The sequence below is a fragment of the Sorex fumeus genome, unplaced genomic scaffold, assembly GCF_029834395.1.
Source record: "Sorex fumeus unplaced genomic scaffold, SorFum_2.1 ptg000142l, whole genome shotgun sequence".
Classification (NCBI taxonomy): Eukaryota; Metazoa; Chordata; class Mammalia; order Eulipotyphla; family Soricidae; genus Sorex; species Sorex fumeus.
The window spans coordinates 1364902-1435091 of record NW_026606199.1 but is presented as its reverse complement, the minus strand read 5'-3'; the positions used below and the strand labels follow the sequence as shown (position 1 = coordinate 1435091).

General features: G+C 55.6%; 1 protein-coding gene across 1 annotated transcript; it reads left to right on the top strand.

Annotated features, from left to right (window-relative positions):
- The first annotated feature begins 18262 nt into the window (after window positions 1-18262).
- Window positions 18263-68341, top strand: CUNH10orf90 (chromosome unknown C10orf90 homolog). Its single transcript, XM_056106703.1, has 7 exons — window positions 18263-19139; window positions 56004-56297; window positions 58340-58503; window positions 59642-59810; window positions 65974-66037; window positions 68116-68215; window positions 68303-68341. Exons 1-7 carry the CDS (start codon window positions 18263-18265, stop codon window positions 68339-68341), a joined length of 1707 nt encoding a protein of 568 aa, XP_055962678.1.
- Window positions 68342-70190: the final 1849 nt, after the last annotated feature.

The window sequence follows — 70190 nt, the reverse complement described above, 5'->3', positions numbered from 1 at the left end:
CTTTAATGAATGATGATGTTGAACATCTTTCCATGTGCTTGTTGGCGATCTGAGAAGCTTCACTGGGGAAATATCTCTTCAAGGGTTCTGCCCATTTGAAAATATGGTTTACCAGCAGCTGGAAGAGGGAGGGAGGAGGGGCGAGGGAGGAATATTTTGTCTTTGTTTTTAGTGTGAGGTGCCAAGGATGGAGCCAGGCTTGAGGAACCCCTCAAGCATGCAGGGTATGAGGTCTGTCACCAGGCGAGTCCCTGGTCCTGTCAGCACATTTTCTTTCTTTTTTTTTTTACTTTTTTATTGAATCAGAGTGAGATAGACCCTTACAAAGCTTTCAGCACGTTTTTAAGTCAAGCTGCTCCTCTCTCTTGCCATGAAGTTGTAAAGGTTCTTTTCCTATTCTGAACTCAAGATCCTTATCTGGTGTATGAGTTAGCAATGCTTTTTCCCCGTTCTACAGGGTATATTTTCTCCTTCTTGATAATATCATTCGATTCACAAGCCATTGCTTCTATATTTTACTTAAACATTATTTTATTTTATATTTCCCCAACTGTCAGAAATCACCATATTATAATGTATATTGTATTTTCTATGAAGTTTCTATTTGGATCATTTGCTCACTTTTCTAAAGTGTTTTCTTTTTAGCATGATCATAGAAAATACTTTTATAGCCTCGGGATTAATCATTTCCATTTTTTTCCCTGTTCTGCTTCTTGTCTTTATTTATTTTTATTTTTGCTTGTGTTTGCATCAAATGTACAAGAACTTTTGTCATATAAAAATTACTCCAATATAGCTCACTTGCCAATATGTTGTGAACTCTGGACATTTTCTCGTCCTTAAGAATATTTCAACTATTATAAAGTACCTACATAATTTTAGTTTGCCTTATTATGACTTTAAGTTATCTTACATTTAATTGTCTGTGTAGCTTTAAAAATGGGTCATATTATTTTAGCTTCGGATGTCTTACTGAATTTATTACTACCCCATCCCTTTTCTTATTTTTTATTAAAGCACCATGATTTGCAAAATCATTCATGGTTGAGTTTTAGAGTCTCCTGCCCCCGCTCCTGGCTGTCCTCGCCGGGGCCCCTTGGAGGAGAGTGGGTTGAGTTTCCCTCCCCGCCCCGACCAGGGCTCCGGCAGTCGAAGACCTCCAGAACCAGCCACCACCATGCTGAGACCACTCTCCACACGCATGAAGGTACCGGCAGAGGAACAAAGGCATGTGGGTCCCGGGTCTGAGATTTCCAAGCCTGCTCAGATCGGGGCTGAGCATCCTCCACCCAAATCCTCCGAATTCCAGTAGGCGGGAGTCACACCCACCAACTGGCCCCCTGGCACCGTGTAATCCCATCAGTGGCCAAGACCCAGAGACTATAAAAACCAGCTCCCAGAAGTGCGCGGCCACATTTGCGGCTGCACGGCATCTTATTATCTCATTCATACTTTGGATAAACTGGCAGGCTACCAAACATAACCTGCCCACACGGCAGTCTGGCCAACTCCCCGTGGCGTACCCAATATGCCAAATACCAGTAACAATGACGGGTCTCATTCTCCTAACTCTGAAAGAGCCTTGAATATGGCACTTTCTAAAAAATCTCAGGGCTAGGGCGAAGGAGACGTTACTGGGGCCTGCTCAAGGCAATCGACAAATAACAGGATGGCCGTGATTGTGATCGTGAGTTTTAGACACGCAGTATTGCAACACGGAACCCACCACCAGTGTCAACTTCCCCCACCAACATTACCAGGGGCCCTCCCAGATCCCCCCCCCAGCTGCCCCCTCCAGCCTGCCCTCTCTCCAGGCCCCTTTCCAAGTTTGGTTGTTAAAATTTGGGTCTCTTGATTTCAGAGTCATTGACTCTGTCTTTAGGATATTTGGTGCCACCATTCCTTAACGCCACCTTAACGCTACCTGGATCCCCTGACCTGCCCCATTGCTTCTCCTCTGTCTCTTCTCCCTGTTTCCTCCACTCTTTCTTTCCTTCTCCTCTCTATATTCTGGGGCCAGAGTTGGTCTGGGCATCGCCCCTTTAAAACATTACATTCGCTCATCCATTTGTCTAAATACCACATATAAGGGGCATCATCCTGTGTTTATCCCCCTTTTTCTGGCCTACTTAACTTAATGCGATGCTTCCAGTTCCATCCATGTTGCCATGAATTGCATGATTTTATCATTCCTTACAGCTGCATAGTATTCAACTGTGTAGATATACTGCATCTTCAGGATTCGCTGATCTGTTGTTGGACATCTAGGTTGACTCTAAATCTGAGCTATCGTGCTAAGATTCACAGGATGCTACAGTGAATAATGGTGTGCATACGCTCTTTTGAATGCATGCTTTTGGACCCTTTGACAACTTTCTAGTAGATTTGATCAGAAGTAGGATAGTCTTCTAATCTTGTGTGTGTTACCACAATTGTCTTGGAAAACCCTGTGCGAACTACCTTCCACATGCGTTTCTGAAGGAGATCGTCAAGTAATAGTGGCCGCTTTTAATGGAATATGAACTGAGTGATATGGACAGAAGTGAATCCACTATTTGACTTTCACCCAGAAACCTGCTGTGCGGCCTCCAGGGCTTCTTCCTTTCGTTCCTTCTTTATAATATGACACTTTTTATTGATATAGGCTTAGCATGTTTCATGTTAGAGTGTACCTTGACAGACTGTAATTCTCCCGCCGTTGTCAGTTTGATCCTTCGAGGCTTTCTCACTGATTGTTACTGCTCTCCTTGACTTGGGCTCTTGACTGTTGAACTCAGCTGTTCCCAGATCTTTCCCCTTAAGCACCTGGCCCGCAGTTATCACTTGATCACTTGACATCCCGTTACTCATCGATTTGTTCGAGCGAGTGCCAGTAACATCTCCATCCGTCCCTGTCGCGTGCTAGTGTAGCCCAATGGTGTCTGCTCATTCTAGGAACATGAAAAGCCTCAAACCGATCATTCAGGGTCTTGACGAAGAAGTCGGACCATTCCGCAGTCATAGTATCAGAAGCAACGTGAGTTTTATTTCCCTTCCAACTTCGTGTCTCTTCGCCTTTGCCTTTGTAGCACCCACAACTCTGCATAAGCCTCTTTTGTTTGCAGCTTCTAAAGTTTCATTATTTGAGGATTTCATGTTTTGGTACACTCAGTTGTATTATTCATATGAGATCTCTAAAAATCCACAAGCCATATAACACGACGGACTGTTTTAATCGGCTTTCCCAAGTACATCGCTCTCAGAAATCTGCCCACTCTAAAATTCACAAAATGAGCATTGATTGTGTTTCTTTGGCTTGAAAGTTGTTGTTGTTTTTGTTTTAAAAAAAAATCAGGATTTCATCTCAGATCATTTCTTTTCTGCCATATGTAAGGAATGAATTCATTCCTACTGCAGCTTGGAGGAAAGTCTGTGGCTCAGAGGCTCACTGGACGCCTTTGCTGCTGTGGGTGCAAAAGGCACCCTTGGCGGAGGGGGGTCTCCTCAGACACACCAACACCAAAGCCCCTTCCACGGCTGCCGTCTCCGTTCCTAGGTTCAGTTGCCTTGTAGGTGGCATCGATTTCCCGCCTCACCTGTGACTTTCCCATCCTCATTCTGGTGGAGCAGAGATCCAGGGTGGGCACTTGCCTCCCTCCCCAAAGCTTCCCTTTCCTGCTTGAAGGCACCCCAGACTTGCAGTTGTGATAGACGTTTCCAAAGTGGGCCGCTCTGCTCTGGGTGCAAAGCCTCCACCCCGCCCGGCAGTGCCGTGCCGCCCTGGCTCAGGCGAGGGGAGCCCCCTCCACAATTTCTCTCCTCAAGGCCCTGGAGACTCGAAGCTTTAATAAGCCTCAAAGCAAATCTTGCTCCAGGCTCAGCTTCCTGCAGCAGAAATCTCCTGCCCGTCAGCCAAGGACCAGTTCTTGGCCTCAGCTTCGCTGGCATCGTGCCGCCCAGCACCGTGTTAAATGTTTTATGGCGCCTTCGCTACGCAGGGTTCCCTGGCCTGCTTAGCAGAGTGCTCGGCTGTTAATGGATTTTGGAGGATGCCCCTCACTAAGAGGACGGGAAAGCCACCACGAAGGTGTGACTGAGTGGTGGAAAGGCATTCTCCTCTCCAGAGATGGAGGGAGATGGTCTCCTGCCTCTCCCCCAGTTCCTGGAGGTTTCTGGCCATCTTTGGGGTCCTGGACTTGTTGTAGAAGCATCATCCAAAGAAAAGTGCCCAGGGAGCCAGTCCCCGGGGCCAAGTTCCTCTGTCTGTAAGGGGACCCCAGCCACTCCAGCTGAGGACCCACCCAAACAATGGCACCCATTAAACCCATCGTCTCCAGGACCCCATTTCCAAATGCCAGACACAGGAATTGGGGGAGAAACTGGTGGAATGCATGAAGGGGCCAGACATACAATGCTACCCCTTGGCAACACTCAACCCACATTGACACTCACTCAACCCAGGACACACTCAATACAGGCCAACACTCAACCCATGGGGACACAAAACCCATGGGGACACTCAGCCAGCACTGCCCGTTTCCAAATTCCGAACAATATATGGAGAATTGCTCCCAGATGGAGACACTGATTTCTCCGAGAGACGTCTTGGGTATTCCAAGAAGCCTTGAGCCAGAAAGCAGTTGTTACTAGTGAGCCCACTGCAGGCACAGAATCCCGGGCCTTAATCTCAGGGGTAGGAGCTCCGTGTTCCCCACTTACTGCTGGGGACCCCTGGGAGGCGGCTGGGGTGTCCCCCATCAAGGGTTTTCTTTGCCAAGTGCGGGTGCTGTCCAGTGAGTTCATGCAAGATGCTTCGTTTCACCAGGAGCAGGGAAGCACAGGAGTTTGAGGAGGCAGGGTTGCTAGGCAACAGCTCTGTCCTTTCCAGGAAGGCCCCAGCATCTTCTCATCCCCTGCTCTCCTGAGGGAAGGCTTGGCAGAGGGCGAATGACGAGTCGGAGTCAGAGGGGGTGGACGATGGGAGAAGCACAATGCGTGGACAGGGAGAAATATCTCAGCAGCAGGCCCGCCCGCTGGAAACGGTGTGGGTGAGGGGCCCTCCCTCCCGAAGCCCGTTTCCCCCGGCCCTGGGGAAGGGTCTGGGGCCAATTGTGGGTCGTCTGCAAGAAGCGAAGTCTCTCGTGGCTGCAAAGCCGGGACCTCAAGGCCAGCCTTGCTCCTTCCTTATTTCCAAATTTTGAGCGCTTGTGATAAAAAAGCAATTACCTGTTATCTTTGGTTGGGAAAGAAGATAAGCCCCAAACCCACTTCCTTTTCTCTTGGTCCCGTTTGTTGAGTCTCACGCTTGGTCTCTGTCCAGCGACTAAGGACACGGCAGACCACGCTGACCTAGCCAAGACCCCCGGGAAACTGTGTTTGGTCTGGAGAACGGGCAGTGGCTCACAGGGGTCCCCATGGCAGGCTTCTGGAGGGGGCACTGGGGGGCTTTCCTGGAACAGCGCCCCCTTTTGTCGGCCCCGAGCAGGGAAGAGAGCCAGGGCCGCTCTCCTCGAGCACAGAAAAGGGGCTGCGTGCTGGTTAGTGGGGGCGTCTGTTGGGGGGCGCACAGGAGGAAACTCCTGGGGAAGCAGCATCCTTGCTGTCCCCACCGAGGGCAAGAGTCCCCCTTTCCTGGACTCCTGACTGCCAAGGCCAGTGCTCAGCACCCAGGGAGACAGTGGAGGGAAGCACGTAGGTGATTTCAGGGGGTTCGAGCACCTAAGCCCATGCTGTGCCAGGAGCCTCGGAGGAGGAGGAAGAGGATAAGGAAGAGGAGGAAGGAATAAAGATGATGAGCAGAAGGAGGATGAAGAAGTGGAGGAGGAAGAGGGGGAGGAAAAGAAAGAGAAGAAGGAGGAGGAGAAGGAGGAGGAGGAAAAAAGGAAGAAGAGGAAGAAGAGGAGGAGAAGAAAAAGGAGGAGGAAGAAAGAAGGAGAAAGAAGAGGAGAAGGAGGAGGAAGAAAGGAGGAGGAGAAAGAGGAGGAGGAGAAGGAGGAAGGAAGAAAGGAGGATGGGAAGAAGAAAGGGAGTAAAAAAGGAGTAGGAGAAGGAAGGGGAGAAGAAAGAGGGAAATGAAGAGGAGAAAGAGGAGGAAGAAATAGGAAGTTAAGGAGGAGGAGAAGGAGAAGAAGAAGGAGGAAGAAGAGGAGGAGGAGGAAGAGGGGAAGAAGGAGGGAAAATGAAGAGGAGAAAGGAGGAAGAAATAGGAAGATGGGGAGGAGGAGAAGGAGAAGAAGGAGGAGGAAGAGGAGGAGGAGGAGGAGGAGGAGGAGAAGGAGGTGGAGGAGAAGGAGGAGGAAGAAGGAAGAAGGAGGAGGAGGAGAGGGAGGAGGAGGGGAGGAGAGGGAGGAGGAGGAGAGGAAGGGGGAGGAGGAAGAGGAGAGGGAAGAGGAGAGGGAAGGGGAGGAGGAAGAGGAGAGGGAGGAGGAGAAGGAGAAGGAGGAGGAGGAGAGGGAGGAGGAGAGGGAGGAGGAGGAGGAGGAGGTGCTGATGAGGGCGAGGGCGCTGCTAGGTTAGCTGGGCGCCCGTGTCCAGGGCTGTTCTCTCCGGCTCCCAGTTCCCTGCCCCGCCTGCCGCGCTCCCGGACAATGTGCTGGTGTGGCGGATTTGCCGAGCGCTTCCCCGCAGCCCGGGACCTGTGACCTCATTCGCTGGAGTGTTTGGCTCGTCCCAGCAGAGCCCAGCAGCCCCCGCTTCTCTGCACCGGGTGCCCCTGGCCAGCACCGGGCCACAGTCCTGTTCCCCAAGCAGCCAGACAAGCCCTTCTTTCCAGCACCTTCCCGGCAGCTGCTTTCTCCTGCTTTTGGTTTTCGGTCTGTGCGGTTCAGCCCCTGCTTTGCCTGGCCCCCAGGAAGTGGTCAGTATTGGGGTATGTCCCTCCCCTACGTTCCCGACTGCCAGAGGCTCCTCTCCTGAATCTGTGCTCAGCAGCTAGAAGGTGCCAGAATGAGCGCTTCACTTCTCTCTAAAGTTCAAGTTCATTAGGGAAACTTCTTTGACCTTGCCATTCCAGTTTCCGGTTTCTGATGAGCTGGTATTTATTTTGCAATCAGGAGAAAAAGGTTGAATTATAAGAATAGCATCGTGAACTTTTGTGAGAGTGGCGAGCTGCAGAGGAGTCCCACGCGGGCAAGAGCTTATGTGTCTGCCGTGCTTGTGCCCGTGACCTCGGGCTCTAGGCCCGCGTCTCACCCAGGGGTGGTGCTTAATAAATCTTTGGTGGATGAAGAGAGAGCTTGTCTTGGTGCTTCCGCTACTCAGCCTTAACCTGCGCGTGTCCTCTCGCTCCGTGTGGTCAAACAATCTGGTGGCATAGATCTCAGCATCGCTGTTCTGCATGGAAGAAAAAAGAGGCACAGAGGAGGAGGTCACATGGAAATGGTAAAGCTGGACTTGAACCCACGTCTCTGATTTGCCAAAGAGCGTCCTCTCCACCTCCAGGCAGGAAATGTCAGCCTTGCTAGAGGCTCCCGGACAGAAAGTGCCGTCTTATGGAGCCTGAGATCCCCTCTTTGCTCTTTCACTCTTGGGGAGAGGAGACGCCATGAATGTCTCTCTCCTCTAGTGGTTCTCAAGGAAATAGGCCAATAGCCAGGAAGCACATGAAAAGAGAAACACGTTTCAGGCACGAAAGAATGTTCATCGCAGGCACGGCGAGCTCCCACCCCACACCCCTGGAGTCAGAAAGACGGAAATCAGGGATGGCTGAGACACAGGTGCGGGGCCAGGCACGGTGCGAGCGTGAATAGCGACATTCCCTCTGAGGACAGGGGGAGTTCTCCTCAAACATCAATCCACACCCGGTGTACACCCAGGAAGTGGCAGCCCTAGAGCCCTAAAGCCCCCACCCCTCGCCCAGGAGGTGAACGGTAGCCTTGTTCATTGGGACCCAAGGCGGGAGCTGCCTAGAACCCCTGGGCTGATGGAGAGATCCCATCATCTGTGTGTGCAGTTCAACCACTGAATGGAGGAAAATTCCGTCCTGGGCTCCGCCATGAGAGACCTGGAAAAGTCGGTGCAGTTGGCATCCTCTGGTGTCATTTATGGGGCACCCCAAGAGCAGGCAGGTCAGAGAAAGTCCCCTCGTGGTTTCCAGGTCAAGGGGCATGGTGGGTTTGGGGCTTCTCTGGGGCTGTGAGGTGCAAGCTGGCGATTGCTTACAAACTACCAAGTCTAAGCACCTTGATAAAGCTGTTCTGGGAAGTCAGCTGCAGAGAGAGGCAGCTCAGCTCAGCTGGACAGGGGGTGGCCGAAAGGAACGTGGACAGAGCGTCAGAGATCTGGGTCCCTATTAGATCTGCCGAGCCAGCCAGGTCCTACCTGCTGAGCTGGGAGCAATCGGCCGGCCAGTTTCCCCTTCTGTACACGAGCACACCTTTCATTTCTCATGTCTGGGCATTTCTGGGATCCCAGACCTGGTTCTTGCCTAAGTTGAGGGTCATTTTTACCGGAAGGATGTCGAATACCACATTAAAAACAACAGCAGCACTGGAACCATAGCACAGTGGGCAGGGCACTTGCCTTGCCTGTGGTTGACCCAGGTTCAACCCACTGTATCCCATGTGGTTCCCTGAGCCCTGCCAGGAGTGATTCCTGAGCTCAGAGCCCGGTGTAAGTCCTGAGCACCACTGGGGTGTGGCCACAAAACTAAAACAGAAAACTCAGGAGGCCCTTGATCCTCAGCCCCTTCCCTGGGCGAGGCCCCAGATGGTTCTCAGGCTCCAGCGAAGCTCAGCTGTGGCTGGGGAGCGTGGCAGAGCCACGTGAGAGGAGCTGGGTCCTAGGCACATGGCCTGTCCTCCCCCAGGCCTGGTTTCGCCCAAGACACTGGTCTCTGGGATCGAGTGCCACCAACGGCTCTGGAAATGAGCACTTTCTCCCCCCCCCCCGCACCCATCTCCTTCCCTGGCCCCCGCTGAGGTCTGTGATCATCCCTTGGGCACCTGCTCCAGACTCGACTCCAGACAGGCTGGACCAGTTCATCCGAATGCAAGAAACAAGCAGTGACGTGGTACAGCAGATGCCCCAGCGCGGGAGGCTGGGAGGGAAGTGGGGGTTGCAGGCCGACGTCTTCGGGAAGTGCTTTCGTGGCTGGTTTACATAACGAGCCCAGAGCTGACCCGGTCTGGCCCTGCCGGAGTGCGGAGCTCGGCAAGGGTCCAGGTGCCTGGCTTCTCCTGCAGGGCACTCTGGACGTGCCCCATTTTTCTTCCTGGGTGTTGTGGTTCACCAGCCACGGACTAAAAGCAAACGGGGCGTCCCTGCTGAGTCTGCAGAAACGGCTGGGCAGCGAGTCCCGGTGGGGGCCTGCTCCAGCCTGCAGCTCAGTGGCCGGCCAACGGGGGGTTCTCTGGCCTGAGGGCGGTCACCTCCCAAGGCCCCTCCTCAGCTGCCCCTGTCCCTCTGGAGGAGGACACAGCAGTGCTGATGGGTTGTGCCACCGGCATGATGGGCAAGGACCTTCTCCTGCCAGATTCCCCAGCATCTTCCGCCTCAGCCGGGCGGGACAGGACCCCACGAACCCCCAGCCCTGCACCTCCCCGTACCTTGGGGGTGGAGGCTGAGCCCAGAGGGGCTGACAGTGCAGGGGGCAACAGTCCCACATCCTGGTCCCTGCTGACGTCTCCCACCTCTGGTCACAGTGTCCCTGCCAAGGCTCAGTGATAGCAGGGACGCCCCCCTCCCGTTGCTCACACTGACCCCAGGCACACACACACCCTCCGAAGCAGTGTGCTCCAGGGAGGGCCACGGTCCTTCCTGCCCACCCCCTCTGTCTCGCCCGCCACAAACTGCCTCTAAAGTTGTGATTTGTCTGTACACAGACCTTTAGCTCAGGCTTCTGGTTCCATGATTTATCCAGCTCGTTACTTCTGTAATCACACCACTCACAGACACAGACACAGACACAGACACACACACACACACACACAGTTAATTATAAGCTACCTTAACTTTTGATTGGTTATAAATTATAAGACATTATTTGTTATATTCAGATTATAAGAAAGTCTTCATTATAACTTCCTGTCAAGGCTGCTTTATTAAATTGTGTGAAAACTAATCATTTCTTTCTTTTTTTTTTTTTGGCTTTGGGTCACACTCAGCGGTGCTTAATCCTGGCTCTGCACTCAGAAGTTATTCCTGGGGATCTTAGGGGTCCCTCTGGGATGCAGGGAATTGAACTCGGGTTATCCACATGTGAGACAAACTACCTCCCGGCTGTGCTCTCACTCCGCCCTGACCATTCTTATAATAGCTTGTAAATGCTTGTGTGGCCCAATTTTCTTGTTTGCAAGAACTGGAAACACACAGATAAGTTATTATTTGGTGGGGAGGGGAGGGGTTACTCCTGGCTCTGCACTCAGGAATTACTACTGAGTTACTCGGAGGACCATGATAGGAGGCTGGGGATCAAACCCAGGCTGGCCGCATGCAAGGCAAATGCTCTACCCGCTGTGCTATTGCTCCAGCCCCACACAGCTAAGTTAAACAAATTAACGGTCCTCCCGTTGTTCATTGATTTGCTCGAGCGGGCCCAGTAACGTCTCCTTTGTGAGACTTGTTGTTACTGTGTTTGGCAGATTGAATCACTTAATCACTTAACTTCCCGTTAGTCGTCGATTTGCTCGAGCGGGCGCCAGTAACGTCTCCATTTGTCCCTGTCGCGTGCTAGTGTAGCCCAATGGCATCTGTTCGCTCCGGGAACATGAAGGGCCTCAAACCGATTGTTCATGATCTTGACGAAGAAGTCTGACCATCTGGTAGGTGGGCGGTCACGCGGTCTTTTGATATCCCATGGAATCCAGTTGGATTCCAATCTCAAGGCCAAACTAGGCTGCCACAACGAAGGAAGACAAAAATGATCGTCTGTACTTTCAATGCACGTACGCTAGCATCAGATGCATCCATCGAGGACCTGATGGTACAAGCACGAATGATCAAGCACGACATCATTGGTCTGACCGAGACAAGAAGGCATATCGAATACGTCACAGATAACTTGCCAGGCTCTGCCGTGCGGGCGAGATCCTCTCGGTAGCTTGCCGGGCTCTCCAAGAGGGGCGGAGGAATCGAACTCGGGTCAGCCTTGTTGGCTGCGTGCAAGGCAAACGCCCTACCCGCTGTGCTATGTGGGGGCATTATCCAACTGTATTTTAAAAGGAGGGAAAAGTAGCCGGGAACCTGGCTGGGTAAGCAGAGGCCATTTGTAGTGAAGGACAAAGGTGGACAGCAAGCAGATGACACTCTCCTTGGAGGGGAGTTCTCTGTTTCTGCTTTCTTATCGCCTGCTCATTGGGGCTGTGTCATGTACATCGGTGTGGGTGGTAGCCATCCCGGTCAGGAGGATGGGAGCCAGGTGGACGCCCCTCCTCCTCCGGCCCGTTGCCAGGTGGACACTCTGGTGACGTCACTGCAGGGAGAACCTCCTGAGGTTCTAGCCGGTTTGTTCTGACAGATGGAAACTGGCCACGCTCCTTTCGTTTCGATAATGGCAGCTTGTCATTAAAAGGCCCTTGAAACCGAGGAAAATGTCTTTGAAATGTCAGTGGAATCTGATCAGACTGGGAGAGGAAGGTAGGCCCTTCTGAATTGTTCCCCAGGCAGAAACTCCTTTGAAAACGGACGCCAGTGTGTGTGGTCACCTTGGGTGAGCTGGTGGGGGCTATGCTCTCCGAGGGAGCCCCGTCTGAAGACCCCTCTTGAGCTGGGGAGACCCTCGACCCCTGGAAGATGCTGACAAAGTCAAAGTGCTGTGGAGAGGAGGGCCATGGGAATGACGGCCTGGAGGGGTACCCTCTGGGTCGGGTTGTGCTCCCCAAGAGGTAGGTTCAGGGAGCCAGCCAGCACAGCAGGTGAAACATTTGCCTTGCATCTGGCCCACCTGGGTCGACTCCCAGCACCTTCTGCGGTCCCTGAGTCCTGCCTGAAGTCAACCCTGAGTAGGCCCCGGGCATAGCTGGGTATAGCTTTAAAACAGACAAAAACATGTTCAAGGGCACAGAGCCCGTCCTTGAGGGGGCCTTACTTGGGAACTGGCCGGCCGGTGAGGGTCCTGCTGGGTGGGGTGTCCTTCGAGAAGGAGACCCATGCAGGTTCAGAGCCCAGAAGGGAGACCCCGAGACAGAGGCTTTGACTTTGTCAGAACCAGGGAGTGTTGGCTGCCCTGGGCAGGAGGAGAGGGGCCCCTCCTTGGGGTCCCAGGATCCCTGGGGGCCCCCTCTCTGATTTTAGCTGCTGACCTGTAGGTCTAAGAAAGGCCTGTTCTCCCGGCCCGAGTTCTTGTGGGGGCATTTCTGGGCTATTCCCATAGGGCTCTGGAGGGAAGGCCAGGAAGGCCTCTGGAAGGAGGGACCTGGGGTGGGCACTGGGCACAGATCACTGGACATGTGTGATCCTTGGGCACAGGCCTTGGGGCATCTGAGTTCCAGGCACCACCAGTGCCTCCCTGAGGGCTTCCTGCCGGGTGCCCAGGGGCCGCTGACGGCTGACTGGGGCACGAAGGGAAGGTGCAGAGCTGACCTGCTTTCTGCTCACAGGAGGAGGCCGGGGCCCAGCACGCCACTGACCCTGAGATGGCAGAGGTGACCCGAATTCCCCAGCCCTGGGGCCCCTTTGAACCCAGAGTTGGCAGGAGGGCGGGGTTGGGGAGGGATTTCTCCTTGGGCCACACTTGGCCACTTACAGCTGACCTGGTGTCAGAGTGGGCTGGTCTAAGGCTGGTTCCTGGACCTGGGGGCTTGGAGTTGTGGTAGTTCGAGGCGGCAGACCACACCCGGAGTTCTGGTCCATGGCAAGACCTGAGAACGTGTGTGCTCACCCGATCCCAGGAGCTCAGGGCCCCGGGATGGCGCCCATCATCCACACAGAGCCCAAGGCAGACCAGGGGTGGCGGGCTGATGCGAGGTACTCCAGGAAAGAAGCAGGAGCGACGGGGATGCACAGTGCAGGGGGGTCAGGGGTCTCAGGGAGCCCCTACAGGCTTCAGGGAGAAGACTTGGACCCTTTCAGAGGAGAGACTGTTGAGCGCCAGCTGCCCGGCCGGGCCCTTCACTGTGGAGGAAGGCAGGATGTGGTGGGGGTGCCCGTGTCTAGCGGGTGCTGGGGGCCACCAGGCCCATCCATCTCCCTCCCAGGAAAGGCCCTGACTGGGGAGCAGTCGGGGACACTGGCAGACCCCCCAACATTGCCCCGGCCAGGCAGGAGGACTCCTGCTCCTGGTGGAGACCAGGACCAGTGCCGGGAAGGGGCCCTGACGTGTCCCCAGCCCAGGACTGGAGCAGCCGCACAAGATGTAGATTCTGACCACGGGCTGAGGGATACCCAGGCCAGCGTCTCGAGGCCACGATCCACACCAAGCGCGTGACTTCCCTCCCCATGCCCGGGCTAATGCGGCCGCTGTCCCCTTCCCTAGGGCCACAGGACACACGGCACCTTGGGAGCTGTCCTGGCGTCCTGCACCGTCTCCAGGCAGACACGGCGTGGAGCTCAGGCCTCAGCCAGGTAACGTGCTTCTCACTCCCGGCCCCCTGCAGTGTGTCAGCCTCTGATTGTTTCATCAAATTGTGTGACAGGAAGCCGAGCCGTTGGCACAGAGGCCGGGGTGGAGCCTCTCAACTCTCGATAGGGCTGCACGGATGCCCCATCTGCACCCGTTATGCTGCAGGAGACTTCGGGAGGGGCTCAACTATGAACCAGGGTCTGCGGCCAGGCAGCGGGCACGGGGGCAAGTGCCAGGGGCCACTCTGGAGAAGAGAGACTGTGAGCTGGGGCAAGCTGGCCGTGGTCTGAGCTCGCAAGAGTTAGAGGTCGGCTTGATTTGTGAAAAGAGGCATTTCAGGTGCTCCTGAACTAGCCACTTGGGCTGGTGTCGGGGGCGCCCTGCAGGGGTCCCCCGTGTTGGGGTCCGTACCACAGGCTCAGCCCTCCCCGCGCTCAGGTTGGGGGGTTCACCCCTATTGTGTGGGTGAGAAAATCAAAGTGTCGGTAGCAGATTGGCCCATCTCAGCGCGGCCTCTAGGTGCTGCTGAGAACTGGCTCTTCCTCCCTGGGTGGGGCTGGCAGGGGCGGGTGGGGGACGGTCCTACAGACCTCCTGGTACTCTCTGGGGTTTCCATGGCACCTGGTGACCCACTTCTGAGAGTGCGATGACAGGGTCTGTTCCAGTGGGGGTGGAGAGAGCGGTGAGGAGGGTGAGGAGGGTGAGGGTGATGAGGATAGTGACGACCATGCTGAGTGCCCCTGGCTCTTCACTCTTCCTCTGTGCTGGGAGTCTCTGCCGACTCCTGCCCAGCACCCATGCATGGGATGGAGAACATGACCAGGGCACCGGGAGGAACTACCCACTGCTTGACCAGCCCTTGCTCAGAAGCAGGCAACAGAAGTATCAGAGGGGGGTTCCGCAGTGAGGGGGGCTGTTGAGCCCCCCACCAGCTCACAGAGAAATGGGTTCCAGGGGAGCGAGCCCCCCGGAGACCCCCTAGGGCTCAGGGCCGCGTGTGCTGCAGAGGTCACTCACCACAGGGGCCTTGGCCGTTCGGATGAATGTCTCTGCCACACCCACACTCATGCACACAGGTGCGCATGTGTGCACACACACGCACACACAGGGACACACACACGGAGACAACGCACACTCACACACGGACACACATGCATAGTGACACACACTCCCACACTTACACACATGCACGCTCACACACTCACATGCATTCACACAGGCACACTCACACACATGTACACTCACGCACACACACACTCGCACACATTCACAAACATACACACATGCATACTGACACTCACACATTCACACACATACACATCCACACCCACACACGTATACACTCACGTGCACACATGCATAGTCACACTCACACGTGCACACACTCATGCACACACACTCACATCCGTTCACGCACATACACACGCACACTCATACCACACACATGTATACTCACACACACTCATGCACACAACACACATGCACACACACTCACTCAGATGCGCGTGCACGCGCACACACACACACACACACACACACACACACACACACACGGGACAGGCTTAAACGCTCCCTGAATCCCAAGTGCTAACTTTCTGCTCGGGGCTGATTTAGCACCAGTGATACGATCTTGTCTGTGATGCAGCCTGCTGGGCCCCTCCAGCAGTGGTCAGGGGGTGCTCCTGGCTCTGTGCTCAGGGGTCTTGCCCGGTGAGGTGGGTGGAGGGTGTCGAGGACTGAACAGGGATGGGCCTCACCCCGTGCTATCTCTCTGGCCCCAACGTTCCCTCCAAACGGAGACATTGCAGCTGACTTCGTGGGGCAGCGCTGAGCCCCAAGGCCACGTCTGCCCCCTCCCGCCCCCCGGCAGCCCCATAAATCTCCCGTCCTCCGCACCTGAGCCAGATTGATGGCTTCCCTCTTCAGACCTCATCGCCGCCATGGAAATGATATGCAGGCTCTTCAGCCAAGCGATTATTTAAAAGGAATGAAATATGGAACAGCGCCCTGTACTTTAGAAGGAAAAAGTTGAGCGTTTCCAGATAACAAAGTCGTGGCAAATCCTTATAGACGCGGAGATATGGAAATGAGCAGAAATTTACGCGAGCCTCTCTCCCCGTCTCCCCGGCCTTTTTACATAAGTATCAGACACTGATGTCTTCAACTTCTCAAGATCCCTTTTATTACCTATTATCTATCACAGGCAATTTCTTATGGCAATTTGATTCAGTGTAATCTTGACTTTTAATTTTGGCAGAATAGGATGCAGCCATGCATGCAGAGACTTGCTTTCGTGTGTGTGTGGGGGGGGGGGGGGGTGGAGTGTAGGGCCATACCCGTGGTGCTCAGGGCTTACTCCTGGCTCTGTGCTCAGGGCAAAAAGACAGCTTTTGCTCAGAGCCCAGGAGAAATCTCAGCTGGAGGGACCCCCTGGAATTGCTTCGCTGGGGACAGTGGAGGGTGTGGGAGGTGGGGTCCCTTCGTAAAGAAAATCCAAAGGAACGCGGAAACATCTGTCCGGTCTCTCCCCTGGTTCCACAGTCCCGGGATGGAAACGTGGACGTGACTTGATGAGCTGCTGTGTGTCAGGGCTGAGGGTCCACCCAACATGGGTGGCCGGGACCAGCAGGGAGGATGCTGTCATGTGACTCATCCAGAGCGTGAGGCAGGAAAGCACAGGAGGTGGTGGGAGCAGCAGGGGGGAGGACAGAGGGGAGGGAGGAGAGCCGAGAAGAGGTGGGGGAGCATAAGGGGAGGGGGGAGCAGGAGGGAGGGGAGGGGAGCCGAGTAGACACAGCCTTTGCAACTTCTCACCTCTCCCTGAAGAGCGCCTGGCCACGTGAGCAGCATAAAGGGGAGAAGTTAGCAATCCATCACCAGAGCATCTGTGAGCCCTGGCCACGCCCCCATGGTTGCTGCAAGGCCTGGCCACGTATCCCCTCGGCTACTTAAGACTTGGCCACGCCCCATGGTGGCTATGCGGCTTGGCCCGCGTCCCGTGTGCCACAAGGCCGGTCACGCCCCTATGGTTGCTGTACGGCCTGGTCATGACCCCCTTGGCTACTGAAGGCTTGGCCATGCCCCACGGCAGCTAGGTGGCTTGGCCACGCCCCGTGGTCACTATGCAACGTGCCACGCCCCATGGCCGTTATGTGACTCAGCCACGGCTTGTAGTCGCTATGCGGCTTGGCCATGTCCCCTGGTTAATGTAAGGCCTGGCCAGGACCCCCTTGGCTACTTAAGGCTTGGCCACACCCCGTGGTCGCTATGCGGTTTGGCCACGCCCCGTGGTTGCTACACGGCTGAGCCACACCCCGTGGTTGCTATGTGCCTTGGCCACGCCCCATGGTCACTATGCAGTTCGGCCACATCCTGTGGTTGCTATATAGCTCGGCCACGCCCTGTGGCCGCTATGCGGCTTGGCCATGCCCCATGGTTGCTATGCGCCTTGGCCACACCCCGTGGTTGCTATGTGGCTTGGTCACGCCCCATGGTCGCTATGCAGTTTGGCCACGCCTCATGGTTGCTATGCGGCTTGGCCATGCCCCATGGTCGCTATGTGTTTTGGCCACATCCTGTGGTTGCTATATAGCTCGGCCATGCCCTGTGGTCCCTATGAGGCTTGGCCATGCCCTGTGGTCCCTATGAGGCTTGGCCATGCCCCATGGTTGCTATGTGCCTTGGCCACGCCCTGTGGTTGCTATGTGCCTTGGCCACGCCCCATAGTCGCAATGCGGCTGGGCCACGCCCCATGGTCGTCGCTATGCAGTTCGGCCACACCCTGTGGTTGCTATATAGCTCAGCCACGCCCCGTGGTCATTATGCAGCTGGGCCAAACCCCATGGTCGCTATGCGGTTTGGCCATGCCCCGTGGTCGCTATGCGGCTTGGCCACGCCCCATGGTTGCTATGCGCCTTGGCCACGCCCCATGGTTGCTATGCGCCTTGGCCACGCCCCATGGTCGCTATGCGCCTTGGCCACGCCCCATGGTCGCTATGCAGTTTGGCCACGCCTCATGGTTGCTATGCGACTGGGCCAACCCCCACGGTTGCTATGCGGCTGGGCCACGCCCCATGGTCGCTATGTGTTTTGGCCACATCCTGTGGTTGCTATATAGCTCGGCCATGCCCTGTGGTCCCTATGAGGCTTGGCCACGCCCCATGGTTGCTATGTGCCTTGGCCACGCCCTGTGGTTGCTATGTGCCTTGGCCACGCCCCATAGTCGCAATGCGGCTGGGCCACGCCCCATGGTCTTCGCTATGCAGTTCGGCCACACCCTGTGGTTGCTATATAGCTCGGCCCGCGCCCCGTGGTCATTATGCGGCTTGACCACGCTCCATGGTTGCTATGCGCCTTGGCCACGCCCCGTGGTCGCTATGCGGCTTGGCCACGCCCCATGGTCGCTATGCAGTTTGGCCACGCCTCATGGTTGCTATGCGACTGGGCCAACCCCCACGGTTGCTATGCGGCCTGGCCACGCCCCGTGGTCGCTGTGCGGCTCGGCCACGCCCCACAGGTGTAGTGAGTTGGCCGGGGCCAAACTGCGAGCACGTCTCTGGGCCTTGGGAGACGCCCCACAGGTGCTGCCAGTTCCCCAGGAGCCGCATCGCGAGCACGTTCCTGGGCCTCGGAGACGGAATCTCAGCCCTGCCGGCGTGGCACGGCCGTGGCACCGGCAGAGCCACGCAGCCCCCGCGGGAGCCTGGCGCGGACCCTGCCCCTGCAGCACAGCTCGCCTGACTGTCTCTCTGCACCCAGGGGTCGCCGTCCTCGCCGGACACAAGGATGATGCAGCCGGCGGAGCAGCCGGGGACCCCCGCGCGCGTGGCCCGCAGCGGCCGCGCCGTCCGAAGGGCCATCGTCTGCCTGCCCAGCAGCGCGCGGACGGCGGGGCCGTGGCCCCCCGAGGAGGCGCCGGACAGCGGCCCCCCGCGAGGCTTCGCGTCCATCACCATCACGGCCAGGCGCGTGGACACGCCGGGCAGCTCCGCGCCCTGGGGGGCCGCCGGGGGCCCGGCCCCGCGTGCGCACCCCGAGGCCCGCGCAGAAGCCTCCAGAAGCTGCGCCGCCGCGGGCCGGCCGGGCCCGGGTGGGCGCTGGGAGCGCGGGGCAGCCCGCGGGGACCACCGAGGGGACGGCGGCTGCCCCGCAGACGGCGCCCGGACCGCGCTGGGCCCGCTGGTGTTCAGCTCCTGCGTCCACGTCAGGGTGTCCCGGCAGGGGCCCGGCCCGGTGTACCGGCTGGACGCGCCCCTCTGCGCGCCCCTCTGCGCGCCCCTGCCGCAGCCCCGCGGTGCCAGCCCCCTGCACCGCTCCGTCCTGTCGCTCAGCCTCGGCTGCAGTTCCCCGAGCCTGGCACCAGATGGCGGCGGCGGCCCGGCCAGCGGAGGGCCAGTGGGCCGCGCCCTGCCCGGGGGTCCCCAGCGCTGGCCCCCAGGTCTGCAACAGAGTTTACTGCAAGAACACCCACCCTCCGGCCAGGGGCGGCTGGGGACCGGCACGTGTCCTTGGAGGTGCTGCCTGGCAAACACAGACTCCACAGGTGCCCAGACCAGCCCCGTCGCCGGAAGACCAGAGCCAGCGGAGAAGGACGTCTGCTGTCGCCCCAGCGGCCACTCCGGCCAGCTGTCCATCCACATTCCCGGCTGGAGCTACGCGGCAGGTGAGTGGCAGGATGCCAGCGCAGGTCCCGGGAGGCGGGGGGGCGGCCCGCTGTGCCCAGCCAGTGTTCTCTGGAACCCACCCAGGAAGCAGTTCTCAGGAGAGGTCCGGACATGCCTTCTGCTGTCCTTGACTATCCACATTCCTTGGCCATCTGTGGCCTTGGCCACCTGCAGCTCTTGACCATCCGTAGCCCCTGACCATTGATAGCACTTGGCCGTCCATGGCCCCTGGTCGTTTAGACCCTGTGGCCATCCAGAGCCCCTGACCATTGGTAGCCCTTGGCCATGGAGTCCCTGACTATTGATTGGTAGCCCTTGACCATCGGAGCCCCTGACCATTGGTAGTCCTTGGCTGTCGGAGTCCCTGACTATTGATTGGTAGCCCTTGGCCATCAGAGCCCCTGACCGTTGGTAGCCCTTGGCCATCGGAGCCCCTGACCGTTGGTAGCCCTTGGCCATCGGAGCCCCTGACCGTTGGTAGCCCTTGGCCATCGGAGTCCAGTGGTACCGTCTTGGCTGCAGCTTTTCTTAATTGTTATGTGTCGATTCCAAGGGACCTTGTCACCCAGTTTTGTTTGTAACATAACCCAGGCCCTGGGGCTGAGTGGGCGTGAGGGCACGACGCTCACTTAGGCCCACATCCTTCCAATATGAGAGGGACGAAGAGCCAATCTCCCCCGGATGCTCTGTCTCTCTGGCCTGGGCATCTGTGTGTCTGCATTGCCCAAGACCTGCCCTTTCCATGTTTCATTCACTGATTTTGTGCTTTCGCCTTCAAAACCCGGAGCACCCGTGTATGAGTGTGTATGTGTGTGTGTGTGCGTGTGTACATGAGCATATGAGTGCGTGTGACTTGCAAGTATGTGTGTACACGCGTGGGAATGAATGCCTGCCTGTGTGTGCATATGTACAAGAGTTCATGTGAGTGCCTATGTGTACGTTCATGTGAGTGCCTATGTCCGTGTGTGTATGTTTAAATACACGTGCATGCGTGTTCCTTTGCCTGCGTGTGTAAATGCATGTAGTTATATGACATTTCTGTAGTCAGGCAAACCGGGGACTCTCCAGGCCAAACAGCAGGCATAGTGGTCATGTTTCCTGGGCCTGAGATCTGTGATGGCTCTGCCCTCGCAGAGGCCCAAGGTCCACCCGGCTGGCTGCCTTCTATCCCTGGCCAGAGCGGGAGAAGCAGGCCTGAGCTAGGAGCCAGATGCCTTTGCTGGTTGTGAGAACTTCCCACCTGCATCTTGACTTTCTGTAAGAGGTTCTGGTTTATGAATTAGTGAGTTTCCACTTGGGGGAAATATTTAAAGATAATAGTAGTAAAGCTGAAATGCGGCATATGCGTAATAATTTTATGGTGTGGTTTTTGCCCATTAAAGCTTTATTAATTAATAAAAATGACTGTAAAAGATTTTAAAAGTAGCCTGTGCATAGAGAGGGTGAGTGGGAGAGCTGGTGGTAGCCGGCGCCTGGACCCTGTGCGCACAGTCGTCGGAAGAGGCGGTGGGACCTGCCGCCAGGCCGCTGGGTCTCGTGGCCTCCACATAAGCGAGACGGCTGGGGGTGAGGACAGGCCCCGCTTCTACTTGTTCCCGCCAGCGCTCTCTCCTTGGTGATGAAGGTTCTGGAAGCAGCTGCCCTCTGTTGTTGGAACTGCCCCTCCATTACTGTGGCCTGCCCTTGTCAGGATGGTGTGAAATAATAATTGGATTTGGGGCCTTTCACCAAAGGCCCCTGCGATCATTGGGCCCAGGCTCGGATTCTGGGCGGGAGGAGGCGGCGAGCCAGCCTCCCTCTCCTTTCCGTTGAAGCGGGGTGAGTTGACCACAGAACTGTGACTGGGTGTGATGGAGCCGCTCTGAGCTAAACGCTGTCTTCAGAATCGCCCCACATGCCTCCGAGTCTCTGTGAGGCTCGCGGGTCCTGGCGCAGAGGGGTCTTCACGGAGACGCGGGCCCCTCTCCCGGCTGCAGACTGTTGACTCTCCAGGTCGGTGACGGCCGGCAAGCGTGCTATGAGCTGCTGCCCCGAGTCCCGGAGTTGAAAGGCAGAGTCTTGGCAGGTGCTCAGGTGGAAATGGAGGCACCTCGCACACACACACACGGACACACACATTCACACAACCCCATATACACACAGACACACACAGGCATTCATAGTCCCCCCACATGCACACAGACACACGCATCACACACCCAAACACTCATTCATACCCCCCACATGTACACACGGACACACACATACACAGGCATTCACACCCCACACACACATGGACACACACATCTCACAGGCACTCACACCCCCCACACATACACAGACACACATCACACACCCAAACACGCATTCATACCCCCCACACATACACACGGACACACATCCTACAGGCATTCACACACATCCCAACACATACATGGGCACATACCTAAACATGCATTCACACGCACCCACACACAGAGACGCAAACATCACATCCCCAAACACATTTTCACACACCTCACATGCATATATATATCACACAGGCATTCGCACACACACACTCACACTCATACACACACACTCAAACACTTATTTCCGTGGACACATGTAGCCCACCAGGCTCTCGCACACAGAAGCCAGTTGGCACGGCATGTGTCCCCCCGGGTACCGGGCACCATGTCCACACAGCCTCAGCGCCCCCCTAGGGTTTGGAAGTCCAGGCTGCTGCCGGTCTCCAAGCACCAAGATGAGGCCACACAGCTCCCAGGGCACTGGTGGACCTTCCGTCCTAGCCAAGCTATTTGGTGTTGGCCTGAGTTCTCTCCACCGGCGGGGCTGCTCGCTGGTACTCTGAGGCACGGGCTCTGGCTGATGCCTTCCCCGTGGCTTCCTGGCCTGCGTGCTGTCAGTGGCTCCCTCCTTCCTAATCACCCAGTCGGAGTCTCTGTGGCCGGCAAGGCCAGGAGACTTCAGTTCTCGTCTTGAGGTGGGTCATCAGGAAATCCTACATGTTGTTCTTGGATGAGCTTCCAGGATGTGCCCTGAGAAAGGTTACGGAGAACAGGGGAAGTGGGGTCTCCTGGACGAGCTCACCCCAGGCTCCATCCCCATGCGTGGCAGGGATTAGTCAGGGCTCCCTCTGCTCTTATCCTCAGTTCTGGTTGGTTTCCTTCTGCGGCTGCTGTGGGAAGAAGCTGACCCCTGAGAAGTGGGCGTTGTCCACACCCGCACAGCCCGAGAAGGAATGTCATCATCCCCGTTGTCGTCACTAGCATGACCATAGAAGCCCTGGGCCATGCCAGGCACATCCATTACTCGGAACCAGTCAAACTCTCTGTAAAGAGCATTGTTATCCCCACGTTCAGATGAGGCTAAGGAGGTCAGGCCCATGGAGTGGTGTCCAGTCCTACGTGGGGCACTTGGGACACTGGAGGACTCACCGTGATGGAGCCCGGCTCCTTTCTCTCCCGGAGGTGGTGTTCAGAGATGCTGCAGACATGTGCAGTAAGGCATCAGCACCCTTAGGCTCAGCCAGGAGAACAAGGACGCCGTGTGTTTCTGCTGGGCCAGCAGCAAACAGCCTTGGGGGGCTTAGCATTCCTTGGTTCAGAAACTCTTCCTGCTCTGAAGTCCGTTCCTTGGAGCGTCCTACGAAGCATGCAGCATTGATCTGGATGGTTCTCTCCTCACGTAGGCTCCGCAAGCTTAAAGCAATGCACATTTCAATATGTTCTTTCTGTTGGGGGGAGCACACCCAGGGATGCTCAGGGCTTCCTCCTGGCAAGGCTCCGGGAGCCATACGGGATGCAGGGATGGAACCCGGGTGGGCCAGGCCCAGGGCCGCTCCGGCCCCTCCGTGTTATTTCTTGCCAGTTGCATTTTGCATAGATGGTTCCAGACTGTGCTTTATTTCTTTCCCAAGACAGCCGTGTAGACTGAGCAAAACCGTCTGACTCGGTGGGTTGTTTTTGGAGGAGGGATGGAGGGACGGGCACACCGCCAGGCCTCGGGCACTGATGTTCCTGGGGTGCGGGGAGTGTCTGTGCCTTGAACACACTCGGCCGTGCTCGGGCTCCTGGTAGCTGGTCTGAGAAGTGCCGGCGGAGGGGGTCTGGGGTGGACATGTGTGGATGCCCAGGAAGCCGCACCCGCCGCTCGCCAAAGGAGCACCCGCTGGTGCCCTGGGCTGGGGTGGGACCGAGAGCAGGGAGTGGAGCCTCCTCAGTGGAGAAACGCTGGCAGCACTTCAGGGACAAGTGTGACAGGCCTTTGTCCATGTCGCCCAGAGGCACCTCATGTCACGCAGCTCCCCGACTCCATGCAGAGTCCTTACTGGCAGGTCAGAAAACATTTGCAGACTCGAGAAACACTTCTCCATCTAGGGGATTTTTTCCTTATTGTTCTGGATCTGAGTCTCCTGCCCCCGCGCCTGGCTGTCCTCACCGGGGCACCTTGGAGGGGGGAAGGTTGAGTTTCTCTCCCTCCCTCCCCCCGCCCCGAGCAGAGCCCCAGCAGCTGAGGACCTCCGGAGCCAGCCATGGCCATGCTGGGACCACTCTCCACACGTCCGAACAGGCCTCATGCATGAAAGAACTGGCAGAGGAACCCAGGCATGCAGGTTCTGGGGCTGAGGTCTCCAAGCCTACTCGCATTGGGATTGGGCCTTCTCCACCCAGACCCCCCATCTTCCAGTAGGTAGGCATCCCTCCCACCAGCTGCCGCCAGCGCCAGGTTGGTCCCATCAATGGCCAAGATGCAGAGACTATAAAACCCAGCTCCTGGAAGCACGTGGCCACAAATGTGGCCGCACGACATCTTATTATCTTATTTTTCCTTTGGAGAGCCCGGCAGGCTACCAAAAGTATCCTGCCCGCAAGGCAGAGTCTGACAAACTTCCCGTGTCATATTCAATATGCCAAATACCAGTAACAATGATGGGTCTCATTCTCCTAACCCTGAAAGAGCACTGAATATGGCTCTTTTAAAATCTCAGGGCTAGGAAGAAGGTGACGTTACTGGTGCCTGCTCGAGGAAATCGACAAACAACAGGATGATCGTGATCGTGATCGTTCTGGATCTGGGGCAAGCAGATTTGCTTATTGTAGTTCTTATAGTCAGAGTCAAAAGGCAGGAATTAAGTTACTTTTCTGGCCAGCTGGTGTCTGTAGACGCTGCTCAAGACTGTTGTGACAAAGTCACCCCAGCCAGTGCATTGATGAGCACATGCGTGCCAATAAAACTTTATTTCTAAAAACAAGCCGTGGACCGGATTGCCCGGGGGCTGACTCCTCACCTTCTGCCCTCCGAAGCTAGAGACAGAGTCCACTGGATCGAACACTTGCCAACTTGGCTTTGCCCCCTGGCTCTCTAGGAGTGACCCCTGAGTGCGGAGCCCTGAGCACCACCAGGTTTGACCCCAAAGAAACAAAAACTGTCCTCACAGGCCAATTTCTGTGTTGTCTGGTATGGCGTGTCGGTCATTTGAGCTGGAGGTGATGGATGCTCGCTGCATTGTGCTCTCGAGAACACAGAACAGCCCCGAGGACAGGAGAAGGGGCAGGACCAGGAAATCTGAATGGTTGGGAACTCTGAATTGGGGGTGGCCCTTGAAGCAAGGGGGCCAGGCCTGTGTGCCCGGGGAGGGGCGTGAAGGGGTGGAGTGTCTGCCTTGATTTCCCCAGGCGGTTGTAAGAATGATGTCGGCTCTCTGAGCACTATCTGCAGAGCTTCCGTCCTCCCCGAGGTGGGGGGGAATGAGGGGGGCTTTCCACTATGTCATCTTCTTTCCCTTCTGTGACCTGTGACCTCATAATGGTGTCAGATAAGCCAGGGACTCTGACAGGGCTGGCGGGGGGTGGGGGGGGCAGGAAGCCGGTGGCCACCCAGGAGCCCATGAAGCATCTGCTGTCCCATTCTGTGGTTTCGGGACCATCCCCTGCTTCCTCCTGGTTCTGTGCTCAGGGGTCACGCCCTGGGGGGCCTGAGCCACCCACAGCATCCAGGAACGACCTCAGTTCAGTCAGGTAAGGCAGGCGCCGACCTGTCTCTCCGGCCGCTCCCAGGGCTCGCTCCTTCAGGGTGGTCTGTCAGAACGCTGAGGCGGCTGCTGACGGGGCGGACCCTGGGCTCTTTGAAGGGTGAGCCCGAGAAGCTGCTCAGAGCCGAGGGTGGGGCCCGCACGGCCAGGGCTCCCGGGAGCACAGCAGATGGGCTGGCTAGCCGTCAGGGTGCCAGAGAGAACGACCCAGAATAAGTTTCTGGGTTTCTATCAGCAGCAGGCCAGAGAGTGATAGGTGGGCACGGAGGCTGCCCCCACCCCACCCCTGCACTTCAGCAGTGAGCAGGAACTGCAGATGTGGCGGGGGCTGGGGCCAAAGCCTCCCCCACCTGGTTCTGTGAATCAGTCGCTGAGCTCAGCCACTTGCTCCTGTGTCCCAGGGTCTGGAATGAGGTCCTGGGTGAGATCCACGGCCCGCGAGGGCTGAGATGGCACCATCTGGGGTTTAGAGAAGCAAGGGTGTGCCCCCTTCATCTCCCAACCCACGGGACACGCCCCACCATCAGCAGGTGATCTTGCCTGTCAGCATCTCCTCCCCTCAGTTGCCCCGTCTGCTGAGGGCTCACTCAGCGTCTCTCCCCTCTGGCTCTCCTGACTGCTAAGGCCTCACACCCGGTATCTTCCGCTCTCTGGGTCTGACCCACACTCAGGAAAGGATCACTGTTGTCAGATCTAGCGTAGCCTTCTGGAAAGTTCTATAGGGGAGCCTTGGAGCCTGGAGTCACTTGGGACAAGCTTCTCCCACCCAGTCGTGTGTTTTAGGGCCCTCTGGGGATGGACAGGCCGCTTGTTCCAGTTTGGTGTTGGTTCATTCCGTTTCAGTGTGTTGGGTGAACTGTGGCTTATTAACCTAATCGCCCACCTGGGCATCTTGGTTGCCACCATGTTTTGACAACAGTGACTGACTCCATCAGCAGAGTCTGGCAAACTCCCCGTGGTGTATTCAAAATGTGCCAAAAACCAGTAACATTGATGGGTCTCATTCTCCTGACCCCGAAAGAGCCTCGAATGTGGCACTTTTTAAAAATCTCAGTGCTAGGATGAAGGAGACATTACTGGTGCCTGCTCAAGGCAATCGATGAACAACAGGGTGACAGTGATACAGTGATACAGTGACTGACTCCATAATAAACCCCCAAGGCGGGGCGTAGGCATGGTTCTGTGTGGGGCCCACCTGGTGTGTGCTAGAGATCACTCATGCCTGCCTTGGTGTGGGGACCCTTTGCGGTGGGGTGGGGGGGACCAGATTGGGTCACTGCATGTACCCGTGTTCTCTGTGAGTCGCAGGCTGTCATTTTTAACTGCATGCACCAAGGAACGTGACTGCCGGCTTGGGGTTCTGTTCCCTTTGTGGCTCTGGACCTTCAGAGGACGCTCTTCTCAGAGGAGAATGAGTCCGGGCAGAAGGAACCAAACGCTCCCTCAGCACTGGGCCCTCAGCAGCACCTGCTGCGCCCCCTCCCAGGGTGTGTGTGTGTGTGGTCAGCGTTGCGGGTTTCTCTGGTTCTGACCCATGTCTCGCTGCCGCCACCAGAGTTGCCCCGGGCATAGCGCCTGGCGCCAGGTCTCCTCACCGCCTCCGTCTGCTTGAGTGAAGGGTCTGTTAAGGGGCTTGTGTCCCAGTGTTCAACTCGGCGTTTTATTTTTTGTTTGTTTGTTTTTGTTTTTTTTTTTTGAGTTTGACTCTTCTTGGGTCTTTTAGATGACAGAGGAGAAAGGTTTTCTCCAGATGGGGAAGGGAGGAAGAGGAGCAGAGATGCATCCCTGTCCCACAAGGACGCGTGGGTTGGGATGAGCAGGTGAGCGTGGCCAGCTGGGCCCACATGGACCCGGGATCTAGCGAGGGGAGGTGGTGTCCTCCCTAGAAGACCCAGGGAGGGAGGAGAGGCACGGGAGGGTCGCGGGCGCTGCCACTTACAGCAGTCACCTTTCAGCTTAATTTCCAGCACTTTCCCCGGGGCTGCTGGACCGGTCAGTGGCATGGGGCGGGGGGAGGAGGGCAGAGAGCATCACGCACCTGCGCCCCCTCGGCCCCTTCCTGTGGCACCTCCCTGGCCACGGTTGTCCCTTCCCTGGCCACGGTTGTCCCTTCCTTTCTCGTTCTTCCCTCTGTCCTGGCCTTGGGTTCTGAGATCCCCTGAGCCCTCTTTGAGGTCTCTCGTCTCCTTGGCCGCCACAGCAGGTGACAGGCAAAACCTACCGTGTCTCCGACTCCCTGTTCCTCTGCCAAAGACACAGTCACGGACCTCACTCGCCTCTTCAGGGTCTTTGTGCAATTTCTGTGCTGAAATTTATTCTCCTGCTTATCTGATCGATATTTAAGTGACTGCGAATAACAAAAGACTCAGCCCCCCCCCCGAAATAATCACCGTGGAACTCGGCTGCTATTGTTCCTATGCGTCTATTCTTTTTCTTTTCCAATAGTGGAGATCTTGCTGTATTTATAATTTCCCTTTGGGTCTGTACCACTTAGAAACAGGTCATAAATATTTCATGATATTAGCTGGACTTTATAAAAATATCTTATTGACTGTGAAACAGCATAATTTTGGGTAGACTGTGGTTTATTTAACTATTTCTTTATTGAGGTCCTGCAAGCTGCTGCTAATTTTTCACTCCTTTGAATAGCATAAACATAAACATATCCCTATAATGCTTGGTTGTTTTCTTTAAGAGAAATGCACTGGCAGGAGCAGCGATTATCCATAATTTGCTTGTTGGGGTCACACCTGACCATACTCAGAGATTCCTCCTGGCTCTGCACTCTGGGATCACTCCTGGCAGGGTTCAGGGGACCTTATGGGATGCCGGAGATCAAATCTGCCTCAGTCTTATGCAAGGCAAACCCCGAAGTCCCCTCTTTTTTAAGGTTCTCGGGTATTGGGCCATGCTAAAGACACCAAGAGAAACCTGGGGAAAGTCTCCTTGTATGCGGTGGGTCAGGAACTGGGTCTGTTTGAAAATCACTGTCACTGTCCTCCCGTTGTTCATTGATTTGCTTGAGCGGGCACCAGTAACGTCTCCACTGTGAGACTTTGTTGTTACTGTGTCTGGCATATCGAATACGCCATGGGGAGCTTGATTTGAAAATATGCAGGTGAAAAGTGCCACCTGGCTGCCCTCTGAGGCTGTGTGTGGTGGCTGGTGCAAGGGCCACATCTTTGTTCCTGGAGGTTGCCTCTGATGGCCAGAGATGCCTCAGTTTCCCTCTGCCTCAGTGCTGGCCTCTCCCCCTGGGACCGGTAATCCTCTCTTCACACTACATGCGCATTTCAGCGTTGGGGAGTTTCTCCGGCCTCTTTCCACCAGAGTCAGTGCCCGCCCACCCCGGTACCCACGGGCTCCCCAGCTGTGGCTCTTGGTTGAGAACCACTGACCCTCGCTCTCTCCCCACCTCCTGGCAGCCCTCCGAGCCTGCCTAGCTGCCTCATGCCCACCAGAAACGTTTCTGGCCTCAGTGTGTCTGCTCAGTCTCATTGAGCGAGGGCTTGGCTTTGTCACGGAGACCCTGAGGTCTTTCTCTCAAAGTTAGCACCCGGGTCTGGGCATGGGCTCTGGTCTCAGCACACCCAGCAGCGAGCCCAAAGCCCAGTGCTTGCCCAGGACCTGTGCGCTGGGCAGACAGGGGTCATTTGATGACCCAACAAAGCCTGGCTGCTGCTCGGATCATTTCAGAGTGCACTCACTGTCCTTCCTCAGTCCAGTTCTGCCCACAACTCAGCTGAAACCTCTCTGGCCAGGAAGGGTGGGGAGACATGTGAGATCCACTCTCCAGAGGTAGGTTGGGCAGAAGAATATGGAAACTGAGCAGTCTCAGTGGTTTTTAAGTTGGGATAGGGGGTGATTCTCAAGATACTGTTTTCCTGAGTGATGGTACAGTGAGTAGGGCACTTGTCTTGCATGCAGCAAATATCTGTTTGATCCCTGGCACCCCGTCTGGTCCCTAAACTCTGCCAGGCGTCAACCCCAAGGACAGAGTTAGGAGTAAGCCCTGGGCTTCACCAGATGCAACCCCCAGCCCCCACACCCAAACCCGAAATGGTTTTCCTGCGAGAAATCAATATTGTCGGGAAAATTTGATCACCCTTGGTAGACCTAGGCCATTAGTGTTAGGAAAGAGAAAATATATGAAACGTTGCAAAACTATTTTGAAGGGTTTTACTCTTTGTTCGTTTACGTCTTGGGAGATCTTGATGATTCGGTGTTTGAGCCCTAACCCTGAACATGATGAGATTTTTGTTTTAGCCCTCGTTGTGACTGTGATGTTCAGTTTGTTCCCGGAGTCTTAGGTGGTCTCCAGGCTGCTGGTCCCAGCTCCCGTCAGGCTCTGTGGAAAAGGGATTTCTTTTCTTTCTGTGCCATGCCCTTTGTTGCAGAAATGCTTGTCTTGCAACATCCTTTAGGAAATGTTCATTCTAATGGGTCATTTACTCTGGCTTTCCCATCGTGGAGTAAAAGGGATGGATTCAAGACCCCTGGGAGGCTTTTGAGATAAAAATGGTCTGATCTTGTGGATGGGAAAGTTGGATGACCACCCTTCATCCACATGCAAGTGGACATTATTCTTTCTACTAAACAAGGAGGAGAAAGAGTAGGGCCGGCTTCTAAGTTCCCTTTAGGTTGGCAGATTGCTGTCAGAAGAGAAATATGTCCCACAGTCTATCACGAGGTCATCTGAGTCCCCTGTTTAATCGCAGGAAGCCTCGGGGAAGCCATCACTCTAGATAAGTGACACCGAACATACAGTGGACATTTAGTGATCTGAGGTGGTTAAGGGACTGTTAGCAGAGTGTGAAAAAAAAATGATCTTAGCAGAAGCATCAGGCGCATCCTAGGTGCCTCTTTCAAGAATGCCCACGGCGCATTCCGGGCTGGAAAGGGGGTCGGACCCCCCTCAAGCGGGGGTGGGGGGGTGGGGGGAAGGCAGGGAAGGAAGAATGATGTCCATTCTCCCCTCTCACTTCCTCCAGGGCCCCGAAGACAGATGCCCTATTAGTTGGACAGATTAGTAGGACAAACTAGACTGGATTGACATGGCCCCTCCCGGGAGCCACCAGGGATGTGCGCAACTCAAAGCACGGGCTGAGGACTCTGGCGCGTAGCGAATCTTCCGTGAAGAAAGACCATTCTGTGGAGAGACGACAGGACAAGGGAGGCAGTGCCGGGCCTCCAGGCTCTCCAGGCTGGAGCGTCTGGGAGGAAACCGCAGCGGAGAAGAGCTAGTGCGTTGGCTGGGCATCTCCCACTTCCAGGCTTACAGGGCCAAGGCCGAGCCGTCGCCCTTTCCACTAACGTCAGGGATCCCCTTCACAGAGCTGCAGGAAGCGTTTCTCGAATCCACGGCTTCTCGGGTACTTGCAGTGGAATGTCACAGGGTAGCGTGCTTGGAGATACGACTTCCCTAGACGTTAAGAGACTTTCTGCTCATATAAATGTCCGTGCCAGAGCCTGGGGCTGTGCGGGGGGCCCCGCCAGACCACTCTCCGGCCTGCGGAGGTGGCCCTAGGATCCGTAGGTGCTGGGAAGGACTGACCGAATGAACACGAGACACAAGAGACAGAATGCAGCTCAGAAACAGAGAGAAAAAGGGACAGGACTTTATTGGGGGCAATCAGGGTATATATCCATTAGTGAGGCAGCTACACAAAAGGTCGTGCCCATATATGGTTAGGAAGGTTTGTTTTCACCTATCATGCATTACAAGGTTTATGTGTATCTGGTACCAGACACGAGGTGATTACACAAAGGCCATGTCCATATGATTTACCAGACATGAGGTAGATACACAAAGAGCCATGTCCATATGATTTATAAAATTTACATGCATCACGTACCAGACACGAGATAGTTACTTCTTGTTATTACTGACAGCCATGACAGATGTTCTCTCAGGATAACCATACATCAAGATAACCATACATAGCACTGGTTTTGCCTGTTGCAGGGTCACGTAGGTCAAGATGACCATACATAGCACAGGCTGTGCCTGCCGTGGGGTCGTAGGTCAGGATGACCATACAGGCACTTAGGCCTTGGTCAGTTAAAGGGCCAGCTTCCCACAAGGCTGGTGGCGGGGAGAGGGCTTCTCACAGTCCCCAGCCCACCTTGGCCTTGTCTGCCGGCCTGATGTTTCTGTGCTGACGTCATCCCTGGACAGGCTTCTTGGGAAAAGTGATCAGCTCCTTCTCCAATTATATTGCTTTTGTCCTCTTTATCCATTCATTGAGAAAAAAAGTGTGTCTTACAAAATTTAAAATGTAGATAAGCAAAAAGGAGAGCAATTATTGTAGACCACAACCAATTTTGTCCAGATATCACTGTCACGATATCTGCAAAGCTTCTCAAGTGTCTAATTTGCGTCCTCATAGAGGCAACAAACATTGTGTCTTTTTTTTAGTCTTTCTTCCCTTTTCTTACAAGAAAGGAGACCTTATAAAACATCATTCTGGAAAGCTTCTTTCTCTCCTGGGCTGTGAAATTGTTTTTCCTGTCTTGTATATTCCTCTGCTAACCACTTAATGGCCATATGGACTTCAGCGGATGACTCTCTAATCTGCCTAAGTATTTTTTAAACCTTTTTGCTAAATAGGATGTCGCCATTTTCACATTTTATAGCAAATTTTTGACGAAGGTCCTCTCTGGAAAATATGGACGTTTCATGAAATTTTCTTGCACTCCATTGCTGGAGTTTGGGGGTCAAAGGAGAGACACAGTTTTAGACTTTTAAACATAGATTGACAAGTGGTATTTTATAACCTTTGTAACTAATTGCCCTACTAAGGCATACATGCCACCTCACCTGACCTCTACAAACATCATGTTCTCATGACATTTTGATAAGTGAAATTTATGAGAGGATTCCATTTCATAGAAGTTAAACCTTCTCTTGTGTTTATTATATATCTATCATACACAAATTTCTTAGGTCCTTTTCATTTTATTTGAATTTTCTTTATTTATTTTTTTGGGGGGGGGAGTCTAAAATGATTTATTTCAAGATTGTTGACTACCTCAGGATCATAAATTACATCTTTCACAAAATTAAACTGATATTTTTATACAATATTCTGAATAAATCATTTATATTTATAAATATTTTATAAATACAGTCATTCTGCTATTTCAATTTATTTTTCATTATTGTGTTTTTTAGTTTTCTGGATACTTTTTTCATTAAAAAAATTTTAATAGTGAGACATCATGAGGTCCAGTTGCAAACTTACACATTTTTGTGCTTGGGTTTCAATTATACAATGATCAAATACCCATCCCTCCACCAGTGTATTTGAATTTTCTTTAGTATTTTTTTTGTTGTTGAATTTTTATTAACGCTAAATACTCTTTTTTCACTTTCCCTCAACAGTTTCCATAGTCATTGTTAAAACTTTGAATTTGGACATTGAACTCATTGGAGGGTGATTTGTTTTGTTGGGGGGCCACACCCAGGGGTGTTCAAGGCTCACTCCTGGCTCTGAGCCAAGGATCTCTCCTGCCAGGGCTCAGGGGACCATCTGTGGTATCGGGGATTGAACCCAGGTTGACTGCATGCAAGGCAAGTACCCCACCTGCTGTAGCATCATTCCAGCCCCCAGGGAAGGTCGTTTTTGATGATCAGAGACTATAAAGATGGTGGGGAGAGCCCCTCTGTCCTCACTGAGCCTTTGTCAGTGTCTGACACAGAACCACAGACCTTGTCTACAAGACAGAATTTCTCAGCGGTAGAACTGTTGATATTGAGCGGGATGCCTCTGGCTGTGGGGCTGTCCGGGGTGGGGCAAGGGTGTAGGATTCCCGTAATCATGAGAGCCTGATGGCCTCCCTTCCCCTCTCCTGCTGGTGGAGACACTGAGAGGGGGTTTCCAAGCCAAGCAGCCCCCGGGCAGCACCCCACCAGCTGAGCATCGCTGACCTAGATAAGAAACAAAAATAGATACTCGGGATCTGCAGGTTCCCACTGACGCCCTTTTCTGTTCCAGGGTCCATCCAGGACACCCCGTTGCATTCAGCCATCATGTCTGGTCATGGTAATTTTTTGACATTCTGGTGTTTTTATCTCCCTGCTTTTCCCTCTTGGTTTTTCCCTGACAGGCTTAGGGAGGTCTCCTCTGATCTCCCTACCCACTCGCTCTCTCTATTATACGTATAAATCTGCCACCCCTGTGGATCTATTCCCTTAGAGGGGAAAAGGCTGGGTTCGTTTTACCTAAACAAATGGACAGCTTCCCAGGGATCTATGACGGGGCCCGTTGTTCCCCTATTGATGGGAAATGCCCATTGGACCTCCAACTCGAGTTTTGGGAAGAATTTCCCTCAGTTCTGTGGCGATTTCCTTCTAGAAAATCTTAGGCACATGGAACGCCATGTCACTTACCAAAATTGCTCTGCCATGCTGTGAATTTGCTGGACTGGGGAGTCTTGGAGCCCCTGAGTGTGAATTGCTGGCAGATGACAGAATGCACCATGGGGGTCCAGGTTGAGGTGGGGGGGACAGGGCCCACCCCCAGGCTCCTTCATATTTTGGGTGTATTTTTGATCAGATTCTACGCGCCATTTGTGTCTGTTTTGTTTGGAGGGGTGATACCTGGCAGTGCGCAGGGCTTCCTCATGGCTCTGTGCTCAGAGATTACTTCCTGGTAAGATTCAGAGGACCCTACGGACTGCTGGGTGTCAAACCAGGATGGCCAGACTAGCAAACACCTCACCCATTGCCCTGTCTCTCCAGTCCCTCCATTGTCTGTTTTCAGTCACCTCTATTGAGGTATAATTCAAGAATATCGAAGGGCACCAGTTTGATGACTCGCTCTGAGGAACAGCTCGGCAAGATACAAACTGTCTCCATCACTAGATAAAGACATTTGGCCCTTCAATTGCTTTTCTACCTCCCAAGCTCCAGACAACCACAGAGTTTTCTGCCACTCTTCTGGACTATAGGAAATGGTGTCAGATCCACTTGGCTCCCCCATTCTGTTTCTTTTACCGAGATTTAAGTTGTCGAAATTCTTCCATGCCCTTTCTTCCATTTGTAATTTCTGTCCTCGATGCCTCAGGCTTTCCTGTGTGGCTTCCCCATCCCTTCCTTCTCTCGGTGGCTGCTGTTTCCGTGACCGAGTTCCATTCATGTCGGGTCGTGGTGCTCATCGGGCTTGGCGTGTGCTCACACGCACAGCCGTGGGCTTTTTGTCAGTTGCACCGTGGGAACATGTGTTCACTAGAGGTTAGTCCACTGGGGTGGGGGTCGCAGACATTCTGGTCACGCATCACTGTGGTGCTCACACGTGGTGCAGTTCCCACGGGCTGCTGTGCTCACACGCTTTTGGCGTGTGCTCACTGGGGTTACACACTCCGTCAGCTTATTTGGGGTGTCTTCTCCCAGCTGACCTGGTCAGAGATGCTGTGTTCTGTTGTGCTGACTGTGGTCCTCAGCATCACACACAGCTGCCCCGTGACACGTGTGTGCAGGAGAACTGGGGAAGGTGTGACCTCACGCTCACGAAGTGGGTACTTGGCCACCAGTTCACACCCAGGCCTGTGTGTCCGTGACCAGGATCTTCAGTGCGTTTTGTGGACTGTTTCCTGCTTTACATCATACTCAGAAGGCGACTGCCGGCGAGTGATGCTGATTTATGAACGTTCATTTCCAGCGCCTGGCTGACACCCTCACAATATGTAATTGATTTCTGTGTAGTGATTTTGGATCCTGCAACCCTTGCTAAAAGCACTTAATAACTATAATGACATTTTTAATAGATGACTCGTGTTTTCGATGCAGACAGTTATAAGTACGAAGTGTTACTTTTCCTTTTTCCCAACTCGATTCCTCTCATTCCTTTTCTTCTTGCTTTCTTGCACGAGGTGGGATTGTACGATAAAAATACGTGGAGTAGAAGTGATCACAGATTCGAATCTGTCTCTTGGATCGCACCCCTTGATCCACTCCCTCCTGGGAGTTAACAGTGATAGCTGGTGAGTAGGTAGATAGAATTCCTTGACCAGCTGGGACAGCTCCTAAGTGCATTTTCTTTAGATGCGTATGAATGACCTGCGCTATCTCAGCCCTTTTCCTGTGTGTGGTTCTACATCGTTTAGTCAATCCGCACTGCCACGTGTCGTCCCCACCCTTCATGCAGAAGCTGCTTCCACCTTGCAGACTCCCACGGCCCAACCCTGCCCTGGGTCAACCGCATCCAACTCTCCATCCTGATGAATCTGACGAGTCGAGGATCTCGTGGGAGTGGAATCAGCCAGTCTTGCTCTTCTGTGCCGGCTACCTTCTCTTAGCTGAGGTTCACAGGAGCTGGCCACGGGGGTCGCCTGAAGTTCCCCCTTCCAGCTCAAGTGTCTGAGCAATCACCCTGGTTTCTTTCTCCCTCCTCTTTCGGGGGTTGCTTTCACTCACGGATTTCTGTAGCTGCCGCCAAAGGCAGGTGTGCACACGTCAGCGGCTCTGCCCCTGTGTTCCGGGTCTTTGATAGCATAGAATTGTCGGCTCAATGTCATTCTGTGTTTTTTCTTTTGGGGACATACCTGGCTTCCCCTGACTCCGCACCCAGGAACCACTCCGGGCAGGCCCAATATGTGTTGACAGGGATCAAACCCAAGTTGGCAGTATGCAAAGTGGACAGCTGCCCACTGTACTATCACCCTGGGCCTGTTCTCGGGGAACCACCCTGCCCCCAGCTCCTGCTCCATTCACAGTCCGTGAGGTTGGCACTTTCTCAACAGCACCAAACCGGGTGTTCTCTAGGTTCTGACAGTAGCCTTGCCGATGGGCAGGGGGTGGTGTGTCTCCCTGTATCTCCCTCCTTAGTCTTGGATCTCCCGAATGTACCCCTTGGGAGGTGGCTACCCTGAAGCAGCTTTAGTTCCCGTTGTGGGTGCTTGAAGTCTGTAGAGTAGGAAGATGTTCATGTTTATGACGCTGTTTCCTAATTGTGACCCCTGCCTACTGGAATTCGGAGGATCTGGGTGGAGGATGCTCAGCCCCGATCCAAGTAGGCTTGGAGATCTCAGCCCCGGGAACCATGTGCCTTTGTTCCTCTGCCGGTACCTTCAGGTGTGCGGAGAGTGGTCTCAGCATGGTGGTGGCTGGTCCTGGAGGTCTTCGGCTGCCAGAGCCCTGGTCGGGGCGGGGAGGAAAGCTCAACCCGCTCCCCTCCAAGGGGCCCCGGTGAGGACAGCCAGGCGCGGGGGCAGGAGACTGCACTGTTCTCTTCCGGGAGCTGGTTTTTATAGTCTTATAGACATCTTATTATGACATCTTATTATCTCATTCCTACTTTGACAAACTGGCAGGCTACCGAATGTAGCCTGCCCACAGGGCAGAGTCTGGCAAACTCCCCGTGGCGTACCCAATATGCCATATACCAGTAACAATGATGGGCCTCATTCTCCTAAAGAGCCTTGAATATAATCTCAGGGCTAGGATGAAGGAGACGTTACTGGGGCCTGCTCAAGGCAATCGACGAATAACAGGATGGTCGTGATTCGTGATTCCTAATTGTACGGTGTAAAGTAGGTGGTTTCTAGCTCCCCCGTGTCCAGGCCTCTCTTTTACCCGTGTATGACATCACTCACCCAGCCCCTCTGCTGTTCCCCCCCTTCCAGTGTCCATGACCAGGTCCCCGTTCCAGGCTGTGACGGGTGCACCATCAACTTCCAACTCTGTAGCCAGTGCTAGAAGCTGGCGACGCATGTCCCCGCTGGTCCCTTCTGCTCGTGCCTGTCTCTCGAGGGCTGTGCCCCCTTAGCTCTTGGTCCTCTTGGTGTTTCTTCGTTCTCAGGACATGTGGGTGAGACGTGCTGCTTTTCCCTGGCTTCTGCCTGGGTCCAGGGGCCACGGCAGGGAGGAGTTGGCTGTTCGCATCACTTGTGTGTTACTAGCATCACCCTTAAATCGTGGCCATGGTCTGTCTGTGGAGTCCCCTGTGCTGGCAAGATTTCAAAGGACACTTGTCTTGGGGCTGGAGCAATAGCACAGCAGGTAGGACATTTGCCTTGCACACGGCTGACCCGGGTTCGATTCCCAGCATCCCATATGGTCCCCTGAGCACCGCCAGGGGTAACTCCTGAGTGCATGAGCCAGGAGTAACCCCTGTGCATCGCCGGGTGTGACCCAAAAAGCAAAAAGAAAAAAAGGACACTGGTCTTTCCTGGACTTCCTGGCATTCCTGCCTCCCTCCCTCATGGCAGTTCTGAGTCTTCAGATGCCCTGGGAATGTCTTCCTTTGGGGAAACTGCTGCTTCAGTGATTTGTCTATTTTAATCCAGGTTCTTTCATGATTGCCGTTTCTATCTCTCTGTGCTGAAAACTCCCATTGTATGTGCCTGGCGAATATTGGCGTGCTTTTGATGTGCCGACAAGTATAATAATAGGGATTTTCTCCTTTATTTTGTAACTATGTGGAATTGTGCTGGTTTTCCCCTGTTAATGTTCTATTTTCAGATTAAAGTCAATTTAATCATTATGTGTTACACTATAAAAATAAAAATATTTTTGTTGGAATCTATTACTTGTATTCTTAAGGATTAGTGGTAAGGCTTTTTTTTTGGTGAAACACGGTAGTTTGGTTGTTGGGGAAGCGCCAGGTTTATCCAATAGTCTGCAGAGTGTCCTTGTCTCAGTTTTTGAAAGAGATTTTGCAGGATTGGTATTATTTCCCTCAAGAATTCTGTGGAGGGGCCAGAGTGATAAAACAGTGATTAAGGCTTTTGCTTTGCATGTGGTCGACCTAGGTTCGATTCCCAGCATCCCATATGGTCCCCTGAGCACCACCAGGAGTAATTCCTGAGTACAGAGCCAGGAGTAACCCCTGTGCATTGCCGGGTGTGACCCAAAAAGGAAAAAAAAAAGGAATTCAATAGAGATCACCAGTGAGATTATTTGACTAGAAGTTGTTCTTTTCGTGTTTTTGTTTCTGTGCCTCACCTGGGGATGCTCAGGGCTTACTCCTAGCACAGCACTCAGGACTAACTCCTGGCAATGTTCACATAGGGCCATATAGGATGCTGGGGATTGAACCCGGGTCAGCTGTGTGCAAGGCAAGTGCCCTACCTGCTGTACTGCCTCTCCAGCCCTAGAAGTTGTGCTTGTGGGAAAACTTAAAGTTTAATTGTGTCTTCACTTTTGCATGACTTATCCAGATTTTTACTACTTGGGGCCTCTGTGGTCATCTGGGTCTTTTAAGGAACTTGTCATCAAAGTTGTTGGATGGTTGACAGAAAGTTGTTCAGAATAGATTTCAATATCTTAGGCTCCATAGTGATCCCCCCTCACCACACACACACACACACACACACACACACACACACACACTTGTTCCCATCATTATTTGTTGGTGTCCTCTATCTTTTTCACTCTTTATCAATCTAGCTCATCTTTAAAATTATTTTAAACTTTATTTTTATAAAGTTGTTCACACTATTTCAGCACCAACCCTACCATCATCACACCTTCTCACCACCATTATTTTGAATTTTATCACCACCACCCAAACCTGCCCCAAAGGCAGATACTACTAAATAATTTATTTTGTATTGCTTATTATGAATACTCCACTAAAAATGATCCAAAAAGTTTTCCTTAGAGGGAAGTGTGTGAAAATTGTTGTATCTCACCTTGAAGTCATTAAGCCCCTGTATCAGAGATCACCAACATGTTGTTACAGGTTGATCCTTATGTGTGATTTGCTCGAGCGGGCCCAGTAACGTCTCCATTGGAGACTTTGTTGTTACTGTGTCTGGCATATCGAATACTCTCGGTAGCTTGCCGGGCTCTCCGAGAGGGGCGGAGGAATCGAACTCGGGTCGGCCCTGTTGGCCGCTTGTAAGGCGAACGCCCTACCCGCTGTGCTATCAATTATATCACGGTCCTCTCATTGTTCATCGATTTGCTCAAGCAGACCCAGTAACGTCTCCATCATGAGACTTGTTGTTACTGTGTTTGGCATATCGAATACGTCACAGGGAGCTTGCCAGGCTTTGCCATGTGGGCGAGATACTCTCGGTAGCTTGCTGGGCTCTCCGAGAGGGGCAGAGGAATCGAACTCAGGCCGGCCATGTTGGCCACTTGTAAGGCAAACGCCCTACCGCTGTGTTATCTCTCCAGCCCATCAATTATATATTCTATGAAGATCGGTCACCTTCTACCTTACACCCCATCATATATGATGTGCTACTCAGTGTCATGAAGTATGAGATGTTGTGCGGCCATAAAAGCAGCCACACACTCCGGGAATTCTAAAATTTTAAACAGGGTGCTAGAGCTGGAGTTAAAATTTTAACTTTGGGGTCCAGAGGCGTCTGCAGTGTGTTGCTCTCCTCTGAGATTTATTTGTGAGTCTCTGGATTGTGACCTTTAATGAGCTTATATGGTGTCCAGAGGCGTTCGTGGGCCTGGCTGCCAGGGACCCCAAAGCACAGGAAGACAGGAGAAGGGGGCCCATTCCTGATTCTGTGCGAACCTGCAGATTTCAGTCACAAACCTGCATACCTGGGTTGTTCAGTGGATTCATTCTCCTGTGGGGGGGTTTGTCTCATCTAGCTGATCTTTTAAAGGGGCAGTACCACCCTTGTGGTGGGGTGAGGGGGGTCTCCTGGAATCATCCTGGTTGGGGTCTCAGCCGCCGTTCACACTGTTAAGGAGGCATGTCCTGTATGCTGCTTAAAGAAGATAGATTTCCATGGAGTATTGAATAATTTTGTTCCTACGAAGGGGCAGTAGGCCAAATAACTTTGGGGACCTTGGGGGCTAGCTCGAGATTTATACATCTTACTGAACATTTTCCAAAGATCTGGATTTTATTTTGTTGGTCTTCCATTTGCTGATGTTCTAGCTTATTGATTTCTATTTCTTGTTTTATTTCCATCTATTCACTTTATCCTAAATTTGCTATTGTTTTATTAGTTTGATTTATGGGGGAGCTTAGATCAAGTGCTCCCAACAAATGCTTTTTATATAATCATTGTAAAATATAAATTTTCTTATCTTGATGTTTTTATTTTAATTCACTTCAAAATATTTTCCATGTGTGCCCCTCCAATATTACTTTGTTTTAATTGTGCATTCATAAAAAACTTTAATATCTGCTAGGGTAAGATTACAATAAGTTTCTTTTCAAAATTAGTCATCCTTATTATTTATTTAAACTAGAAAATTTGGTCATTTTTACATTTCCTTTGGGGGGTTGTTGCTGTTTGGGGCTCACTCCCAGCTCTGTGCTCAGGGCTGACTCCCAACTCTGTGCTCATGGCTTACTCCCAGCTCTGTGCTCGGGGCTCACTCCCAGCTCTGTGCTCAGGGCTGATTCCCGGCTCTGTGCTCAGGGCTCACTCCCGGCTCTGTGCTCAGGGCTCACTCCCGGCTCTGTGCTCAGAGATCACTCCTGGCTCTGTGCTCAGGGCTGACTCCTGGCTCTGTGCTCAGGGCTCACTCCTGGCTCTGTGCTCGGGGCTCACTCCAGGCTCTGTGCTTGGAGATCACTCCTGGCTCTGTGCTCAGGGCTCACTCCTGGCTCTGTGCTCGGGGCTCACTCCTGGCTCTGTGCTCAGGGCTCACTCCCAGCTCTGTGCTCAGGGCTCACTCCCGGCTCTGTGCTCAGGGTTCACTCCCGGCTCTGTGCTCAGGGCTGGCTCCCAGCTCTGTGCTCAGGGCTCACTCCTGGCTCTGTGCTCAGGGCTGACTCCCGGCTCTGTGCTCAGGGCTCACTCCCGGCTCTGTGCTCAGGGCTCACTCCTGGTGGGCTCTGGGGATCACATGGGGTGCTGGGGATCAAACCTGGGGTGGTCCACCGCGTGCTGAACAAGCACCTCACCTGCTGTCCCATGTCCCTGCTCCACCTTTCCTCTGGTTATTGATCCGTGTGGATGTCCCTGCCCCCTATTGTCTCTGATCATCGATCTGTGTGGGGTTTGTTACTATCATGCTGCCTAGGCCTGTTTGTTCTTTGATTTTTTAATAGCCTTTCATTGCGTAACATTTTTAATTCTATCTTTTCCACTGCCAGTAAGTGGAATTATCATCAAAAAATAGCCCAGTAAAAGAAAATTTGGAGAAACGGTTTTATCCCAGAATGAGGGTGTTGGTCACTGTCTGGGGACGGGAGGGGCCGCGTGCGCTGCCGGAGCTTCTCTGTCCCTGTCTTTGCTTACTGAGCTTAGTGGGCTCCTGTGTGCCTCTCCCACCTTGCTGGCTGTGCTCCTGCTGGGCTGGCAGGGTGGTGGAATTTGGCGGCCGCATGCTTCGGGAGATCTTCTAGCATCTGCAGAACTGGGATGAGCCTCAGCCCAGCCCCTCCTGAAGGGGGTCCCAGAGTTTTCAGCCCTAAGACCCGAGCACCTGTGAAGCCGTGTGTTTCATCGGCTTGGCGTCTCTTTCAAGGTTAGTCCTGAAGCTGGGACATTGATAGGGTGGAGGCTTTGGGACGTGGATTCATGATCACTTCAAAGAGGACTAACGTACTCGTGTGCCAGCCAGGGCCGTGGCTTACTTAAAAGCACTAACTTGTACGTCCATAGCTCAGGTCGTGGGCCAGCTGCCAAGGCCAGAGGGCCACCGTGGGTCCTGGTGCCACGGCCGCACTGTGCCCACTCAGAGGCGGCTCTGTCTGCACTGCCCCTTTCTGCAGCCCTATCTATCCCGGTCGTTCCTCTTTGCTCTGAGACCGGCCAGAAACGGTGATGCGACTGTAACAAAGTACATTGTGAGTCGGAGCTTCCAATTATCTCTAACTACTGAGAAACTGAAAGTGTCTGTACGCTACGGGATACTCTGAGCTAATTCAGTCTGTTTCCATGACTCTGCCAGCGCCCATCTCTTCTCTACGCTCTCGCTCTGCCTGGCCAGCGTTCCCTTCCCTGCGCTGACTTCCTTGATGGATCACGTCTGTGCTTGCTGATCCCGGTCTCCGTCTTCCTAGAACACACGCTGTTCAGGTGAAAGGACTTTGGGTGGGAAAGTCTCAAACCTGTGTTTGATGTTATTCTTCATGTTAATGCTTTTGGATGTGAGTTTCTTTTGGGGTGGTTTCATGATTTGTTGTCCTTCAATGAATCTCACGGGTTTTGCTTTTATTCTGGACATTTGAGCTGTTTCTTTATTCCCTTTTTCCTAGTCTCTTCTGTTATCTCCCTTCCACTGTGATGAGATATATTTTACAGTTCCATTCTATTCTTTATTGTATCCTGCTATAATATCCATTAATTTGAACTTCTAACCCTGAAAGAACCTTAAATATGTCACTTTTTAAAATCTCAGGGCTAGGACGAAGGAGACGTTACTGGTGCCTGCTCGAGGCAATTGACGAACAACAGGATGATGGTGATCGTGAATTTGGACTTCTAGGATATTCTTAGTAAACTGAAATGATATTGTACTTCACCATTTCAGTTTTTAGTAAAATCTAAATTTATCTGAATTATTGAAATTTAATAATTAGTAATTAGAAGCGTAATTCATTTCATTCCGGTGTGTGCTTTCTAGTTTTTTTTTTTAATGACCATGGCTTTCTAGGCTTTTCTTCCTCACTTAGGATTTTGTTTGACTTCTTCATTCCTTTTGTCGTGGCAGATAGGCTGCGTCCGTGTGGGATAGTTGTGCTCTCTGAGCTCTATGTGGGTCTGTTCTGCCATTTTCCTCTCCAGCTGACCTTGACTTGCAGTGGTGGTTTGGAGCGACATGTTCTGACCCTTGACTCATTATGCTGCCTCTGTGATTCTGGGCTTGTGCTTACTAGAACACTACCTAGAAATTCCCTGAGTTCCAGATTAAGGACAAGTTCTAGAGGTCTCCATGTTTGACTAGGAGAGTCACAATTATGGCAAATTTTCAGCTTGTGGGTGTTCATACTTAAAGGGTATGTGAACTCTGGCCCCCCAAATTCAAACATGAATCTGCTTGGGACTGTGAATTGAGCGTGTCAGTGTTTGTAATCTAATGTCTCCTGCTCCAGTTTGCAAACTCTGGTGACTGGAACCCAGCTGGCTCTGGGGAAGATACTGTTTGTTTTCTTTTTATCTTGAGCTCTGAAGGATTTACTTACATTCCTCTGAGCTGAATCCGAGATACAAACTATGTATTTTTATTTATTTCTAGGTCTTTATCAATTCAAAACAAGACAGTTTTTCTGGTATCTGGTCTACCATTTTATAGGAAATAGAAGAATCATGTTCATTATTTTTCCCCAGTAGAATCTTGTGGTTGACCAGCCATACAAAATCAAGTTAGGATTTATGTATTTTTCAATCAGTAGATTTGATGGTCATTATCATAATGCTGATTTTCCTGTACAGATATATTATATGTATTTTCTTCCATACAAGTAAACATCGTGTCTGTTCGTTTTCCAAAACCATTTTTAACATGATTTGTCTTTGTCCTAACATCATTACATTTTTATCAAGCTATGAATCCAAAGTGACCTGTTCATTGTATGATTAAAGATTCTCTGCCAACATATGAAACCACTGCCTAATGTTTGGAAAATGTGATGAGATAACATTTGAAACCGTACCCTGAATGTGCATTTCACTATCTTCTCATTCCCACCCTCTGACCTGCATCTCTGACCACACTCCTGCTCGTGTTCTCCGTCTGTCCTCTGGGATGAGGACTGGGAGGCCGACGGTCTGAACCCTTCCAAGGCTGTGACGGATGCCGTGTCAGACGCGCTTGCTGTGGGCTGTGGGCTGTGTTGCCGTTGGCAGCCGAGGCGGGAGCATCTGCTTTTGTTCTCTCTCGAACTGAGTCCACTTAACTTTTACGCTTTGCTAATTTGATGATAGTGAAAGATTATTTCTCTGATTATTTCATTGCAAACTGCAAATGAGGTGGATTGTTTGTTGGCCGTGTACATTTCCTGCCTTGGAAAATTGTCTTGTAATCTCTCTCCCGCTTGAGTTTTCTGACTTTCCCAGGAGTCTTTAGAGGAGTGGTTCTCTCGTGGGAACCAGGGACCAGGGTGGTTGGCCTGTACCGTTGGGGCCAGTCAATGATGAACCCTGCTGAATCACTCCCCACTTCCGGTGTGCACTTCTGCCCTCGGAGCTGCACGACTTTGTTCTTGAGACTCAGAACTGTGACGACCCAATGAACGACTCATCTTGAGGGAACCGGTGAGCCCAGAGAAGTTCGTGGGTAGCTAGATCCACAACGCTAGCATAGTTCTGCAAGCGGAGGACGTGAGCGCCACAGTCCTCAGTACCACATGCAGGGGAGAGAGAGCGAGATTTCTCTCTCCTGGGATACTCAGAAGCAGAGAGAGAGAGAGAGAGAGAGAGAGAGAGAGAGAGAGAGAGAGAGAGAGAGAGAGAGAGAGAGGCAAGGCCAGTCCCGGCCAGGCCTGTGGGCTAATCAGCCCCTCTGCTGAGCCTGTGGAGTGCGGGGAGGGCGGGGGGGGGGGGGCGGAGGGGTGACTTTCCAATGAGATAATCAGCTGTGAAGCATCCAGGGATGGAGGGGATGGAGCAGGGTCGGGTGGGACGTGCACAGGGCAGACTCGGAACTGCAAAACGCCCTGGAGAATGTAAAACAGATTCTGCAATTGGGGGGAAGGCGGGGGGTCAGGGTGCAGCCAGGATACGGACTAGAAACCGTTTGGGAACCCATGCCAGGGAACCCTACAAAGATTGCGGCTTCGTTCTGGGGGGGGCTCTGGGAGGCTCTTGGGGCTCTGGAGGGGGGCAATGGAGACCCTGCAGCTGATGGGCATGTGAGCTTGCAGAGCCAACATCCCATCGCGAAGGGACAGTTCCACCGCCCGAGGATTTCCTCGCAAAAAAGGCCCCCACGGACCTCAAGACACCAGCAGCGAATATGCCACGACTAACCTGAATGTCTGCCTGGCCATTTCAGGCTGTGCTCCCTGCTTGTCAATGAGCGTTCTGCATTTCTCCCGAGCATTCACCAAGGCAGCCCATGATCATCAAGTCCAGGCTTAGCAAGAGAGAGGGTTGGAACAGGCCGTGCCGCATGATGTAATTGGATGTGAATCGCTAATTGCATTAGAAGATGTAAAGCACTGGGACCAGCGCGTCTGCAGCTGAGTTGAATTAGTTCCTCGACCAAAAGAAGTTAGAGTCCAAGTTGGAGGGCCAGCACAGAGCAGGACGCTGAGTGCACGGCGGCCGTCTCGGGGGGCTCTACCTGCTTGGCACATGGTGAGCCTGGTTTCGCCCCTGCCCTCCCATCCGGCCTGGCCTGTGGGGGTAGGGGACAGCTGCTGGCCGCAATATGGCTTTATTAGCAGTTTCACCGGTTTTTCCGTCAATACCTTCCAGAGGGTCCTTTGGAAATTCCCTGAGAGTTTCCGAATGTCCCAGCTTGCCACCTTTGCTCAGCAGACGTCCCTGTGGTCACTGGTGTAGCCAGCTTCAGACTCAGGGTCACGGGGACCAGCTTGTGTCTTCACTCCCTTGTCAGCCTGGCAACCTCATTGATAACTTGGATGTTTTTTTTTTCTCGCAAGGAAACGTGCACCCACTTTGAGTCTCTCTCTTACTCCCTCACGATGCCCCAGGATTCTGGGCCTCGGGGTCCAAGAAGCTGCTTCCTGGCTGAAAACTGCCCTCATGTGGCTGGCCAGAGGTTAGAAATGGGCAACGTGTCACTTCCCATCCACGGAAACCATGGCAACCAGACCCGCTATTAAGCAAGTAAATGATTCCAGTCAAAGTGTAATTGAAGCTCCTCGCTCCTCTCTCTCTCTCCCCTGCATGTGGTGCCGAGGACCATGGCTTCTCCACCTGGGTCTCGTCTAATTCCCTGCCCGGCCGGGCCCCCGTTCCGGGGTCGAGACTGTGAAGTGGGCTCCGTCACTTAGTCTGTCCAAGTTTCGCAGCAGCAAAGGGAAGAGCTGGTGCCCGGGCTTGAGGGGGCCGCTCAGAGATGGCCACATCCAGAGTATGCCCCCTCCGTGCCCCCTGGTCTGGGAGGGGCACTGTTGCACCCCACTGCACCCCGTCCTGCCTCCCGCCTTCCAGCCAGGGGACTCGCAGTAGGGCTCCCTGGGGCAAACTGGATGATTCAGGAAAAGCACCGGCCATAGACATGACTTGACTGCTCAGGAATTAGACCCCAAGCCATTTCCCCTTTCCTTGAAGACATTAAGATGCAGTGAGCCCAGGCCCTCCCCTGCAAGCCCTTTGTTATTGTAAGTGGGGGTGGAATTCCCGCTGATTTAAGGCAGGTTTCCTTCTCTGGGGTGGGGGTGGGGGGATCCATACCCAGGCCTGTCTGCTCCGGTCCCATCTCTAACCCTCTCACAGAGCTCTGCCCCAGCAGGCAGAGAGAGAATGAGGCGTTTTTATTATGGAACCAAAGTTCACCCTGAAGACTGTCCAGACTTCCCAGATGAGCCTTGAAGGGTCAGTCTTGTCTTTTCATGACCTCTGGGGAGTCCCACAGGCCCGGGAGACTCCTGGCCAGGAGCTGTTGGTGAGATAATTCTGCGCCCTGGAGAAGGGTCTGGGGGGCTGTGGGCATTGCGAAGGGGCTGGGGTGAAGTGGGGTCCCCGAGCTCCCGGAGCAGAGAAGCTCACGGATGGAGGCACCCATGCGTGACATCCCAGGGGCAGGAGCGCCCATGGGCAGTGGCTACACTGGTCAGGCGGGTCAGGTCTCTGAGTGACCCTGCAGCCAGGTTCCGTATAGGAAGAGGAGAAGCCCGCCCTGGGATGGTGGGCACAGAGGGGCAGCAGGTGTGTTGGAAGGATCAGCATCCAGCAGGGGGGACTGGACAGGGAGCCCGGCAGTGAGAAGGGGCACCTGAGTTTGGGGAGGTGAGCGCTGGTGAGAGCAGGGTGGAGTTTGTGACTTTTCTGGGTGAGCTAGAAACCACGGGCAGAGATGGGAGCCACGGAGCTTCACGGCCTGGTCCGGGCCCCCTCGAGATCTCAACAGAAGCAGGAACGCAAAGGGCGTCGAAAGGGGTGGGCAAAAGAAGAGCCGATGGGAAGGGAGAAAGGCCCCCCTGAGGCCAGGTGAGCATGGACGGACGCCAAGGGGACCAGAAAGAAAGGAGCCAAGGGGCTGCCTCCCCGACCGGGGTCCTGGGCAGAAGGGCCAGCATGGTTTGCTCGGGCGCCTCCTGATCCCACAGGGGCCGATGTCTGGGATCTGAGGCTGAGCCGAGCATTGTAGAGTTCCCAGCCGGGAGGAACCACCGTGGCCAGCGGATTCCAGGAACAGGAAGTGGGACCAACGGCAAGAAGGAGCTAGTGGGAATCTTTGCGAAGTAGTTTCCAGGAGAGGATGGAGCGAGTTGTCCCCCTGTAGGAAGCAGCTCTCGGTGCGCGTGGCCGGCAGGCAGCCCTGGGTTCACGGTCGCGGCGGTACTGCCGGGTGGTGTTTGACTTTGGCCTACAGAGCCCTTAGGATTTTGGACGGAATTAACATTTTAGCACCCGCCCCCCCCCTCCCCCTTTAAGCACGGAACTTCAAAAGGAAGTTGGGGCTTTTAAGTGTGATTTTTATTGTCGGCCAGAGGTATTTCTTTAAGTCCTTGCCATACAAGAGTTCAAGTGGACCAAGAAATTCATTAGGTAAATAAACGTTCCCTTAATGAGTTTTGTTGGGTTTACTGGGTGAGACCCAGCTGTCTTTAGGGCTTACTCCTGGCTCTCTTCTTGGGGCCCACTCCTGCCTGGATGTGGGGGTCCAGGAGGGACCCCTGGGACTAAACCTGGGTTGGCTCTGGGCCAGGCAAGCACTCAACCCTCCACTGATCTCTCTCTCTCTCTCTCTCTCTCCCCCCTCTCCCCCCCTTTCTCTCCCCTCCCCCCCCCCCTCTCTCTCTCTCTCTCTCCCCTCCTACTTTGTTTGGTTTTTGTTCTTTTTTTTAAGAGTAAACGTCCCTGGAATACCACTGTTATTTTGAACCCCAGAACCCCAGTAGAGGACAAGTTCTTAGTCAACGGTCCCATTAAAAACCTTTCGGTGTCCTGGTCATCAAGGAAAAGGGGGATTATTTCTGCAGGGCTCGAAAGGGAGCCGGAACCCGGGCTTGGGGTAAGCGGGCCGGGCCGGATTTCCGAGGGGCCCCCTGGAGGCTCCTCCAGCCTGCCTTCCCTTTTGTCCTCTTCTCACAACTCCAAATAGAAACAATGCCTATGTTTCCCTTCCCCAGATTTTATTTTTAGAAAATCTGGGAACCGAAAGGCACGGCCACCTGCCTCCCATTAGCTCTAATGGGAGAAAGACGTCCTCCTCCCTCGAGAGTGTCAGAGCCGCAGCCCGCGCGATAGGAGAAGGACGCTCTCCTGTGGGGGTTCCCGCGGTGCTCGGGGAGCGGGGAGTGGGTCGCGGCGTCCTGCAGGGGCTCCACGCTCAGGCGAGTCTTCTGGGGCCCACTCAGCCCTCGGCGTACCCTGGGGGCCTCATCCTTGGTGCTGCTTCTGCACGTTCTTCCCCAGTGCCTGGGCGTGCCCAAGTGGCCCCAGCGAGTGTCAGTCACCTGAGGATGGAGGTTCTGAGGCCGGCACGGAGGCGTTGGTCTGGGAAGACTCTGCCTCCTTGGGGGGTGGGGGAGGCCTGTGCAAACCTGAATCTGGTCCCCATGGGGGGTCTCTGAACCCAGCTCCATCTGACTCAAGTGCTCGGGGTGTCTTGGAAGTTGAGACGGGGGTAAGAGACCAAAGGAGCAAGCGCTGGGCTCGTGCCACCCCCAGCTTCAGCGTACAGTGGAAGGTCCCCCAGAAGTCTCAGAGCGCCCTAGTGGTCGTTCTAGAACCTTCTCTCTCCTGAGCTTCCTAGTAGGAATTTGGCGCCTTCAAAGGACGGAACCAAGGCCCAATGGACAGAGTCCCTCCCCCAGGGCTGCTCTCGGTGTGTCCTCCCCAGGGCACAGTCTGACCCCACAGGATGGCGCGAACCTTGACCCTGACCTGCCTCTAACACAGTGAGCAGAAACGAGTCAGGCTGGGCCGAGGATTGGGCGAACAGTCCCGCGTCTCTCTGCTTCCCGGGATGCCCGTTTCTGCCCCTCCCCCTCCCCCATCGTCTCGACCGTCACTTCAGGTCATGTTTTCAGGTTGCACTTTGGAGACCAGCCATCTCGGGTCAGGGAAACTCGGAGCCACCTTTGCCCGCGTTTGTGAGTCCACACAGGCCCCCACTTCACCGGCCTGAGCGGGGCGCTGCCTCCCCCACTGCGTGGCTGTCTCTGAGGCCAGAGGGTCCGGCATCTCTGTGCCTTCCCGGGGAACTGGGCCCAGAGTCGGGCAGACGTGGGTCCCAGATGCTGATGGGTGGTTCATAGTCTCTAGCATTTACATCCAAGGACCTCTGTGCCTCTGCAGTGATGCCACATGGCAGACCCAGACTCAGCCATCCTGGGAGGTTGGGGGCCGGTTCCCTCCGCCCCAGGTTATGTGGGCGCCTGGTCAACAGAAGTGGCCCTGTGCCAGCTCTCAGCAGCTGACCACCTCTGCCCTCGAGCAGTGGGCCCTGGACGCCTGGCTGGGCGCTGTGATAGACCCAAGGCAGGACTTTTTAGCAGATTTAGGCCATGCCCGGGGAGCACGAAATGCAGAGAGAAGTGACTTCCGGTTCCGGACACCTCCTCGGCATGGGTCTATCTCCTGATCGTGAGGGAATCAGCCGACTTTTTTGTCTGGGAGAACTTGAGCTGAGCAGAACTGGGGCAGGGACCGTCTTGATGTTTCCTTCAGTGCCCACGTCGGGGAGACGGTTTGAAGGCACCCCCACCCCCACCGTGCTCACATCGTGGGGACAGTTTGAAAAATAGCATTCGGGGCTGGAGAGATAGCACAGCGGGTAGAGTGTTTGCCTTGCACGTGGCTGATCTGGGTTCGATTCCCAGCATCCCATAGGGTCCCCTGAGCACCGCCAGGAGTAACTCCTGAATGCAGAGCCAGGAGTCACCCCTGTGCATCGCCAGGCGTGACCCAAAAAGCAAAAAAAAAAAAAAAAAAGAAAGAAAAAAACATCATTCACCAACAGGACAAGCACTGGGCCACCTAACGGCCCACTGTCTGGTAACATCACTCTTCGGGGGACAGCGGGCCCGCCCTGGAGAGGGGCAGACAGGGAAGGGGTCACAGCAGGAAGATGGAGTGTGGGGACTTAGAGGCCACTGGAAGCCCATCAGTCTTGGAGGAGCCTCTGTTTTGGCAGTGTAGCAGCTGCTGTTGGAGGGCTCCCTGCTGGCCAGTGCGTCTGCCAACTGACCGTTCAGTTCTCTTGGGGCAGTTGCCCCTCACAGGCATCTGGGCCTCTCGCCCGTCCCCGCCCGCCCCCGTTCCTGCAGGTGACGGTGTCCAGTAAGACGGGGAGGGGTGCTCCGTCCAAGCGTGGCCTCTGCTCAGGGGAAACACATACACATTCCGGCGCCCACAGGAGCAGTCGAGACTCATTCCGTTCCTCCGTGTCTAAGTGGCCTCTTGGGGACAGGACGCCCCTAGAGGAAATATGTTTTGTTTCTTGGGACTCGTGCTCCACGAAGAGAAATAACTCGGGAAATGCGCCCTAGTGGGGGTGAGGGGAGACCCCCGGGGTTCCCTGTGGGTTTCGTGGGGAACCCATGGGTCCTGGGGTCCAGGTGAGCAGGCCAGTCACACCCCCGGCTCCTTCCTGCCCGGCTCCCAGGTGGCACCGTTCCCAGGACCCTGCACCCGGTGGGCCCCTCAGAACCCTGGGGACTCTCGCCAGCTCCGATCTTCAAAAATAGCCCTTCAATGGGGCTGGAGCGATAGCACAGCGGGTAGGGCGTTTGCCTTGCATGCAGCCAGTATGGCCAATACAGGTTCGATTCCCAGCATCCCATACAGTCCCCTGAGCACCGCCAGGAGTGATTACTGAGTGCATGAGCCAGGAGTAACCCCTGAGTTATCACCGGGTGTGACCCAAAAAAAAGCAAAAAAAAAAAATAGCCCTTCAAAGGGTGCGGCTGGCGTTCTTTGAGGCAGCTCTCAGCCTCGCTCCCGGCTGAATGGGCTGACATGCTTGAGGCACGCGAAGGAGCATCTGAGCAGAGCCCAAGGAAGCGTCGTCAGCCAGGCAGGCCTGCTCTGAGAAGTCCAACCCGGAGTCTTTGCCATGGGAACCCGCAGTCTGGAATTCGCTCCCGTGGCCCACAGGGGAGCTTCCGGAATTCGCTTCCGTGGCTCACAGCATTTTTTGTTTCCCAGAATGGGCTTCCCAGATCTTGTCTGGGACTCCCGGGTCCCCAGGGGGCTGGGAGGGGCAGGAGGGGAGATGGGGACGGAGGGTTAGCCTGGTTGCTCTCTGGCCCCAACCCACAAGCCCCCAGAGCAGAGGATTTCTCCCAGCCAGAAAGTGAACGTGCAAGTTGGTGTGTCTCCAGGAGGGGAGTGTGGGATAGAGCCCCCCACTGGGCCCGTCCCGAGCCCTCCCCTACATCCCTGCCCCCCTCACTGGGCCCAGTCCAGAGTGTAGGTTGTAAGTGCTTCACTGGGCTCTCCCCACTTCACAGCTCAGTCTGAAGTCAGCCTGTCCCGGCTGACGTCCAGGGGCCCTGAGGGAGGGTCCACGGGTGCTTGCCCACACACCTCCATGCCCACTGGAACCGAGTGGTCCAGGTCCACTGTGTAAAGGGGAGGGCATGAGAATCCGTGAGCATCAGTGCTGGTTGGGTCGCATTGACTCAGCTGAGCAGAGCTGGGCGGCAGTGGAAGGTGGAGGTGGGGGGGTTTCCCTCAGCAGCCTGGGAGCCTCCCCCAGAAGCCTGCGGGGGCTCCTGCAGGCCTGAGGTGTGTGCCATTCTGCTGCCTCTTTCTGAGGGTCCCAGAGCACGTTTGTAGCAGGGACAGTCCGGGGCATTCAGCTCCGCAGATGGGGTTTGTCTGTCGGGACCTTCGACACTCCCGGGAGGCTGGTGGATCTGTGTGTAGCCTGAAGGCAGACCGCGAGCCACAGCCCCTTGGGGCCACCTCCATCACAGTCCTCAGCCGTCGCCCAGAGCCATAGGCCTTGCGGCCTGGACTGCGGCTGGACTCCCTCTCGCCTCCCCAGAGGCGTCCTGGCAGGAATTCTCGTGGACAGCCTGTTAGCCAGAGCAAACCAACGGCACCAGAACGTTTGTGTTCGTGGGGGGTCAGGGCCGTCGAGCAAAGTGAGATTTTCTAAGGAAATAATTGCCGGCTGCGGGGGGCCGGGGTGGTGCGGCTCAGTCTCGGCTGGGGCGAGGGGCTGGCGGGGAGCAGCTGGGGGCCGCAGCGCTGCTGGAAGGTTGCGTCTGAGCACCCCGAGGGAGCACGCGGTGGGCACCGGACAGTCCAGGTGTGGACAGGAGTGCGGGCAGTGGGTCTGGGGGAGGGCCACGGGGCTATGGGACAGCCATGGCACTGGGGGTGGGTGCAGACGATGCTGTTTGTCTCTGAGTGTGAGAAGGGGCTGGGCTGCGGGCCGTGGTCACTGGCTGGGCAGGCTGCGGGCCGTGGTCATCTGCTGAGCGGCGGTGACGGCAGGTGTGACTGGTCCCTGCTGTGAGGACAGGAATTGTGATGTTTGCTTTCCTCCAGCCCCAGTTCTCTCTGATGGGAGCGCCCGGCTCGGGGAAGGGTCCCAGCGAGGGTTGCTTCGAACTCAGGAACCAGATTCTTGGAGTAGGCAGGGAAGACCAATGATACCTCCCAGCTCCGACTACTGAAAAGCTGGATGAGGAGAGCCCGGTGTGAGCACTTCCTCTGCCCTGCCCTCCATTCCCCATGCTCTCTCCTCCTCTCCCCTCCCCTCCTCTCCCCTCTCCATTCTTCTCCTCCCCCTCCCCTCCTCTCTCCTCCCCTCCCCCTCCCCCTCCCAACGCAGGCCCCTTGCCCGGCATCTCTCTGCTGTTCTCTTTGGCACCTGTCAGAGCAGCTGGGTTTCCTCTGAAAATCCGTCTTTAACAGGAATCGTTCATCACCTGCTGGGTGATTGTCAGGGCTGGAGAAGCCCGAGGAGCTGTGCGGGCGGGCGGGCGGCCTGTGGGACAGGAGGGGAGCACGGTCACGGGCTTGCTTGAGCCCAGGTCCCTGAACATCTCAGCCCGACCCTCTAGAGTGGACAGAAAGGGGAAGGGGCGGCCACGCACGGCTCATCGGAAACACGAGCACTTCCAGGGGGACGATATTCCCACAGGGAGTGCGGCCGTTTTAACTTTTCAAAAATGGGTTTTTTTTCTGGTATTCCAAAAAATTGTTGTTGACTGTATTAATCATTTGGGGCAAGTTTTCACTTTAAGGAAAATTGTCTTAATAAAAACCATCACCCGGTGGCCTCATTTGGAAATGGAAGCAGCAAGTTTGGGGAAAGGCTTTAAGACATTCTTTTTCTTTTTCTGGTTTTAGGAGAAAGGTGACAGGAACTGAGGCTTCTGTTTCCCGGGGGGCAGGAAGGGGTGAGCTCCTGGGTCCCCGGGTGGCCATTTGGCAACGGTTCAAGATGATCCCCTAATGAGAAAGGGCGTGTGTGGCTGCGTCCCTGGGCCTGGCTGTGTGTGAACGTGCATCTCTGTCCGCGTGTATCTGTGTGTATGACTGGGAGTGTACATCTCTATCTGACTGTGTATCTGTGTGTCTCTCTTGGACTGTGTGTCTACACAGAATATGTGTATATATGTGTCTAACTCTACGTGTCTGACTGTGTCCGTGTCTGAGTGTGTATATATGCGTGTCTGTGTGTCTGAGTGTGTATGCTTGTGTGTCTGAGTGTGTATATCTGTGTCTCTGTGTGTCTGAGGGCGTATATCTGTGTCTCTGAGTGTGTATATCTGTGTGTCTGAATGTGTGTGTCTGTGTGTATATGTCTGTGTGTTTATGTGTCTGTGTATATCTGTTGTCTGAGTGTGTGTATCTGTGTGTGTGTCTGAGTGCGTATATCTGTGTCTGTGTCTGTTTATATCTGTGTATCTGTGTGTCTGTACCTGTGTGTCTACCTTTGTGTGAATCTGTGTTAGACACTGTGTAAATGTCTATGTGTGTCTGTGTGTGTCTCTCTGTGACCTGTGTGCATGTCCTTGCATGTGTGTGTGTGATATCTGCTTCCAGCTATTTTGCAGATATTCTGAGACTTCCGTGTCAATCCCGGGAGCCCACCACTCGTGTCCAGTGTTCTTTGTGGGTATCCTGAGGACAGTGACAGCCGTGTCACATCCCTCCTCCTCTGCGTGCCGAGGTCTGGTCCTTGCTGTGGGCATATGTCCGGCGCCAGCCCCGACGACACCTCGGGCCACTTGCTCCCCGCGGCCCTTCCCCGGCCATCCAGCTGCCCCCGGCCTCGTCCTGGTGCCGTCTGTGTGTCACCCAACACAGAACAACCTTCCCTGTCTTGGTGTCGCCTCGTGGACTGATCCGGGATGAGTCCAGGCGGCGGTGCTGGCCAGCCACCATAAGCAGGGGTCAGAGGAGAGTCGCAGCTGGAGGGCCCTTGCTGTCCCCCTCCCTGCCGCCCTCCCTGCTGCCCCTGCCTGGAGAGAGGACAGCGCCGGCCATGTGGCCCTTCGGGGCCATCCCCGCCTCCCGCTGTTCCCTTCTGCTTGGTGCCGGGTTGAACCGGGTCCTGGGCACATCGGTGTGTCTCTTCCTTGCCCTGAGCATCTCCAGGACCCCTGGTGCTGCCCGCACCCCCGGGGGCATGTTGGGCAGACAGTCGTGCCATCCAAGCAGGGGAATGTTGACGTGAGGCGGGTCAGCACTGTGACCCCTGTCCCCTATGCACTGTCCCCGCTGAGAGGTCAGTCCATTTCACGGTGACGTGATGTGCAGGAAAATGTCGTGACAGAAAGCAGAGATGGGGGGCTGGAGCCATAGCACAGCGGATAGGGCGTTTGCCTTGCACGCAGCCAACATGGCCGACCCGGGTTCGATTCCCAGCATCCCATATGGTCCCCCAAGCACTGCCAGGAGTAATTCCTGAGTGCATGAGCCAGGAGTAACCCCTGAGTATTGCCGGGTGTGACCCAAAAAGCAAAAAAAAAAAAAAAAGCAGAGCCGGGAGCTCTCAGAGCGGGCACGAGGGGCCAGGGTCCGAGGCAGAAGGGGAGGGCCTGGGGTGGTCCTTGGGCGTGGAGATGAGGCGGGGCGGGGGGGGGGCTGCTCTGGTGACTTCTGATAGAAGCGGTCCTTTCCAGGGGAACTTGGCGAGGCACCGGGTCGGGCCCCTAGGTGGGGGCTGGCTGCTGGGAATGGCCTTGCTGACCCACAGGGACCCCATGGACTGAGCAGGCTGGTCAGATGGAGCACAGGAAGACAGTGCTCAGGGAAATACCTTCCAGAAGGAAGGAGGGGGGCGCTTCGTCCTGAGACAGACTGGCCTGGGCTAGGAGCAGCTCTGAGCTCTGTCCCTGAGGGGTCCCCAGGCCCTCCACCCACCTTGGTCTATCAGCCCGGCCAGGCTGGAGCTTTGGATCCTGTCACCTCGATTCCAAGTGACGTCTTCACAGCATTAGTATAAGCTTGCTGACAGACGATTATCTCTGGTCTATTTTACACGTGGCCATTCTGTCGAATAAGGTTCTTTTTCTCTGTAAATACGTAGAGAAGAGCCCGCGTGTTCAGGCGTGGTTGATTGCAGCATCACCTTGACCTGGCAGCCAGGGCTGATGGCGGGATGTAGACCCAGATCCCTGGGTCCACGGGGCTGACCCCACCTTTCCACAGCCCACCTCGGGCCGGGCCACTTGAGCCAGCGATGATCCTCATGGAGCCGAGGAACAGGATGGGCGTGTGTAGACGGAGCACTGAGCTGTGGGTCCTTACCCAGAGGCAGGGTCACGGGCTGGGTCCATGGGAGGGAAGGAGGGTGGGCCGCTCACTGCCCCTCAGCCCGGGCTGACGCAGGCGCCAGGGCTGAGCACAGTTCTCGTTTTGTTTTTAGTCGAAACAAAGGTACTTTCTGGAAGCAACGAGAAAGAGCCAGCTAACCCTCAGGATGTGCTGTCTGCCGCCCCCGTGGCCCAGACCCAGGAGTCAGGGGGGCGTCTCCCCGAGGGCTCTGGAGCTCCAAGCAACAGTGGTCAGGCCCGCTGCCCCCCGGGGCCTGCAGGGAGCCAGGGCCACGGCCTCATGCGTCCCAGAGCCCCTTTACCTGGCTGCCTTTGCCCTTCGCGAGGGACATGCCCGGCCCCCCTGGAAGACCCTGGTGTTCAGGTAGAAAGAGAAACCCCCGAAGGTAAGGAGCGAGGCACAGGGCAGGGCCAGCTCACAGACCTGGGCGACTCCAGCCATCGGGGGGAGCCCACGGGGTGGGGGCAGCAAAACTTCCTGTGAGTGGGGTGCGGGCAGCCTTGTGTGTGCAGCCAGAGTCCTAGAGACGGGAGCAGACCGCCACTGTGCGGCTAGAGAAGGTTCTAGACAGTGCCGGGCTCTTTCTGGGGCTGACCATTGTCCTCCCTGCCTACAGGGGCCCTTCTGAGTGGGGCAAACCCCCACGTATGCTCAGCACTTAACGCCCCAGGGTCTGATTGATCCAGAGCCCACAAGCTAGAGACTAATTTAGCATCTCAGGCTGAGCACTGAGCAGAGAGCCTGACACGGCCCCACAGGGACGGAAGCAGGCACAGGTGGGGGTGGGAGAGAGAAGATCCTCGGGGTCCAGCCGTACTCGGGAAGGGTGGATGCTGATTTCCTGACCCTCTGAGGAGCTTCCTAGAGGCTAGATGGTGCTGTAGCACTGTCCTCCCGTTGATCATCGATTTGCTCGAGCGGGCCCAGTAACGTCTCCATTGTGAGACTTGTCGTTACTGTGTCTGGCATATCGAATACGTCACGGGGAGCTTGCCAAGCTTTGCCATGTGGGCGAGATACTCTTGGTAGCTTGCCGGGCTCTCCGAGAGGGGCGGGTTAATCGAACCCAGGTCAGCCCAGTAGAGACAGTTTTAAATCCGAGATTCAAACAGTGACAGGGACAGAGGAAAATCACCTGGAACCCGAGTTAATCTCTAGGTCGTCTTTGACCCACGAGAGCAAATGCCACACCTCTGCGGCCTCCCTGGAGGCATCTGTTAAAGCTCCCTATGCCAGGCATGCAGCTTGGCTCCCCAGGTCTGCGCTGAGCCCCAGACGGGGTCCCCGGGCTACAAAGGCCTGCACAGAGCCAGCTTCCACTGGGACAGGCCTCAGGCAGCACCCGGGGCTGGTGAGAGGTGGAGAGCAGAGGGAGACGCAGAGCGTTGGTGGGAAATGGGAAACCCCGGCGAGTAGCCAAGAGTGTAGCCGAGAGCGTCAGGCAGGGGCTGGAGGGAGGCTGAGCCCGGGAGCAGGGACAGTGGGGGGCAGGCAGGAATGAGCGCCTGCCGCGTCCTAGGGTGGCTTCCATGGGAGCACTGGCCATGGGAGCACTGACAGGGTAGGGTGAGGGGTCCTGGGGTTGCTGGTGCTGATGGGGCGTGGTGGGGGCGGGATCGAAGGCTCGTGGCGTCCCAGTGTGGCTGAGTCGGGAGAGGGTGAAGTGGGCAGTGTGGCGAGATTGGCCCTCCCTAAGCAGGTGGGGGATGGGGGAGCCCCGGAGTCCTGCTGCAGTGGGAACAGGCAGCGGGTGTCTGGGGCCCTGGGGGCGGGAGGGGGGCAGGGACCCCAGGCGTATAGGAGGGACAGGAGAACCTGGCATGGGGAGTCCAGAGAGACGGTTGGGGACAGAGTCGGGGACCATGGCAGGAAGGTGAACATGAAGGTCAGGTGGGCGTAGGTGAGCAGTGCTCAGGGACCCCCTTTCTCAGCAGGCAGGGAGGGGGTGGCCCTGGTGAGAGAGCATCAGGCCAACTCCTCCCCCACCTTTCCCACCAGTTGAGGCCAGGCCAAGAGACAGAGACGATGAGAGATCTCTTTCTCCATCTCTATCTCCCCTGGGGAGGGGCAGGATAAGGGCCCTCCCTGTTCCCTGCAAACACAAGGCAGTCCCCCGCCCCACCCTGCCCTGCCCCAGCCTGGCTGGGTCCTGTCCCTGGACCTCCAAGCATCCCAGGGATGCAGGGACAGTCCACCCTGGAGCAGAGGCTCAAAGGCGTTTCCCTGCCTGATGACCAGTGGCTGGACCTCGTTGGCCCGGCATGGCCCCGGCGGTAGAACCAGTTGCGGAGTCCGGTTGGGGGTGCTGGCCTCGGTGTAATGGGCAAGGCAGTGCCTGTGGGCACTACTGGTTTCCAGTCTGTCTCCCATGTCGTCGTCGGCAGGGCACGGCCAGCTGCCCGCCCCTAACAGCGGCCCCTCCCGCAGGAGACTACACCTGCTGTGACCTGGTGGTACAGATAAAGGGGTGCGAGAGGAGTCAGGGTGTCCCCAGGCCCGAGTCCACGCCGCCGCCCCCAGAGCCAGAGGCACCCAAGCAGACTGGAGCCCCCGAGAGCCAACAGAGGGCCACAGGTGCCCTGACCCTGCAGGTAAGCCCTGAGCCCTTGCCTTTCCCCAGGACGTGTGCAGTGTCCCCCGGGTGTGGGGGCAACAGACACTGCCAAGGGAGGGGCCCACGGTGCAGGGGGGCGGCTGAGGCAGCCAGGGGCCAGGGGGTGCCCGACGGGGCCCGGCACACGGGCACCCCCAGAGTGGCCCGAGCCCCACCCAGTGCAGGGTGACTGGCGGGCCCCAGTTGGGCCCCACTTAGGAGTGCCTGGCACTTTAGCACCAGTCCTGGTGCCTCAGCCCCCAGGCCAGGGAGGAACGGGGTGTCCTGGGACCTCGGGCCAGGCAGTGACGGTGTGACATGGGGCCTTCTCGGGGACAGCCTAGCCCGGGTTCTGAGGACCAACCCGCGTGGAGAGGCGTGTGGGGAAGAGCCGAGACAGTGAGTCCTTGGGGGCTCATGGGCCCCAGTGGGGTGAGAACCTGGCATCACACCAGGCACCCGACAGGGGCGCAAGGGCCATGTGGAGCCCAGGCACCGACAGGCGATAGCCGGGTCTGTGGCAGTGAGGGCTGGGTGCAGGTGCTGGGAATTCCGACATCCCACCTGGGAACCCTGATGTCCCACCTGGGAATGTTCCATCCTCCAGGACATCAGGGTTCCCGGATGGGAATGCTGACACTCTGAGACAACTGCAGCTCCATCTGCATCAGCAGTTTTCTGGGCAGCTCTGGGTCCTTGGGGCCACAGTATCCTTGAAGGTCACCGTCCTTGAGGGTCACTGTCCTTCCCGGGTGCCAGGCTTCGGGCGCACACACAACTCCCCCCAACCCCCGTGAGGGCATGAGGCAGGAGCAGGCTCAGGGAGGACCCCTCGTGGGCACCTTGCCATTGTGCCCGCAGCCTTGATGGTGGTCCCGGCTGGTGTCTGCAGGGGCCGTGCCCGCCAGGCCTGAAGTCAGGGGGCCCGGGGTCTCGCACGCCCATGAGAATGCAGATGGGAGAAACTGAGGCACACTCTGTCCTGGGGGTGGGTGTCCACTGACCTGAGGGTCCCCCCAACTCTCCAGCCTGGGTGGCTGCTGACCGGCCGGCTTCCCGCTGATTGGCCGCTCCCACCCCCGGCCTCTGGCCGCTGACTGACCAGCCGCCCCCTCTGCTCCCCCCCTACCCCCCAGGAGGCGCTGCTCGCCCGGTGCCCGCAGTTTGTGTCACGCTCGCAGGAGCGGCTGAAGCAGCTGGAGCAGAAGGCGCAGCAGAGGAAGGCACGACGGGAGGCAGCGCCCAAGCAGAGCCTCCAGCCCCTGGCGCAGAGGAAGCAGTTCACCGTCCCCCATCCTCTCAGCGGTGAGCAGCGGGCCGGGCGGGAATCTTCGGGCCGGGCTAGGGGCCGCGGGAGGGCTCTGGGGCTGGGGCTCACACGCGATCTCCCTCCCCACCCCCACCCCCCTGCACCACGCCAGCCCCTGTGAGCTCGGAGACGGGCAGGGTCTGGTGTGTGGTTGGACCCGGACTTGCTGGTCCAGCTCCGAGCCAGTGGATTTCTTTGGGGTCAGGGCCCGAGGTGGCTGCCAGCTTGTGCCATCTGCCGTCCTGAACCCCAGGAAATGCACGAGGACCTCAAGCTTCACAGGCACCGTGCAGCCGGGTCCCCGGGCCTGTGCCTATGGACTCTGGGCCAGGCCATGCTGGAGGCCGGGTGGCCAGGAGTCCAGCTGGCTTCAGGCTCGCCCTTTCCCAGAGCTGCTGCCCATTGAGATCCTCAGGAATAGGCCAAACAGAGGGGGCGACCAGGCCTCGGAGAGTTCCTGAATCCAGAGTCAGGAGCCAAGGCGGGCCTTGCTGTGCTGCCATCCTCTGATTCTCCCTGAGAGCAGGTCCCGGCCCCGCGAGGGAGACCACGGGGTGGACTTGAATAAGAGTCTTCCGGGAAATACCCAGATTCGGGAAACTGGAGAGGAACATTTCCACTGGGGTCACCACCCAAGTCCGGCGTGTTGCCTGAAACTAAGACTCTTCCCTGCTCTTCCTTCATGCCAACCGTGTCCCCAGCACAAGTTGGCTCTGAGCCCCTCCCCCTCCCCACATTGTGGGGTGACCTGGAGCCCAGCTCCAGGTGGAGGTAGCTGTCCACCCTGTTTGGTCAGTGGAGCTGGACAGCAGGGTGGGGTTGGGGGCTGGGTCCCGGGAACCAGGCCCGCAGACCAGAGGATGAGAGTGACAGGCAGAGCCATTCCTGCGTGGACGTGTGTTCATAAACCACGCACGTGGCCACCACTGGTCCTCGGAGGGAGACTTCACCCCACCTTGAAGCTGGGCTGCTCGCTGTCCCAGCTCCCACACACCTAAGGGTCCAGGCGGGCGCAGCCTGCTGGCCGGCGTCCACTCTGACTGGACGGCACTCTGCGACATGGCCAGTTCTGCCTCCTGTCGGCTCGGGAATCTCGCGTGCGCTCACATGGAGCTGGTGCACGTGCCATCATGAACCGGGAACCCCTGCCAGGGCCCAGGTTCTAGAACGTGTTGGGTGCAGAGAGATGTGAGATGTTTGCCAGGGACTGGCCTCGGGGTCCCTCCCCTAATGCCATCTTCGGTCGTGTGAGTCCCCACAGCCAGACCCCAGTCTCGCTCCCCCTTGTGGAGGTGCGGGGACTCCCGCCCTACAGCCCAGAGGCACTGCCCATCCAGGGGACGCGTCCTCTTGCCCTGGAAACACAGAGGCTGCTGCTAAGGGGGTCTCCAAGTTGCACGCGGGGCCGGGATAGGGGCAGCGCAGGGGAAAGAAGCTGCAGAGCCCAGCAAGGCGGTCCCGGGGGTGCTCGGCTCTGCTAGGCCTGTGGACAGTAGGGAGCAGTATGGCTGGGCTCAGAGGGGTGGAGGGGAGACGATCCAGGCACAAGAAGCCGAGGCTAAATCGCAATGCGCGGCTCTGGGTGGGGTGGACAGTGGAACCACAATCTGGAAACTGAGGCAGAGCATGGGAGTTCTGGGCCATCTGACCTGGTGACCTATCCTTCTGGGCCCAGGGTCCACTTGCCAATGAGCAGGGTGCTCTGGGCCAGGGTCCCTCATCATTGCTGCAGCACCAGGGGCTCTGACGCTGACCACTGTCCACCAGGCAGTTCAGCTTCCAGGGCCTAGAGGAAATGTGTGTGTGTGTGTGTGTGTGTGTGTGTGTGTGTGTGTGTGTGTGTGAGTTGCATGAGCCGAGGTCAGCAGGGCAGCACAACAATGAGAGTGAAGTGCCCCAGGGTACATGGCACAGCACCTGGGGAAGAGGAGACAGAGTTACAGGCTAGGATAGGGACCCCGGGCAGCTGATAGTGGTTGGGACAGCATTGCCAGGTGCAGGAACAGTGTTGGCGGGTGAAGGAGCAGCATTAGCGAGTAAAGAAACAGCATTAGCAGGTGAAGGAACAGCACTAGCAGGCTAAGGAACAGAGTTGCAATATAGGAACAGTATGAGAAGGTATAGATGCAGCATTCATAGATGTAGTCCTGCGTTAGCAGGTGTAGTTACAGCATAGGCAGGTGTGGATACAGTGTGAGCAGGTATAGGGTCTGCATTACCAGGTGAGATACAGTGTTGCCAGGTGTAGATACAATGTCGGCAGATGTAGATACAGTGTCAGCAGGTGTAGCTACAATGTTAGCAGATGTAGATACAGCATCAGCAGGTGTAGATACAGTGTCGGCAGGTTTAGATACAATGTTGGCAGGTGTAGATACAATGTTGGCAGGTATAGATACAGTATCAGCAGGTGTAGATACAGTGTCAACAAGTATAGATACAGTGTTGGCAGGTGTATATACAGTGTTGGCAGGTGTAGATACAGCATCAGCAGGTGTAGATACAATGTTAGCAGGTGTAGATACAGCATCAGAGGTATAGATACACTTTCAACAGGTGTAGATACAGTGCTAGCACCCTCATGGGCAGGTGTAGGCCCATGTGGGCAGGTGGGCTGTGGACAGTTCCCTCACGTCCCCTCTCAGTGTGGTTGTCCCTCCCCCAGAGCTCCGAGCCACCATCCATGGCCTCCCTCTGAGCCAGGGGCCCCACAGCCTCCCGCTCCCCGCTGCTACAGCCAGACCTGTCTCCTGGTTCTGTCCAGCCCACCTTTCTCAGAGTGTCCCTGCTGACAATGCCCTGCCCCCCACCCCCAGGAGCCTGGTCATTCTCCACACTGCCACGCCCTAGCCGGGGAATGAAATCCTCCAGAAGACACTGCAGAGTTCTTCCTCCTGCAGCCCACCTCCTCCGGGACCCTCCTCCAGAGCAGACAGCACAGTGACAGGGACAGTGTCTGTGAGGGGGTGCTGGGAGCCCCAGGTGGAGCCTCATGGCCCCTTGGGTACTGTCACTTAGCCTGACCCCCCCCCCCCCCCCCCCAGACCGCAATGGGCAAGCACGTGCCTGAGTCTCCTGCCACAGGGGCTTCTGGTCCCTTCTCTTACTGGACCTCAGCCATTGAGCAAGTAACACCCCCCTGGAAGGCTGTGCCTTACGCCCCCAAATTTCGGACTTGGGTGACCTGGGGTGGAGATGAATTTGTCACAGATCCCGGGATGATCAGTCTCCTGGTCCCCCCAAGGGACCCAGAGCTGAAAAATGATCTCGAGGACTAACCCAATTCTCAGGCCTCTTCCCTGCCCCCTGGAAACAGGGGCTTGGTCCCGAACCCCCAGGACTTGAGTTCCTCAGCTGGAAGGAGCGGCTGTTCGAGACGTGGGGCTACAGGTACCAGAGAACTTTGTCCTGATATTCTGCAGAGGCCTAGGATTTATTCTCAAGTGTTCGTTCTTTCTTGAAACACTGTGGTTCAGAAAGTCGTTGATAATATGACAAGTCCCATCACTGATCCCATCACCAGAGGGACCTTCCCTCCACTGTTGTCCCGTCCCGCGCCCCCCGCCCCCACCCAAGCCCTCCCTCTCAGCAGGTACAGCGTGACTTATTTTACATGGCTTGTTACGACTAAATGGCTAATGAAATCGTCAAAAGTAACTCTGTGAAAGAAAATGTATGAAAATTGTTTTATCTCACCCGTGAATGGTTAAGTCCTTGTCTGCCCATCTCCTAAGCTGCTTGTTGCTAGTTGAGCCTTCCGGGTTATGGATTTTGTTGGGTTTAGTTGGCTTCTTGGTTACTTTCCCATCTCATTTGGTGGCTCCTACTGGGATGCAAGTTTATTACGTAAATTGTGTAAATGTGTGACTACTCAGTGTTGTGTGAGATTGTGTAAATATGTGATCCTAGAAATTTCAGGATCTGTACCAACGGGCCCGTGAGTGAGTAGACGTGGTGGCTGTGGGGTGTGGGCATGGCTGTGGGAAGCACATGAGGCTCCCGGGGAGGCTGCCCACCCCCACTCCGAGAGGACCCCAGAGTTCTCTGCCTGAAAAGCTGGTGTCCCTGGAGTTCTGTAGTTTGGCGTCTGCAGAGATGAATTGTGACGCAGTGGGTCGGACTGTTGGCGGGGTGGCAGCTGGGGGTCAGGCTGTAGGGGCCCGGTCACTCTCCATTGGAGGGAACCCCAGAGATTCCAGCCAGGAGATCCACGGAGCCAATCCTAGTGGCTTGGCGTCCATCTCCTTGGAGACTTAGTCCTGAGCACTCAGAGCGAGGCCAGTGGGTGTGGCAGTTCCACGAGCCCTTTAAGTGTCCCTCAGCTCCCTGTCACCTTCAGTCCAGCTCTGTCCTTGCTCTGAGGGAGGCAGACGCAGGACTGGTGAGGAAGAGCAGCCAGGACCAGCGGGGGTCACAGTGGGCTGAGTCCCACACCCAGACAAGGAACGGAGCTGGTGGGTGAGGGGGCTGCCTCAGACATGCCCAAGGGGTATGGGGACTCGCTTCCAGGTGCTCAGTGTGTTGGTGGCAGCAGACACAATCTGGGAGAGCCGGATGGGGGCTCAGCCTGTGCTACATCTGGAGACGGATTCGGGGGGTTCTGGTCCTGAGGATTCAAGGTGAAGTTCCCACAAGTGAAGCCTGTTGGCCCCAGGCCTCAGCAGCCGAGTGAACTCAGCGCACAGCCGAGCCCCCTGGGGGTCCTCAACCCCCAACCCCCGCCAGCCCCTGGCTTCAGTGTCTGGCGTCACCAGGCACACTTGGGGGTATGGCTTGGGGGGTGGGTGGGTAAGGATGGGGAAGAGAGGAGGAGCCAAGAGAGTAGAGGTGGCCCAGGTCTCCCTGACTTGGCAGGACACAGGAGGGACAGGAGGCGCACAGGTGGCAGGGGAGGGGGTGACACACCAAACTCGTAAGGTCACATCGTCTATGGTACTGCAACAGCCAGGCACCTGGGGCTGGGCCCCCGGGCTGGGGTCCTTCCAGGGAGAGCCCCCGGGTGTCTCCTGGTGCCGGCTCACTTCTCCCCGTTGGGCACCCCTGGGCTTCGCTACTCCTAGGACCGGGAAGCGAGCAGGAGCCCGGGCCCTGCCAGGCACCCTGAGCCCACAGAACCTTGATCATCACCTGGATGACCTGCTCAGAGCTGCAGAGATGGGGCCCGGGTGCGTGTCGGGGGAGCCGGGCTCTCCCTGCCCGTCATGCCAGCGCAGGGCCCCGTCAGCTGTCAGCACCAGGCAGCTGTTGTCTGCGTGTATACACGGGCTTGTGGGCATGTACATACGTGCACACACAAGCATGTGTACATACACACAAGCACACGCGCGCACACACGATGCTCGCACAGATGCACGTGTGCACACACACACACATGCACACACGCACTTGCACACACATGCACATACACATTGAGTGAAAAGATGTGAAAGAAAGTTTGATGCAGAGCAGTGCTGGGCTGTGGCCTTTACCTCACAGCTCGTTCCTCCCCTGTCCACTGTCTCAGAAGCATTTTCAACCCCAGGGACCCCCGGGGGCGTCCACACGGGCCTTTGGCTCTGACACTGGTTTGCACCGCAGCTGGCTCAGGCATCTTCCTGCTTGTAGACCTGACTAGTCCCCAAGTTCAGACACCCCCTTTCTTTTGGGGATGTCGGAGGGGTTCCCCAGTGGGGGGCAGGGGGAGTCAGGCCCACCCCATGTCGGTTCCAAAGTCCTCTCCTTGCATAATCCTAGAACACTGCGCAAGGCCAAGCCCAGGACAGTGGGGGTCACGTCACCAGGGGGAGACCCCAGCGGAGTAGAGGAGTAGAAGTAGGCGGGGGTCTTCTCCGGAACTCAGAGCCTGCGCCCCTGCACCCCACACCTGGTGGAGCTAAGTCACATCTTCAGTCCCTCCTGGCGCTGCCCAGCAAGCCTCGAGCCCAGCAAGCATCAAGCGCTGGGCCTGGTCAGGCCTGGAGAGGGCGGCTGGGGGCCCCCGCGCTCTTGCCCCTCGCAGAGCCCCGCTTCACGGCAGCGGGCTGGAGTGCGGACGTGGGGGTCGTGCAACTTCCCTGGTATCGGGGCAGGGGCTGGGGGAACAGCCACAGCTCGGCCAGGTGCCCCGGAAATGTGTGTCGCCTTTGCCCGCTGAATCGAGTCCTCTCTCCTTCCTTCCAGATAACTTATTCAAGCCCAAAGAAAGATGCATTTCAGAGAAGGAGATGCATTTGCGATCTAAAAGGTACTGGGCACTGTGGGACGCCCTCTCCTGTGACGGCCGCGGGGCAGATTGAGCCTGAAAGCTGACTGGCCGAGGGTGTGGGGGGTAACTGGACATCGGGATGTCCGTGTTGGAAAATCCCTGGGAACGGGGCAGGTCCGGGGTTCCGAGCCCAGAACAGCAAGGCTGTGGATCCTGATGGGACCGACGGGACACACTCTGGAGCAGGAGGGCAGCTGCCTCCCAGCCCTGGCGGCCAGCAGGCAGGGGTCCACGTGTCACGGGGAAGCCACCAGCTCCCAGCTGCCTCCTGACACATGGGCCAGCTGCCCGCCTTGCCTCTGCCTCGGTGGCCACTGGAGGCCCGCTAATCCTCCCAGCTGACGCCCACAAGGGCCGCCATTCATCCTCCCTGTGCCGAGGGTGGGGGCAGGGGTCCACGCTGACTCCTTGGAGGAGCACCCGGGGAGCCACCACAGCCGCCGGGAGCACCGTCAGCTTCTCACCACTCCCGTTTCCCTGAGAACACACGTCTGTGTGTGGGAGGCAGACAAATAGGCAGATAGACAGACATCCCACCCCGGCTCAGCGCAGGTCCACTCTCTGGAAAGTGCCCAGTGCCTGTCCTCCCTCTCTCCCCCCAAGCAAGTCCACCCTCCGCTGCTGAGCCGTCCACTGGGGCTTCACTAACTGGCTGGGCCCAGGGTGGGTTGGGCCAGCTCATCGGGCTCCCTTCCAGCAGACCCTGGAATGGCCTTTCCTTCCTCTCCGTTCTCTGTTACTGACAGGGTGTTGAGGGACGTCTTGTCTTTAAAATCCACACACTGGTGCCAATGCCAGAGTCCCTCCTGGCCACCAGCCCGCCAGCCCCTCACCGTCCCCAGGGACAGCCCGAGATAGATCCTCGGCCCTTCACCTGGGCCTATCTCTCAGCCGCACGATCATCTCCTGCTTTTAACCATGACCGGGCTGTCACCATTTTGTCACCAGCCTCCTTCACTTTGTGATGTTTTTCTCATGCCAGGTGGTCCCTGGCCACAGCCCACAGCCCCTTGGCAACACACACACAGAGCAGCCCTGGGTGTGAAGCTCCAATGCTAGGGTGGAAGCTCTTTGGAGAAAATTCTGAAGCAGAAAAGCCCACAGACAAGGCCCAGGGGGTCCGTGGGTAGTGGGCACTGGGACGGGTTCAGAAGCGGCTGTCCCGGCCACACCCCTGCAGGCCCCAAGTCTGTCCTGTCCTCTCCGGAGCTGGTGGCATTCATTCCCCTTCACTCCTGGACCACAGGATGAGGCCCGGGATATAGAGGCACTTGCTGACTCCAGCGCGTGGTGAGGGGACGAGGTAGACTCACTGTCCCTGGCCCCGTGTTGACCCAGTGAGGGGACAGGCCACAGCCTCTGGGCTCGCTGGGGCTGTGTCACTGGCCAGGGGCCTCTTCCTTTCCTGAGACGGCTGCTCGGTTGACGGCCCAAAGCCAACCTGTCCCCGCTGTCCTGGAGGTTTGTACACTCTGTGGCCACGGGAATACCGGAACAAAGGTCTTCTGCCTTTCCACTGGGAGAAAGAATGAAATATTCTAGCCTCTGAGCCAGGGGCCTAGAACCAACTGCCACACTCAGGCCATGGTGGCCAGCCCTGGAGCCCAGTTGGAGGGCTGGGGTCCTCCCAGCCAGCTTCAGTTAGGAAGTGGGGAAGGAGGGTCCCGAGTGTATGGACACAGCTGAATCGGGAAGACTGTGCGCCAGGAGCACCCATGGGTGTTTGATGCTGGTATGCTTTCTTCTCCCGTCACACACCTGCAGTCCCCTACCTGAGTCACAGAAAGGTCACGGTTATCCCAGGAATTGAGGCAAGTTCGTGCCCAGTAGGGCAAAGCCGTGGGCTTAGATCTCCCACTCTTTTAATAAGGCAGCAGTTGATTCTTTTAGCAACTGGCGAGACCCCGGAAGGGCTGGCGGTGGGGAACTGTCCCAGGCCCGCTGTCCGTGTGGACCTGTCCTCCCCAGGTCTGAGCGTTTCCTGGTGGCACGTGTGCGCAGGAACCAACAGCCACGAGGCCTTGGTGCCCTGGAAATGCCATCTGCATGTGTTTCAGAATCTATAATAACCTGCCGGAAGTGAAAAAGAAGAAGGAAGAACAGAAGAAACGGGTCATCCTGCAGAGCAACCGACTCCGGGCTGAAGTCTTCAAAAAGGTAACGCCTCTGGGCCGGCGGGGTCGCCTCTGGGCTTTCGGGCCGCCCAGGGTGACCGTGGCCCACGTCTGTCTCCTGCCTCCCTAGCAACTGCTGGACCAGCTCCTCCAGAGGACGGCCGTCTAACCCCGGCCTGCGCCCTGCCTGGGCCCCGGGGTCCCGTCAACGCTGGATAAGCCATTAAACGTCACATTCTCCCCGCAGCTGCTTTGACTACAGACAGTTCCTTTTTCTAAAGGAAAGCACAGCTTCCAGAAACGCCAACCCCACCCCAGCAGAAGAAATAACCCCAATGGGGACTCTCCGGGGGAAGGGGTCCCCTCCCCTCGGCATGGCACCCTCACCTCTTGGTTGTTGTTAATTTCCACCTTGACCTTGTGCTCCCGGTGGCTTGTGCTTTGCACTCCAAGAGAAAGGCACAAAGTCCAAGTTCCAGGACAAAATCCCTCCCCGAGGCGCCAATCCCCAACGCCTGCCACGTTCGCAGACCCCGACCCTGCGCCTGGAACTCTCAGAGCACTTTGGACACAGAGAGGCAACCTGAGTGACCCCAGTGGCGCACCCCCCCCCCCCAAGGTCCCTAGCAACCCCTTCCTCACTCCGTGTCGTTTCCACGGGAGCACTGAGACACGAGAAGCTGAAAACGTGGCAACTTCCCACCGCAACGCTTTCTCTCCCTGCCTGAACTGGTTTTATTAAAAGGAGCCGGAGGGTCCCGAGGCTGTCATTCATTCTCCCAAACGTTTGCAATGTCTGATATTTATAATGTGAGTTTGCAGAGTTGAGAACGACTAGATTTTATCAAAAACGGAAATAAAGGTATGATTACGAGGACGAAAAGATTTCCCTGTTGTCCATCCCGTCCCGTGAACTAGCGTGAGCTTGCGGCCACCGTGGTGGGTATTTGGAGCAAAGTCCCACGGAGGCCAAGCAGGGAGTGGCCGGGGCTATGGCCGTCCCCTCTTGCTCCTGCTCCTGTTCCCAGTCCTGCCCCTTCTCTCCCAGTCCTTCCCTTCCTCCTCCTCCTGCTTCTCCTCCTCTAGTTTCTCTTCCTGCCCCTTCGATTCTTCCTGCCTTTCTCCTCTTCCTGCCCTGTCTCTTCCTGCCCCGCTTCCTGCTGCTCCTCCTCCTCTTCCTGTTCCTCTTCCTGCCCTTTCTCCCTGGCTTTGCTGTCTTGCTCCCTCCCTCTTCCTCCTCCTCTGTAGGATAACACATTCTGTCCTTCCTGCATAGCCTCTGGTAGTTTAGGTTTATTGGGTTGCTCCCATCACAGTGCTCCCATTCCTCTGTGTTTATTTGTAACTTCTTTCTTTGTGCTCTGTTGACTTGTAAATATTGTTTTTCTCTTCTCCCTCAGTCCTTTGCATCGTTTATTCAGAGCAATGTCCTTTTTGTATGGACACAAGAAGACAGTATGTGCCATGCTTTTGTAATGTGACTCTCAGTGATATGTTCCTCCTGGGCATCTGTTCTCTCACCTAAGCCTCAGCTGCCCTTACTTCCTAGGGACCCCAAAAGCAGGGTCCCAACAAGGGACTGGATGGAACCAGGGCAAGCGGTGAGCTATGTGCGACCCTGGCATCCAGATGGGCCTGGTCAAAGTGTCTAATGCTTAAGTTAAGAGCTTGGTCGTGGGCAAATGCTGTCACGGTCCAAAAAGTAATAACTAGATTCATACCCTAATAGGATTAGGAAAGATTAGTCTGGCCTGAGCACTGTAGTCTGAGTCTGTGGCAAGATGTTCCCAGGAGAGCTGCCCTACAAGCCTCAATGGTGTATCTTTTACTGTGTCCATACAAAAATAACTAGTATTAAGATGTTGATTGAGGTTTTGGACTAGGGAAAGGAGAAAAACACCTCTTAAGGGGTATTTTGCCAGACAGGCAGTCAGGAAAGGCTTTGGTATGCCTCTGAGGTGGTGGTTCCTTCGAACCTGTTGGGCCCTCAGGAAGGGCTTATGTTGATTTGGCTACCA

Bases quoted from the DNA above. Each gene is read 5' to 3' on its own strand.
- CUNH10orf90 (XM_056106703.1), top strand. From the start codon at position 18,263: ATGATGCAGCCGGCGGAGCAGCCGGGGACCCCCGCGCGCGTGGCCCGC. The intron at 58,504-59,641 runs GTAAGCCCTGAG...CCTACCCCCCAG, and splicing joins CAGGTGCCCTGACCCTGCAG to GAGGCGCTGCTCGCCCGGTG. The intron at 66,038-68,115 runs GTACTGGGCACT...CATGTGTTTCAG, and splicing joins ATGCATTTGCGATCTAAAAG to AATCTATAATAACCTGCCGG.